Here is a 70455-nt window from a genome sequence, read left to right as displayed (position 1 = left end):
CTGTAACCATGTATATAGCTTGCTGTTTCAAATGATTTAACTGAGCTCTTCATGAACACGTCTCTGAACCCTAAGCATCAAATGATTTTCAGTAGTACAAAGAGGCTGCAGATTCAGAAACATTTCAAACTCAAAAACACAGGAAAATGTTAAAAACTAATCCAACATTGGAAGATGCACAATGCATTGGCTTCCTGACCAAGGTCTGTGTTGTTTTCTGTTTGTTTTTGTCTGTTGTGTTGTGTTTTTTTCTTTGCATTGTTTATATTTTTTCATAGGCCTTTGCTGGCATAGCATTTGTGTTAGCTTTTTGTATCACATTGTTTCATTTTTTGCCCCTTCATGGATTGTATTTGGGTTTGCATCTATGTTTTTGTATTTGCATCGTTGTGCAGCCTTTTTTCTCCCAGAGTGCAGAGTTTTGCTAATTCAGCATGTTTGCTTTGCACTTGTCTTCCGCTGTCACTTTCACAAACATTGCCCTCATTATTGTAACTTAGCCATCTATTTAACTTTATTCATATAACAGAAAATAGAGGGCTTAAAAAGGTCCCAGTTTGCTCTTATTGTATATTTATATTAAATAGTATTTAATAGATGATTCTGCTTGATCCAAAAGGGGCTTTTAACCGTATAACAACTTAATTCCTGGTCTTTTCTTTATTTGCCTAATAGAAAAAAGACGTGTGAAATGTTAGAGCCTCCCGTATAAATGGCAACTTATAAAGAATAGACCAAGTTGGAAATATTTGTTCTTTTGTGAAGAGGATAAAGGCTTAGAGTGAGCACTAATGTCAGGTCATGTTGATGTCTGGTTTGTTGAATTGAGAACCGATAAATCACTTTTGTTATGGGGGGTTGGAGTTTTAAGTATTTCATTGCAAATTTGAGCAATTGGATTTCTGTGCACATTCATTTAGATGAATAAAAGTCTTTAGTATGCCAGTGTAGTTATGCAGGCTTTAAAACTGAGGAATCAGACAGCGAGCTCCTGATCCTGACTGATCCTGAGCTCAGGGCCGGCCTCTGCTACCAGCGCAATGACTCTTCCTTTCATCACATTCATTTATGTAAAGGATGTAATATTTGAAGACATAAATCCACTTTCAGCATCCTTTATACCAAACCCTATATTGTCTAAAGACCAACCCTCTCCATGCTGGCCCTGACTAATTTAACTTTTACTGGCTGCTCATTTTGTTTTACACAACATCTGAGCGTTTAGAGGGACATATAACAAGTAAGATTGGTTTATAAGTCTACAATGGAACAAGTGATTCTTCAAGTAAAAATACAAATCTTTTATGATGAAGATTTTGCAGACCTCCCTGTACTCTTTGTACTCTCTCCCACTGGTTTCACACTGGTCACAGGATACAAACGTTATCACCCCTGCCCACTCAAATTGAATTTGAAATTTCCTTGAATATTTCCTGCTGCGCTCACACATTGGCTCAATCAATCCACAGGGACCTTTTACAAGAGGGCTGTTAGGAAACATTAAGGGTAAACATTTCTGCTGTTGGGCTCACACATGCAGCCCACTGGACAATTTTCAGGAGATGAGTCAAGTTTGAAAGGAGTGTTAGTTCTGGGCTGAGTTTAGGGTTTTCTCTGAAGGACAGAAAAGCTCAAACATCAAGCCATAAAAATAATCACAATGTACAAATTATGTATTTAGAACTATAAACAGAGTTATGACTGTCAAATTTGGTCGGCAGGTCAATCAAATAAAGGACTTGGACCCAGGAAATAGGGGTCATGTTTTGTGTGAGACCAAAAGTCTGAGTTGAGCCTTTCACAAAACTGAAAAACTAATTTCACCAGGCCTTTAATGGTCTGAGAGCACATGAAAGTAGTGTTTTTTTTTCTGTAATTGTGCTTTCGCATGTTGGACTTATGTCGTGTCTCAGACCGCCTGACTTCGGTCAGAACGTTGGGGGCCTGGTGGTTGAGTCACATGCCCCACGTACGAAGCGGGCCTCCCGAGGTCAGATCCAACATGTGGCTCCTTTGCCGTGCGTCGTTCCCCACGCTCTCTCTCTCTCTCTCTCTCGCCCTGACTTGTGGCTCTATCCACTGTCTTATTTCTATAATAAAGAGATAAAAAGACCAAAATAAATCTTAGAATAGAATTGCCACCATTGTGTTAGTTGATTTCTAGACTGACTGTAAACAAAGGCAATGCAAAGTCTTTATCTCTAATCACTGGCTACACCAAAAGCCCCTTAACGTTAGCCATCTCTCCCAGAGGTTTACATCATCATGTACTTACCAAGCAGGTCCTGTATGATATTTACAAAGGTAACATTTGCTGAAAGGTTTAGAACCAACATTTTGAAACTTGTTAAACACCATAATGGACAATATCCCCTCATTATGGTGATAGAAATGTAATCCATTTAACAGTTGTTGTTTTTTTTACTCAAAAAATATTTTCTGTTGAAAATTCAGTTGAATTTTCCCACAATGACTAAGAGGGAGACAGGGCTCTGTGTGGAGAACTCAAAGAACCTTCCTCTGCAGGATAGATGCAGTAAATGAGTTTGACTTGTGAATTAAAGTTAACAAAAGAGATGCTCTGTGTTCAGGCTGGCTGCTGCATGAACTCTGACAAACCTCCTGAGTAAATGAGACGGCAGACAAAACTACACCGAGGTGCATTAGTTGAAACTAAAAGGACCAAAGTGTTGTTGTGCTACATTCGTTCAGTCATTTCATTGTTAACCAAATGAATCTGTTTGCTATGCAGCTCACAGATTTTTTTGGTTCATTATGTCTGACCATCTGTTACATGAAACATGTCGGATTTCAATCTCCAGGTTCAGAGCGACAGCGATGATCAGTGTCATGATACCTGCACTACAACCATTAATCCATCTACTGTCTATACATGCTTCTTCTTTTATCCACTGGGTAGCCAGCACTGAACGAAAGGCAGAGGAACACGCTAGACAGGTCGACAGTCTATCACAGGCTAACACCCTTTCACACTCTTATTCACACCTGGAAAAGTCAGCCTGACCTGTAAGTCTTAGCGGGAAGGAACCGGAGAGCCCAGAGGAAAAGCTTTGTGAAGTCAAGTCGAGTCAAGTTTATTTTTACAGCCCCAATATCACATAAAATGTCTCGACGGGCTTAACAGGCTCACAAAGGCAACTGTTCCTTACCCGGTCCAAAGTCTCTGAGAAGAAAAGAAGAAACTGTAAAAAGAGAAGAAGAAGAAGAAGAAGAAGAAGAGAGAAGAAAGCTCAGGAGAAGACCTCAATGAGAGATTCCCCTTCTTTTGCAAGCTATCAGTTGTAGTTGAGAAAAATTGCAGAAAAGAACCAAACCTGAATCAGTTAATAGAAATAGAAATAAAAAGAAATAGTGCTATGAAGTTTTACTGTGGCTATGGAGTGTTTAAATGTGGGATAACAACAGTTTTTACAGTATATTTATGTTTTCCTTCAGATCTTTAGGGATTCATGAGTTAGAAAATATCTCAAATATAAAATATATACAATGTACTCATGACAGTTTATATAAATGTGATGATGAAGGTAGGATCTATTTGCAAGTGTTATTTTTTAAACATTCAACTCGATTCAAAAGATTTTGCTGGTAATAGAGTTAATATAGAGTTCTAGATCAAATGACATAATGCCGCATAAAAACCTATCATGTGACAAATGTTTTTCTTTTTTGTCCCAATTTGTTTGGCATCTTGTCTTCAGTGAGTAAAGCCAGTGGGCGCACATCCAAGCAAAATGCATACAGGTGCAGGACACGTGTTGATAACTGCAGAAAGATAAAGATCTGTACACTGTTAGTCTCCCACCGAGCAACTTCATTTATCTTCCTGAGGAAGATATTAAGGATCAAAACATTACCCTGTTTAAAATAAAGTTGCTCATTGGGACCATTGAACATGGTAAATGGACTTGAGCTTGTATAGCACTTTTTTCAAAGCACTTTTACATTGCAGGTCACAACTATCCATTCACATACTGATTGCAGAGGTTGCCATTTACAGTGTCACAAGGACACATCAGACATGTCCCTGTCATGTCCCTGTGGGGATGGAACCCCTGATCTTCCAGCTGAGAGACAACTATCAACTGAGCCACAGTCGCCATATAAGAAAGGTGAAAATAAGTTAGAAAAATAGCAGCAACCTAAATCCTAATTATCGAAAGAGTATTTTGTCCCTTTTTAATTTGGCAGTATTGCGCGGTTTGCAGTAGATGCATATGTGCAGTATATCAAATATTTTGAACCAATAGTGTGAAGTTATATTTAAACCAGCACTAGATTTGGAGAACAGTGAGTGCTGATTTGTTACCTGGCACATGTAACTGCAGTGTGTCCTCTCTTTTAACTCCAGCTTTGGTCTCCAATTGCTGATATTTCATTTTGCCTGAGACTGGACCAAACTCACTGTATGTGGACCTGCAGATACAGGTTAATATTATCTCAAATGTATTACAAAAAGTTGGAACAACCGCATTTACACTTACACATTACAACTATAGTACATTTTAAGCTTTAAATGATCAGTCAGTTGATGATATGACCCACATATCTCATATTTTTACTTCTCCAAACAGCTCCAAAAGACTCAAAATGCTATAAGGTTGCAGTTACATGAATGGCCAAAACAGATTGATCTTCTTTGTATTTCATGTTGAACTTGGTTGATTTTTTTTATGCTCTCTTATCGTGTGATCAAGCAGCCATAACATCCAAATCTAAAAAATACTGGTTCACATCTTGATGCACATGTGACAGGCTGGAGACCAGATGGATGAAAGGCACAGCCCCAGTGGTGTCTCCATTTCACATTTTGAGCACTCTAAAAACCCAAAACATTACACAGTGTATCGCTGGAAGCAGCAGTGTACTTATTACATTTAATTATTTTTTAATACCTGCAGCTACTGGAAAAAAAGGAAACATTTCCCAGCATCTTTTATCAGAAACTGTTAGGCCCACGGGAGTTCTGCAATTATACAGACTGACAGGTTCAATTCAGGCCACATAGGAATACATGTACAAAAAATGATTGAGATAGCCTCACATGGAGTCATATGCTGCTGAAAACTGCAGTGGATATTAATATACGACGTAGGAGTAGAAAGTATTAAATATATACACATAAAAGTGCCACAGCATGACCACTTATTAAACATTAAAGAGCACATATTATACCCCTTTTCCACCGTTTCAAACAGTCCCCTGTGGTCTTAATGAAACATCTGTGATGTGCTTTGGTCAAAATACAACATGAATCAAGCATCAGAGGAGGTTTGTGACCCTGTACAAACCAGCTCTCTCAGAGTGCTCCGTTTTGGTGTGTGTGTCTCTTTAAATGCAATGAGCCCCCACTGAGTTTTCTCAGTAGACATCACTCCTCTGTAGCAAGACCAAAAATAGCAGACCTGCGCAAAATTTTGTTCTAGGCTGGGGATGGAGTCCATAGGTGGAGATATCGGGGGGGGGGGGGGGGGGGATTTTTTCTTACCAGAATTCAGCTTGTGACATCACAAGCTGAGCAAATTTGAAACTCAGCACTTTTCTCGTTGTCGTAAGACTTACGCAGACCACAAACAAAGGACTGAATGGATTTATCTCACATTTTGCGGGTCAGTATACACTCAGGTTACCTAAATATATGTTTAAAAACACTGTAAAAGTGGATTTTTCATAATATGTCCCCTTTATTAGCCAGTTATTTTGATGCATCTAGTGAAATGGATATGTTCAAGCATCATATGGATCACTGGGACACAGATAAAAACAAAAATTTCTACATGATTTGTTTATTCGAAAGAGCAGAATGAGGAGCCCATTTTACCTCAAATTACCTTCACATCTTTTAAAGAATCACATCTACTTGCAATAAAAGCAGAAGTATTTCAGTGTAAGTGCAAGAATCTCTCATCTCTCTCCTGCAGGAGCACACACCTCCAACAAAGCATGTCTAATTTGAAAAAGAATGAAGGGGAGGGATGGGGGGGAGTATTTTCAATGAGCCAGGAAATGTAACGCATCTGGCCCAGCAGCTTTGATGGGAGTCTATCAACTCCACTATTAATGCAAGGATTTGAGTGGCCATTCATGTGTCTCAGGCTCTCCAGCTGAGAGGGAGCACAGTTGTTCTATTACATGGCTTTACACTTCTATAGCGATCACCTGAGACCTGCTGGACATGTTCCCTCTACCGTCCTCTCCAACAATGTGGCTGCGGTGCTGAGTGAAGTGCAGTCCAGCATACAACACCTAAAGAATTCAGATGAGACGAGCCAGAAAAAGCAATTTTTCTGTTTGTTGTTGTAATTCACTTTGAGCTTTTATGGTGTCACCAAGAGGCAAATTATGGAGCCCTTTCACAGCCGGTGAGTAGCCTCATTTGTAGACATTTTAACCTTGATTTGAGATATAGTCTGGATCACAATAGCACAATTAAGTCACGCAAATTAAATGTATTTATATGTAAAGTATTAAAAAATGCTTTGCTTTACCCTTTTTTTATTTCAAGTTTCTCTGGAATCACTCTATGTTGCCGAACACTTGGAACATTTTGTTTCCATTGATTAATGAAGGCGGAAATAGGAGAACACTTTTGCAATTTTGCCTGAAGTTGGAGGAGAAGATTGACATCTGGCCAAGGTTGAAACTGGATGGCCAACCCAAAAATCTAAGTAACTAGTCCAAGTGCCATCCCAACCTGGATTCCGATGTCCGTTGTTGGGATTGTCAGAATTAGAGTAGCAGTACTATTTATGGAAGCACTTCTTGGACATGTAACCAATAGATTTGTATCAATTATCCATGATAGAAAACATAGGGGAAACAAAACAATAGGCTGGCCCCTGTGATAGTCTGGACAAGACATGCCGCCATTGCTTAGGGGTATGTTACAGGGTAGGTTAAGTCTATTTCTATGTTTGTTTTGTGCTTTTGAATCTCTGACAAGATGCAGAGGTTTAGAACTCAGGACAAGAAACAGAAATAAGTGATTATCTGAGGAAAATGGAACAAATAAACAGGATGTATGTCCAATTGTGGCAGACATAACCAGTAGTTTCACTAAAACTTTTAGTATTTAATTATTTGATGTCCACTGAACCACCCATTGTTGTGTATTGCACTATTAATTTGCATCCTTCCCTCGGTTTGTCGTGGTAATGGGCCACCTGATGGACACCAGCCTCAAATTGGTTAAAAGCCATTGTACATATGACATGTACATCTCAGAAAAAAATGAGCACACCTGAAGACAACAGGGCATTAAATAGACTGTTAAAAGTAAACTTTAGTTTACATTTCTAACGTTTGAGTTGTGGGACTGTAGGCTGAGAAAAAGTCACTTCAATGATAAAAATCCTCCAAGAAAGCCTCACATTAGGATTTGGTCTTTCGAAAAACAAGACAATTTAAGGCAGCAAAACACATGTGGATTCAACCTCTGTCTTGAAATGATCTGTCAAATTCATAGACAGAAACAGAAATGGAGATAGACCAAGCATTCAAACGTGATGGCAGCAGCGAGGCGAATCACAAGTGCAAGTGTCAAAGGGTGTTTAGGTGCAGTGAAGGGAGCGCCGAGGTTGGAGCTGCTCGCCCACGGTTGGAAACGTAGGACATCTTGCCGGGGTTATGACTTCAAACAAGTAACAGCCTCGGCAGCTCCAGGCCGAGGGAACAGATTGCTCCAATTACAGCCAGGCTCACGTACCAGAGTCCCCCTGACACATGCAACGCTCTATTGGAGTGGACTTAGTGGTAGTGGTATGTTGCTCTGAAGCCATGGGGGCCCTCACATCCCTCTGCCAATCTGTATTCTGTTTGAACCTGCAGATATCTCCTTTTACCCCTGCTTTCGTTTGGAATTCTGCGCCGACTGGGTGTTTTTGGCTGCCAACACAGGTGATTGGCACCTTCTCTCTGAATTTATAACAAAATCAATTCTCTAACAGCATCCCTGAGCACATCAATCTAAGAGAGATGCTTTCTGCTCCCTCATTTTCGGCTTCACAGGCGCAGAGTGGTGATAGATGGATCCCTAAGTACACTTACCTGTATCAGCTCTGGGAACCCTAGCAGAGCATGGCTTTAATTGGCAGCGTCAAGTAATGCACAACATGTTAGAAGGCAGCAGCATTGGGAATCACCTTGTTAATTGAGGGCCGCAGTTGAGAGATTGACTAATTGATCAAGGCCTTTCCAGAGGTAGATAATTCATGGCAGTAACAGCGGCGGGGGGAGGAGTCTTGTCAGGGATGATTCATGTGTCTCCTGGAAGCGAGTCGGTCTCTGCGGTCTCTGCGGTCTCTTTTGTTCCGTGGGCCCTGATGTGAAGGGGATCGTATCATCAGCACCTCCGCCCGGGTGCTTGCCTCTCCCTCTAAATCAGAATTAAAAAGGTGAGGGTGGTGTTGATAGGTTGCCATAAATGATACAGTGTTGTATGTCTGTAAGCTCTCCCCCTGATGGTTACTGTAACTCCCCAAGCACCATCCCGATACAGGGATGATGTATGGTAGTGTTGTAATGAAAGCATGAAGGGGACCCCAAGTCAAGGAGGAAATGTCTCCATCACACAGGTGGAGAGGTAATCATGCCCCGGTGTACTGTACTCTAGGAGGAGAAAAATGAAATGTGAGGCAACAATGCAAAGCTTATAAATTGAAGGAGAGGCTGAAATACCTGCAATCAGACCTGTGGAGGGAGTTTTGGAGTAAATAACATCTGAAGTTTGTGTCTTTCCTTTAAATAATTCAGAATACATCAAAGAGTAAGGCAGATGATGTGTTTTATTTGCCTTGTGGTCAATAGAAAACACAACAAGCCTGGAACAGAAACTATCCTTCCATTAAGTATTTTCTGTATAGCATATGTCAGATGTGCACATGGGGGGGGTTACGGAAGCACAGTTTGGGTTGAAGTGACAACATTACTGAGGTAAGGAGAGCTTTTTCCACATGGTTACAATAACAACACAAAGTTAATGATTGTTTCCATGCAGACAATGACAACATTGACTCCAAGTTGTAATCGTAGACTGTATAAGAACAACTTTGCAGCTCGCTAAAAGTTAAGTTAAAAGATTTGGAGTTCCTTGTCATGACTGGCTGCAGTAAAGGTCATAAGCTCCTACTTCTCCATGTCAGCAAATGGGTCATGGGTCAAATGAGAAAATCAAATACACATCACATACATTTAGTTTCTCAAACAAGGTTTCTTCATAATTTGTCTCATCATGCTGAGCTATGTCCCAGTGTTCACTTTTAGGAGAAGTTTAGCTTTAATGAGTTATTTGATGCTTTAAAAAAGGAGTGAAATGCGATGATTGACAGCATAATTGCGGCTCCTGCGGTGCTGTGTGTACATGATTAGCAAGAGGAGAAGAGGAACAGCGAGCATAACGAGCAACCGTAACAAACACTAACACAAGAGTCATTGAACTTCTTGAACCGTGTGCATCTACATCAAACCGTTAAGTCCAGAATCTTTTCTGCTGTGGACTAGTTCTGGCCTGACGTTAGGGGTGTTCTATATGGAGACTGCAGCCTTCCCATTTAAAGTGAAGTCATTCAGATATAAGTGATCTATAATTAAATGTATAATCTTGTCGATGCAAGGTTGCATCACTCCTCGTTCTCTCAGCAGTTGCTTCTACTGTTTATTTTTACTCCCAGAGGTGGACTCATCACTTCCTGCAGAAATCAAGCTGAGTTGGAGGGTCTTGGATTTAACTTTGTCAGAGTGTCTCAGAGGAGCTCAAATAAGATATATATATATATATACTTTTTTTTTACCATTGTGGTAATTTGGAGACCATGCAGTACTTGGTGCTAAAATTATAACTGGAACTGGCATGTTTATTATTGTGTCTGTTTCAGGAGGTGTTGTCTCCCACAATGTCGTTGTTGTTGTTGGTGGTGTGTAACTATGCAGTGCACTGATTGGTGTATGCGTTGCTCTAACATTTAGTGTACATAATGCTAATGAGGAAGATATTGATGATGATGATGATGATGGTGGTGATGATGATGGTGATGATGATGAGGCTTTCAGTGACCAATAACGCTGATGTCTAAAAAAATGAATTCCAAAGCCACATTTTGATGCTGTACAAATGGAGCTGAAGAATAAATTGTGTGAGAACCAAGGAATTTGAAGTCATTATGTATCTTCAGAAAAAGTCTCTCAGTTCTGGAAGGAGAATCACACACTGCACTGCAAAATGACTTGAAGTGAACAGCTTGAATTATCCTCATGGTTTCACACAGGCTTCCCTCCGCTGCAACATTACCATAATGCATCACAATATTTCTGTTTAAGTTAGCATTAGCATCAAGATTAGCAGCGCATATCAGGGGAGAAGCTTGACTTTGTTATACTCGATAGACTCCAAGTCTATCTGACTCTGAAATACAAACCAGCGAGGCCTGCCAAGTTTGCCTGGAGTCAGTGAACTGCCAAATCTTCCACATCCTACAAGTGAAGGATTCATCTGAGGGTTTCAGCAGCGGAAAATATAGCAACTGGATTTGTTTTCTGTGGCCAGACAGAGAATCAAAGACTCTTCCCACTCACATTTTAACTGTTTTTGATGGATTAGGTTCACAAAGTATGTTATTGATTGCTGCAGAAAATGCTAAATAATCTTTTCTTTGCTGCAAATACAAGTGATTTGTGAGTTTTCTTGATCAAGTGAGAAAATGATTCATGAATTTGAAACCAATGCAGTTAAAATGCTGCTTAAAAAAGGCCTTGTGTAGGTTTTTTTGTAGTTGCCAATGTTAAAAAATTAAATAAAATGTGTATGAAACAAACTGTGTGGCCTTTAGCTAAATGATAGGAAATCCTTGTCAACTAAAGGACACTTAAATGTAAGAAGAAAATAGTAAACATAGAGAGGATAGAAGTTTGTCAGTCGGTTCAGATTTACATCTTTAAGACATAATTTTAATTTATGTCTTGCCTGTTTTTTTCCCCCCTTTTAACAGATTTTAAAGATCATGATATGCAAGGAATATAAAGTACAAACTTCCTCTGTATCCTGGCAGAACATCCAAAGTTGATTTCCCCACTTTCTATGTCAACTCAGATGACTTAAAAATCTGAAAAAAAAAAGAAAGTTGTGGAAGGTTGAATAATCATTTATTTTGAAGAACCAGCGCTGCTCGCTTTCAAACAAGATTACAGTTTCCAAGGTTACCAGAAAAGCTGCTTTTTGTCTTCATTGAAGGTAACATGTTTTTGTTTTAGGTGTGATGCAAAACGAACCAAAAGAAAAATGTTATGTGAAAAATCTGTTAAAGTGTGAGAGGAGGGAAGACTTGCCACATTGTTTCCGTCCTGGTTGAATTGTCCCTCAGTAGGAAGATAAACAACTCGTGAAGAACACACAGCGGATCCCACCAACCATGTCATCCGAATGAAAGAGAAAAGAAAAAACTACACAAAAATCATGAACACTAACTCATTCAGAGATATTAAAGATTTATTCTGAGAGGTCAAAGTGTCAGAAAGCGAACACAGAACATGGCTGGTGTACCAGCACCTGTTTGACAGCTGGATGTGATAAGAGCCTTTGGGCATTTCCAGGGATATGTCTGTGTATTTGTTCATCACAGAGGCAGGTGGTGGAAGGACAGCATTACTTTGCTCTGCTTTTGTCACATTCAAACTCCAACTCCTTCAAAGAATTGTGGATGAAATTCAGGAGAAGTTTATGTCTGCGTGTGCAGTCTGAAAGGGGTTTGGTGTGATAATTAAAACATTTGGTGACTTCTACAGAAGCCCTTAGTGGACTTGTGTCCATACATTTTATCAACTCCAATTTTCCATGATGGCAAGTCATGTTCAGTTGTTCTCTTAAGATCTCTACTTATCGTACCCTCAGATCTGCAAACAAACACAAATAGGCTCACTGTGGGTGATGCCAGCGTTCTCCATATCACCAAAGTTGTCCCTTTATCATGACAAAACAAAGGATATTATCTTAGGATGAGATAAATGAATCCCTTATTGGGAGAAAGTGTGTATGTATCCTAAGATATAAGATAAATAAGTCTGGATCTTGAGAAAACAATCAGGAATGACTTGTAATCATGAGAAAAGGTAGTAACATGAATGGATTTATGTCCACATAGGGCTTCCATAGAACTTCTTCCCATTTCACACATGCAGAACCAAACAAGGGGATAATAAAAGGGTCACAATTATCAATGAGCTCCTGAGGTTTCCTACATCAATACCATGTGATGACATTTTGACACTGCTCTGCAAGCGAATTTGAAAAAACAAAAAAGAGTTCCGCGAAAAACCTCTCTTCTTCCCTCTTTTCTTGATTTAAGCAGACAGTTGTTTGTGACAGAGATGGCGGCAGGTCACAGGTGCCACCAAAATTAACCATCTTTTTCCTTCCACTGCAAACAAGTGGGAACACTTACCTTCCCGTATACCAACACAGCGCTCTGTGGAAGCATTCAGCCGCTTTATTAGATTCCAAGAAATAAAGAATAGGTCGCTTTTCACAAGTGGAGGTGACTGCTGACCCAGTTTGAAGCTAGTAGCGTGTGCCAAGGTCAGACACCCACAGCTTTTTATTTGTTTGCACACCGCCAAAAGGCATTCTCAACTCAGGTGTATATGCCTTTTTTTTATGTGTGTGTTATTTTTAAAATCTGGATGTTTTTCTTGTCTTCTGTCACCTTTATAAGCCTGTGCTACAAAGAGAAAAGCATAAAAGGATATCTGTTATCGGTACAAAAGTATGTATCCTTTGCATGTCTTTTTTTTGTTTGTTATTATTATGAATTTGACACATAGTTGAACAAGACAAACTGAGTTAAACGTTTATTTCAGATCCATTTTTATGTAGGAGTGGGATGCTTTTCATTTTTTCAAAAAGGAAAATCTCCAAGGGTCATTTTCTGTTTGAATCTCAGTCAGAGACAGCTATTAAACTGTAGCAATAACTTTGTTCTCTTTCACAGCTAACAATAAGCTCTGTGAGTTAGCCTTTGTGCATACCCAATTAAAGTTGTCTCTGTGTTGACAGGAGCTCTGAAGTCTTAATCTCTGTTTCCCAGCCTCCTTCTGTATAATGTTGAGCATGCCATTCATACATCTGACCTGAAGAAAAGCCTTTGGAGTCAAAACACTGTCAACAAAGAGAGCATGAGATGCCCTACTATCTCTGTATCCTCCTTTGCATACCAAATGATGGAGCCCATGATGGGGGGAGGACTTTGCTGCCACAATACTGCTCTCTGCTGGTAAATCTCTTCTATCAGACTGACCTTTGAACTGAGCAGAGCTGAGAGAGAAATCATCTGACAGGTTTCTATTTTTCAAAGGTATGTTATTTTTGCCGTTTTCAGAGAAATGTATTTTAATTCCACAAGTTTACACAGCTCCTATAAAAAATAATGCATATACTGTATTTCCATATGTATGAGGAGAGATTTATCATCAAGCCAAGTCATTAATTATTTTATTTCTTGCAGCACCTCAGAAGCGCTGTACGTCAGGCATGCTCTGTAGAGAAATGGGAGATGCTCAGATCCACCATCGTGTGGTTTTAGTAATAATTCACAGGCTCTCTCCAGCTGCAGGGGTCTCCTTTACATTCAGAGTAATATCATGTTGTTCACACCCTACAGACGTATGTATGAGCTCAACAGCCACACGATGCTAGAGCTTAGGATTTCACACTGATCCCCTGGAGCTGACCACCCACCTCTTTTCAGCCTTGTTAGGGAACCAAAGGGAAATCATATTTTTAAAGATGGATACCTTCTCTCTTCATCTGCACTATGCTTATTACTGCATCCAAGAAAGATCAAAGCTACCTTAAGTACCCTTAGAGCTAGCCACCCCCCCCACCCCCCACCCCCTACCCCCCCCAAAAAAAGATTCTTCACAGTACGAGAATAACGAGGTGAACACTGCCTCCACTTTTATCTTCACCTTACTAAGCAAGTGAGTCATATTTGTCAGAAGTGGGTCTTTTTGGCCACAAGTGGCATGCTCTTCTTCAAAAATACAGACAGGGAGAGCTAGAGAGAGGGAAAATTCAAGTGGGCACACGTTCAACGTTCTACTTGCTTTTTTATTTGACTCTTTAAAGGGAAATTGTGTGTTTTGCCAATGTCAGATAATGATTAATGCATTACATTTCCCAAAACATGCAGCAATAATCAAATGTGACCAGTATCAAGCAGTGATCCAGCAAGCTAACCCAGGGACCCTCTCTCACGGTCTATCCTGAAACAGCTGTTTGAGCTCTAATTAAAGGGAAGTAGCAGGTGTCACCTGAGCCCCGACTGCAGGGGCACACCTGGTTGCATTAATTTGATCCAAAGTGGTTTTGACGGGCTGCCTGCACTCTGGCGTCCCACATTAAACCACTGGAACTGAGCACCTGCTAGCAGAGAGAGCACTAACACCGCTCTGTGGAGCTATACGCCAAGCCGGCCGTCCCGTGTCTTAGCAGTCACTCAGGGGAGTCGGCTCAGTCATACCTTCTTTCAGACTCAGTGGCAAACATCTGTAAGCGAGAGGACCTGCGACGCTGACCTGTAGTCACACTGAGCTGAGGGCCCGGCGTGCCCAAGATAATTGTCTGTGGAAGCCTCCCAGAGGCCGTAAAGGCGGCTTGTTCCAGATCTCCTGATGATTTCACAGGACATTTAACTTTACACCTCTCATTTGTTACCTCCTCGGGGTATTTCCAAATAACCATTACAGGTTCCCAAGGAATGTGGCAACCCTTAACCTCCACTGGCTTTTATGCATCGCATAAATTGCCTTGGGGATAAATGTGACACTACATTTTGAGGTAGCGACACTATGATGTTTGTGTACGTGCAAGCTTAAGCAAACAGATGACCTTCAAAAGTGAGCATTGGAAATATGCCACAATTTCTTTGGATTACAGATGCAATTCCTTGTCCTTTCTAATGAATTCAACAGCCAAGAACGAAGCTGCAGATGTTTGAATGGGGCGTGCCTCGGGTCATGCTGCACTCTATGTTGCAACCGTTTTTTTGTGCCCCAACAATACATTAATTTCATGAGTCAACAGGCTACGACTGGCAGCTTGTGTCGAGCTAAACAGTGTTTAATTGGATTCCAATCCATGGCAACACCGCCAGAGGCTTGTTTCCATCTTTTATTTCAGCAGCACCTGGAGCATAATGGCAGTGATTACATCCCTCCTGTGGTGTCCCGATGGTTCAACCCTCAAAGGCCCCTGGGAAACCGCCGCTGACAGTCACGGTCCATGCTGCCCCGTTGCCCTGTTTGGCTGCTGGCAAACCCTGAGCTGCTGCTGATGCTGAGTTTTTGTTACAGCACTGCTGAGACGTGGCAAGGTTCAAAGGGAATCGTGATAATGCTAACCAAATTAATTGTTTACTGCACAAACTCAGGCAGAGAGGAGATTCCAAACAATGTATCAACAAAGGACTCCTAATTGTAGAGACATTTAATGAAGGCTGTTCACTTGAGATTTACTTTGAGAGAACTTTCATGAGTCATAGTCAGTTCACTTTTGATGAGAACAAACCAAGCATGTAGCAATCATGTTAACAATAAATGTTAGAAAGCTAACTATTACTCTGGGGGGGGGTTTATATTTATGAATCATATCTTCTACAAGAGGTAAAACGATTAAAAAGAACAAAGGCTGATAAAGAAACAAGGCTTTCAAACACATAAGCAACTCGGCAACTTACACTTCTATCTGCTGAGGTTTAATATGGCTGATCATTCCACATCTGCAACCACACCATCACTGTGTTGTTTTGATACCGCTCTTATTTCTTTACAGTCAATATGTAGATATAGTGTCAGAAGCCAGGTAGCTGGAAAAAGAGAGAAACAGTTAGCCTGGCCAGTATAATCCCCATAACAGAATGTATAACTATCACTATAAGCATTATTTCAGTTCATTTATTCATGATTTTTTTTTTTTACTTGATGCAGTCACTTTATTCAGTTCAGTTTATTGCCATTTGTAGCATAAAAACCACATTGGAAAACATTTGCAAGAGGTAGACAGTACAATTGGACATGGGCACAGGACAGTGAGTTTAAAAAACAGACAATATAAATATAAATAAAAAGGGAAAAGAAATAAAAACAGAGACAGTAAGGCCACATGAGAAACATACCAGTGAATCATACAAGTTTGCTCAGGCTGCACACAGCGCAAGGGAAGAAGCTATTTGCATGACGGGACGAAGTGCATTTAATAGAGCGATACCATCTACCTGAGGGAAGAGGAACAAAAAGACTCGCAGCAGGATGACCCATGGGGTCCCTGATGATGCTGAGGGCACATGACAGGAGCCTAGCACTATAAATCTCTTCTAGAGATGGCAGGCTGACACCAATCATTCTACCTGCACGGCGAAGTACTTTATTTAAGGATTCTTTCTCCTGCACAGTGAGGTTACCAAACCAGACTGTCATCGAGCTACTGAGGATGCTTTCACTCCTGTAAAAGTTATGTAAGGTGAGTCTGTTTAAGGTAAATTCTTTTAATTTCTTTAAGAGGAAAAGACGCTGTTGGGACTTCTTAACAGTGTTACTGGTGTTTAAGTGCCAGCTGAGGTCATCAGAAATAGTGACACCAAGAAATTTAAAACTACTCACCATCTCTACGGCCTCGCCGTTTATGGTGATGGGAGGATGGGATACCCTTTCCCATCTGAAGTCAAAGACTAACTCCTTGGTTTTGGAGGAGTTCAGGATTAGATTGCTTAAGTCACTCCACCTGACTAAGTTTTGTACCTCTGCTCTGTAGTGTGATAAATCATTTGAATTAATGAGTCCAATGACAGTAGTATTGTCAGCGTGTTTAACGATAATGTTATTATCATGTAAGCAGTACAATCATAAGTACACAAGGAGAACAACAATGGGCTTAGAATGCAGCCTTGCGGTGACCCAGTGCTTAAAACAAGCTTATGAAGTTTCCTGTCAATGTCACATTGGTTACAAGACACTGTGATACATCTTTGTTTCAATTGACGAAGCATTAACAAATTACTGATGAAGTAATATTTAGGAGGCTTTTTTGATGATGGAAGGTGAGCCTTTGGATAGTTTTAGACGAACTGCTTCCAGTTTCTATGCTAGGCTAAGCTAATTGTCTACTGGCTCCAGCTTGATATTTAGGCTATTAAACCCCTGAAAGTAGTTATGTGTAGTCTCATAGATAACATTCCATCATTTGAAATACTAAACCACAAAATATAACACAATTTAATGTTTAAAACATTCTTATTCTTCTAAATAAAGTACATTATTTTCCCAGTGGTTCAGAGTGGATTGAAAGTGTTTCGCAAACCTTATTTAGCCATTTCTCTGCTTTCTAAAAACCTTTGATGGAGTGTAAATGCCAACATTGCCAATGCATGACTTGGAAATGAATAGAATAGAAGAAAGCGATCATACATATTTAAAAAATGAAAAAATAGCACACACGCCATTTTTAAAACGAAAATCTTTCAGTGTCTTCAGAGTGACACCGGCTAACAAGGCCCTGGGAGGACACACATAGAGCGATCGTCCTCCCCATCCACGTAAATTGCAGAAAGGTCACCGACCCCTGCCGTTGGAGATTTGGGAGGAGGGCCTGCGCATGAAGTCAGCGCTGACAGCACAGGGAGGAATAACATCTCTGGGCCTCTGACCTTCAGTGTAGCCCCTCACCGTCTTACAACCACAGAGTCAGACACACGTGAATAATACATTGGCCTCCCCTGCTGGGACCACAGCTCACACATGCAGAGATACACAAACACAGCATTCACATGTGAGGTCTGTCCCCAACAGCATTCTATGCAATAATGAACACTGTGCGTTAGTACAGCTGAGACAGATCCATGTAGCTTCAGTACGTTTAAGATAATCCAATTGCTTTTTAAGAGTAGCAAATACAAGTTTATGTACATGCCCTTTGTCCCAATTGATTGATGTAATACATCCTCCTTAATGTTCACAGGTATTAGTCCTTAACTCAGATTCCTGTAAAGGTCATTTTTTTTATTTAGCAGAAAACAAGCTGCCGCCTACCATTTATTCTTGTTATACATTAGATTTGTATTCTTTTTCTTTCACTCCCTTTATTCCAAAGCAATATCAACATTGCTTAAAAGACGAAACAAAACTCACTGCATCTTTGGCCTCTACAGTAATTTTCTCTCCTCCATGCAAGAAAGGGAAAAAAAGATCGAGCCACGAGTATTGTGCTCTTTGCACAGCCAGAGTGAACAGAAATGCATGAAACATTTTTAAAATCCCCTGTGATTCCCCGGAAAGGCAGGCTCTCTCTCTCTTGTTTCCATCTGCTTTACATACAGGAACAGCTCCGCAGTTTGCACTGAGATTATTTGAATTTCATAGAGTGTTTGACATTTGATAATAGTGCTGTGTGTTTATAGATTCGAGACTTCCCTGCCGCCGGTTTCCTATCATGTTTGTTCAGGCTCCCTCCCCCAAGAAAGCAATTGAATACAAAAAAAATCAAATATCTCTGTGTGACATCAAAATGACAAACCCAATTATTGTCTTAGCTTTGCCTGAGCAGATACATATCAATCAGCCTTTTGAGGAACTCTGCATTAACATAAAACATTCTGGGAAGCAGGTGCAATGAAAGATGGAGAAAGACAAATGTTTGTGTAACAGTTCCACCATAATTGATTATTATGGCATTACTGTTGTGCCAATACAACACAATGACTGGATGTTGCTCACCTGTTTAGATGATATATGCATTATTTACTGAAGCTCCATCTCCTGAAGATGAGACTCAGAAGCTGTGCTGTCACAGGAGCATTGTTTTATGTTAGCCTAATTGACTGAGCTTTACAACAGATTGCTGTGCAGCTATAAGTGAGAGAGAGAGTGTGGACAGATGGGACAGTGTAGGAGCAGAGTGTAGGTGTGTGTACTCATAGTAGGATACTGGCAACATATGACAAACAAGTGTGTTTTTAGCAAAATAGTGTGTGTCTGTGTGTGTGTGTGTGTGTGTGTGTGTGTGTGTGTGTGTGCGCGCGCGCGTGTGTGTGCTTCTTCACAATAGGATGTGCAGCTGTTATCACCCCCTACTGGGGCACGAAGTGAATTATGCCTTATTCAAACTTAATAAAAAAAGTTGTCAACTTTGCTGCAAATGCAAGAACAGTAAGAAAACGTATTTTTTCTATCTTGTTTGGGAGGTTTTTTCTTTTTTTTTATATCCGTTGCGACACCTTGAACGTCACACGGAACCAATGTTTTCTGGTGTCTGAGAGTTCCCTTCCGGTATGTTTATGTTGTCACACAGGCAGTAAAGTTGTGATTGGAGTTGTTACAGGTAGCCTCGGTGCTGGCTACTGTCTCGTATTTTATATAGAAAATTGGATTAACGGTGAAAATGTCGTGGTTGTAGGTAAATATAACATTCAACGCTTGTATTCAGCTTTAGTTCGCGGTGTTCGTTTCAACACGGCTCGGTTTCCTGAATGTGTTGTATCCTTCTTTGACAGCAAGCTTTAATAAATCAGCCCAAAACGTTAGTTTAATAGTTGTTACTTCTCTTTACCAGATGTGTAACAACTTTACAATAAATGTAGCAAAGTAAATACATATTTCCCGGCAAAAGAGTGTTTTTTTTTCTTATTATTTTCGTATTTTCGAGGTTTAGCCATTTTACACAGTTACGAGTTTAGCAACAATATAAAGGATTGCAATCTTCAATCATTGTGTGCATACGTATTCAAATGACGCGTCATTGTTTGTTTGTTTATTTCGGGCTATTTGCTCAGTTATTCCGCATCAAATTAAATGTAGCCTGTCTCTAAAGCCTATTTAATGTTGTTGTATTTAACATTTATGTGGATGCCAAAACATGCCTTATAATTAAAGCTGTTCCGGCCAAGCTGAGATAAGGGCACCCATATGTATTCTTTATGAGCTGAACGTGATACAACGTAAACTAAAACAAATATTAACACCAGAGTGTTTTGAAGACAACATCATTGTGTTCCTTTAACTTCCTCACTCACATAAGATGAGGTGTAGGTCTCTTAACTTCTTCCTTTCCGACTCTCTGAATGACATTTAACAAACAGCATCCAACTTTTTTTCGTTGTTAGATTTTGTTTTGCTAGAGGTCGAAGGCTGCACACATACTTCAGCTGTTCAGACTGATAGCTGCCCTTACACTTGTGAATAACTCAGGCTTGAGGCTAATTTGATTAGAATCATTCTGTTTGGTTCAGTCTGTTATCAAAGTAATAAGGCACTCAAGTTAATGAGATACTCAGAGTTGGCTGCTCTGTACGCTGGTACTGTCTGCAGCGGCACAGAGCATCACGACGTGCATGTAGGCACATTGAGAAGAGAAGGTAGGGTTTCTCATGATGTCCTCATCTGTTGTGATTACAAATTTGTAAATAACATGTTTGCATCTTTTTTTTTACTGCAGAAATGAACAAATGTATATCTGGGATCAATGACAAAGTGTGACTCTGAACAAAGAGTGAAAAGTTAAACCATGCATGTGTATTTTCTTGAAATCAGAATCCCAGCTTTGATTTTCTTTGCTTGTCAGTGATAACAAATGCTTTCCTGTCTCACCATCACTGTCCCACAGCATAAAGATCATCTCATCAATGGCTGCACTGTGGTCAAAGATCTCCGCTGCTCTGCCTCCTGATGAAGAACAGTTTCCTCTCCAGTTTAGTGACAAAGTGGATTCCAGTGTGGTGGAAATGCTGAAGCGGTCCACTCGGCAGCTGTACAGCTACGCCGCAAGAACTTTGCAGCTGCTCACTGCTCAGATTATTCTGGATTTTTCGTGGGAGAAACTCAACACAGGAACGTGGCGCGATGTGGACAAAGAATGGAGGCGAGTTTATTCTTACGGGTGCCTCTTCAAGGCGGCCGCTCTGTGTCGGGAAGATCCGTCACCAGAAGAGGTCCTGCAGGCTGTGAAGACGTGTGATATGGGATTACTCATGGGTGCGGCCATCATGGATGATATACTGCAGGTGGTTGTTCGGATTCTGCAGGGTGAAGTCGGGAAATCGAGTAAAGATGAGGAGGAAGAGAAAAGGGAGCATCCTCAGGTCAAGGTCAGTTTTTGCAACTTTTTTAACACTTCATACAATTCTTAGGGCTTAAAACTGAGTTCTATATGACAATAAAAAAATAAAAATAAAAATTGAATTACAAGTTAGAGATGAAAGAATGAAAATAATCAGTCTCTCCATGAGATGAAAAATACTGCTGCTTTGATTTAGTGACAAAAGAGTTCAACCTTAGCCTAACAATATAAGGCACACTCATCTATCTATAGTAACCTACATAGAAGGTTGTTGTTGACAAAGTTTTAGAGCAGCAGTTTTATTGCTGCGCAGTATTTCCTGTGATGCTTTTATTCTGAAGAGAAATTGCAACAAAAGATCTGATGTCAGATCACTTTGTTTGGATGCACTCAAAATGAAGGTTTGGGGTTTGGTTTGTTTATTGTCTAGATGACTTGTTTTTGATTCTTTTCTCGTTGCCATAAAAAAAAAATCGAACACCATAACTATTCATATTGCTTTATTCCCGGGTGCATTGACAGTATAATAATATGGACAAGACACCGGAACCTCCTCCTGTTGAACATACAGTAGATGAAGCCAAAATACCCTCTTGGTGGGCGCTGACATATTGCACATTTGGAATCAGCAACGATCCCTCAGTTCAACACAGTCCACAGCAGAAGAGTCTCGGTCAGTCGGTCTGAAGCAGACTATCACGGTTTAGAAAAGTCAAATGACTCTTGTGTTAGTGTTCGTTACATTTCCGCTTGTCGTGTCTCCTCTACTCTGTTTATCTTGTGCACACAACAATGCTGTCTATCATTTTTATAGCATCAAATAAATAATCTTTTTTTTTTTTAAATTTTCCGATAAAAAGAGGACTTCAGCGTAATAATATCTAGCCATCATGTTGGACTAATTTCCCATCTATCTCGAGGAGGCGGAGTTTATGAGCTACACTGCAGCCAGTCGACAGGTGGAGTGACTGTTCATTCTTTAAACAGTCCAAGCCCGTGAGTGAGGGTTCAGCTAACATTTATTTCACCCTTTGATCAGAGTAATCTTATTGTCTTAGTTAATCATCATTATGCTAATAATACATCAGAGAGTTGTGAAGAATATCTATGGGGACATTCTCAGATCACTTGTGTTGCTCCAACAACAGTCCAGGTTTAAGTCAGAGAAAATCAGCACATTCAGCACATGTTACTAAAACAACTGATCTGTTGCGGAAGTACTTGTTGATATATGTTTCTCACATCTTCTTCACTATTTATTATTAAGCTTACTTTCTGGCCTTTGCCTTCATTGGTTAGTTCATAACCAGTTGCCCTCTTCTTCAACTGTTCTTCTTGGCTCCACTGTGTAGACAAATATTATAAAAGACAGCTATTTTTATCTCATCACTTTCCCCTTAGGCTGCCTTATTTAAGAGCTGTATAAAAAAAAAAAACAGACAAACTCTTGTTTTTTTTTTTTTTGTTTTTTTTTAAATCTTAAACAGAGAATAAAGTTGGAGATCCCACGTGTTCCAGTGATCAAAGAAGAGCTGGCTGTTCCCAGGATCAGGAGTCCTTCACTGGAGAGCTTCAACAAAAAATACCTGCTCCCACTCAAACCAGTGATTTTAGAGGGAGTTATTGACCACTGGCCTGCCCTCAACCAACGACCCTGGAGGTTTGTTTCAACCCGAGATCATTCAACTTAAAAAATAAATAAATACAAATTGTCAGTTCTCTTAAATGGTATCCCGAATGTTAACCCCTTAATCCTTTTTTAAAAAAAAGCTTTATTTTGGGGCTTTTCATGCCTTTATTTTAGAGATACATTCACTTCTGTTTGAAACCAAGCAGTCTGATGACAAGTAAAAGTTTCAGCCCTTATGGCAATAAGGTTCAGGTAAGTGTGAGCACCATAAATTGAGTTAATCTTTGTTTACTTGTCACAACATCCCTGCCTCTAATGTCTGACACCACACTCTGATGCAACCGCCTCTCCATTTAAGAATCTCCTTCACTGTCCTCCCTCTCACCGCCGACTCCCGACAGCTGACTATTCACTCTGACATCTGACACACGGCTCCTGGCATCTCACTCCAACTGTGGAGGAGGACATCCACAAGTGCATACCTGACATATTTTGGGAGCAGAGCTTGAATCCCAAATGAGTGGATTATTTTTTTGTTTGACTTGCCCGTTATGTTTACTTCATTGATTTTTTTTTTTCCTCCCTCCTGCAAAGCATAGAATACTTGAGGTCTGTGGCCGGTTGTCGGACGGTTCCAGTCGAGGTGGGATCGAGGTACACGGACGAGGAATGGTCTCAAACACTGCTAACCGTCAGTGAATTCATCGATCGATACATTGCAAATAAAGTGAGTATCTTGCTCCTGCTTTATCAGCATGAAAAGAGAACGTTTTAACACCTCTGCTTGATATTCTGACACTCTCATTATTTATCACCCAGGATGGAGGCAACGCTTTGGGATACCTCGCTCAACACCAGCTTTTTGATCAGGTACGGAGCTGTGTTGAAGATTTTTAAATTTTACTTCTGTACATGTTCATGAGTTTTCTAACAGATTTTTCACTTTGCATTTCTCATCATGATGAAGAATGGAATCTTCTTTTTTGCCAGTTTTCATTCTCACGTCATATTGCTTTAAATGGTTTTGACTTTTTATCCTAATTTTATTGTCAATACATTGTCTGAAGTGAACTTTACAGAAAGGGTACCTTGTCAAGCTGAAAGCTGGATATTCTTGGACCGTTCAATGAATCAGAATGAAGGCCCCTCATCACCCAACATTATTTTTCCTCATCCCTGAGCAATCACCTCTGATAGGCTGTTCATATGAATCTGTAACCTGACTGCACCGAAAGATCAAGCGGATGTTTTCCTTTAGATATTAATTCAATCTTAACTACAAATTAGATTTTTTTTTTATGAATAAGCTATTCTGATATTTTGTAACTATTGAAGCTCGTGTGAGAAAAATTCTTCAGTTTGTGGATGTTTTGGCGCCCCCTGTAGACAGAGCAGTACTTCTTATGTGTTGGCTGATCTTGTCCTGTACATGAGTAGGTTTTGTTTTATCATGACAAAATCTCATTCTGTTTTCTTTTAACTGTCCTCATGTAACTGCAGAACAGAGTCCAAGTCAAATTTCCCTATCTTATCTTATCTCTTACCTTATCTGACAGTAAAATGTATCACACCCTCACTGTGAATCTTTGCCGTAGAAGATGTGAATGAAGGCTGTTTCTGTTTGCTCATTTCCTCTGACATCAACTGAGAAGTGGTTACAAGAGTTTTAAATTACGATACAGAAAGTTGTCACCTTCTCTGTGATGGTCTCCTTCGCTTTTGTTGGTTAGAGAGGCAGCAGTATTCAATTCAGTCTGTTTGATAACGAGCTACAAACTCACCACAGCAGCTTTAATGGGAATAACTGACCAATGTGTGATGTCCGTGTACATATCTGATGACACATTCTGTAAACTGAGTAATTTAAAAGTCACATGTTGCTGTTATCATGCTCATGAGTTCCACACTGAGGGATTTACAGTTTTTTTAAATAGTGGGGGGAAAAGAGCACAGATACTTCACAGGCACTGAGACAGATATCCTCACCTGACATAAATTGTTATAAATAAATAAATAAATAATAGGATTAAAAAAAAGTCTGATTGGACATCCTAAACTGGCATTATAGAAGCTGCTGCAACAGAAAAAAGACTAAATAAAAACAAAAATAAATAAATATAGTGACAGTAAATGGCTAAAGCAATGCTAGAGTCTGCTTTGGCAGAGAGGCTATTTGGGCTAATTGCTAATGTCAACATGATAACAGTGACAATGCAGTTAGTTTTGTTTTCGCTATGTTAGAGATGCTAATTAGCTTAGCTGTAGCCAATGGGGATGTCATGAAATGTGAAGGTATTTGGTCATAAGTCAAAGGCACATATTGTTCTAAGTGACCTAAGTGAGGATGAAAAAAATTACAGGTTTGACTGAAGTTTTTGCAATTCATCTTTATGTGGATGTGTAAGATTTATTTTGGGGCTTTTTGTGCCTTTGTTGGAGAGGTAGGAAAGTGGATAGAGTTGGAAATTAGAGAGTGAGAGAGAGAGTGGGGAATGACATGCGGGAAAGGAGCCACAGGTCGAATTCGAGTTCCTGGGCTGCCCGCTTGAAGGACTATAGCCTCGGTACACGGGGAGCGCGCACTCCTTCCAATAGATGTTGAGATATTTCAGTGTGACCGAGGTGGAGGACAGGCTGACTTTACTGTCCCTGGAGCAATGTGTTTATACATAGTTTATGACATAGTTAGGCAGATGTTCTAATAAGGAACAGTACGATATTATTTAATCATCTAAAATGCCTTATTGATGTAATTTTTAGATTCCAGAACTGAAGGACGACATTCGCCTCCCTGATTATTGCTGCCTGGGGGAAGGAGAAGAAGACGATATTACAGTGAACGCCTGGTTCGGCCCCGGAGGAACAGTGTCTCCTCTTCACCAAGATCCCCAGCAGAACTTCTTGGCTCAGGTGACGACAACAACAACAACAGCACACCTTTTCTGAATCCAGTTTTCTGACAAAGATCTGTCACGTGACCAGAGTTTATTTATTTACTGCACTCCTATATACATCAGGTGGTGGGGAGCAAATACATTCGCCTGTATTCCCCAGAGGACTCAGACAAGCTGTACCCTCATCAATCCGAACTCCTTCACAACACCAGTCAGGTTGGATTGACAGGAAGTGTGTGTTTAGCCTGCAAATATATGCAGTGTTTCTGATTTCTGACTCCTTCCTCCCATGCAGGTGGAGGTGGAGAATCCTGATGCGGAGCAGTTCCCCGAGTTCTCCAAAGCTCCGTATCAGGAGTGTGTGTTACAGCCCGGAGAGGTGCTGTTCATTCCAGTGAAACACTGGCATTATGTCCGCTCCTTAGAGCTCAGCTTCTCCGTCAGCTTCTGGTGGTCGTGACTGCAGGCCCGTAATAAAAAAGAATAACTGTTGCTTGTTTTCTTGCTGCTACGGAGGGAATTTAATTTGGAGTTCTATAACCACTGCTATGCTCATTTTCATAAATCTTGTGACAACCAGTGATCACACAAACCTTTTGATCCATGAACAATGAGCACACAGTGCTGAATGATTAGTTTAATTGTGCCGCTGATGAGTGCAGCAAAATCTATTGTGTGGAAAGCTACCCGCAGGAGAAAAAAAACAAACAAATGAGGAGTTCCAACTGTGTGTGCTCATTTCATCCTGCATATCATTAACGCAGGGTTGTTAGCCCTCTAATTTGATAGGATGTGTATCTCTTTTCTAATTGGCTTATTTAATTGTATTCTCAACCTCATATCTACAAACATCCTTGTACGATGTGATTTCCATAATTCATGGAAATGAGGTGAGTCTTCAGATTTAATAACCGATGGAGCTACAGGTACAAAAATGAACTAATAAACACTGGTTTCTGGTTAGAGTGACAGTGTGAGGCAATGAATGAATAAATGAATTAATCCCCTGGGCACAGACCGACTTTGAAATCCAAACAGTCTCACTGCTTTGATACCATGACAGCGTGACCCGTGATGTCACACCAAAGACACGATGAAGACAGGAAGCCCTGCATGTCAGATTTTTAAATGTATAACATCAGACCCCAGTCAAGTGTCCCCTAGGTCTGTTTCACTCGAGCACTGTAATTCCGACCGTGATGCCCAGAACTGATGTCGACATTAATTCGATTTTCAACCAGAATAACATTTAGCTTCAAGAAGTGTTCGGGGAAATCGGAGCAGAGTACTTGTGAAGGCTGGGGGAAGAGTGACTCCAGAAAATTGGAAGTTGTTTTTCTGATTTTTGTCACAGGGTGCTGGTAGCCTAGCGGTTTGTGCAAGCCTCCCCATGTACAGAGGCTTAAGTCCCTTAAATAAATGCCATAGAACTTATAGTCCAAAACATGCAAAAAAAACTGCGCTGTCCTCAGTTCTCTTCTTGAGATCTTGACCTATTTTTCTGGTTATCTTGGTGTTGCGCTTGTTTTCCTTTTATAAAAGATTCATTTATCTCATTATCTCGAGCTAGTAAAGTTTGTTTTCTCGGAAAAACCAAACAATAGGCTGGTCACCGAGAAAGGCCTGACCGTCACATGCGATGCGGCCATTACTCACACTCATGATGGAAGTTTAGCCTTTTTTCTAAGTTTGATTTGTGCTTTTTTTTCAGGGGATAGAAGACGGAAATGAGTCATTGTCACAGTAAAATGGACTAAATAAAATGTCTGGATGCATGTCTTCATAGGCCTGTAGACAGACTCAGAAACAAACTGGAGTTATTTTTGTAGATGTAAGAAATATGGCGTAAAACTTCACATAAAAGCCCATGCTAATGGTAGACGCAGTCCCTTTTTAGTATCCCATTTTTTAAACTTCATTTTTTTATTGATATCCTAGTTTTGTACATATACAATTGTATAGTCTTTGCCATCTTTGCTGTCCAAGAGTTGTGTTTGAAAATAATGAAAGGCCCATCTCGTATTGATGTCTATCCCAATTAAAACCAGGGTCATTATAAAGACTGAAGTCAATAAAAGCCTGTCCATTCATCAAGGTTTTACTGTTATTGGTTTACATAGAAGTTCACTTTATGACTAATTGATGTAAAAAATATATTGAAAACAGTGTTCTTTAAGTCCTCATAAATCTGATAAATAAATAAATTACACTTAAATGCTTTCATGATAGAGCTCCAAGAAAAAAGATAGTTTGATGTCTTGATTACGATACATTTTTCTATTAAGAAACACTGTTGACTAAGTGAAAAGTGATGCATTAGACTTGATGTTCATGTTATGAATATTCAACTTTTAACATTCCCTTAAAGCAGTCATACCTGTCTGGATTAAACTGTGTGAGTAAAAGCGTTGTACTTTGTTGACTTTGTTGTTGTCAAGTAAGTGGCATAATTGACTCAAGATCACACAAAACTGCTTACGCTCATTATAAGTGATCGATAGTTAATTACCAGTGAAGTCATGTTGGACCTCTGAGCCTATAACCCATCTCTTCCACCTCGATCCTCTCCTCCCGCTCCTCTTTTGATTAATGGCTGCATTGATTGTTAAATAAATCAGGAATCAAATCAGCAATTTTTTTATCTTGTTTTGTGAGACAATGAAGTGACCCTTTGATGTACGTTGGATATCTTTTCATGAATATTCCCATAATCCACTCAGATCTGAAACATAGACTCATGTGGGTGCAGCTCTGGAGATATATTTTTTCGCAATATGTTAGTGTCAGGGTGCTGAAGGGAGCGGCTGTGCAACTCAGTTCAGTCAAGGATCACGTGATTCAGTTGATCTAATTTACAGGTTATTGGCAGCTTGATCAATAAGCCCCATCTCTGTAAATACTCCTCCATAAAAACATTTCCCCATTGATTCAACCTTCCATGTCAGTTATTTTAATGCGGCCTTAACCTTGTTTCACATGTACGTAATGTAAACTATGTAAACTACAGAGCTCAAAGCAGAATAATAAAGTATACAGCACTTCTGAATACTACAGGTTTATTTTGGGCTCTTTATGCCTTTCTATTTTAGAGTCAGAAATCAGAGAGTTAAATCCCAACCTGGGCGGCCGCCCTTTGAGGACAACATGAGGCACACCAACCACTAGGCCACCGGCGCCCCCTCAATAATACAAGTTTGAATAACATCACTTTAAATGTCAAATGGATTCTTCTTTAATCATTAAAGATTCACAAAGATTCAAAGAAGACACTTGAAACATGCACATTTTATTAAAAAAAGTAAAAAGAACGATTGTCGAGCAATAATTAGTTAAACATGAGAAAGAATATTTCTTCTCTTCTCTTATTCTGACAAACTATGAACAGCTTTCCAAGGAACAAAGTAATGGTATAAGATACATACAATCCTTTAACAATATCACTTTCTTTAACCTGAGCTGAAGCTAAGTATGAGTTAATATGTATGGTTATTTTCTTTTGAACATCCTACAGTAAGACCAACAGTGCAAAGGTGCAACATGGAGATAATGTTAATCATTAACAATCATACTGTTTATTATAGGGAAACTAGAACAGTAAATGTAAAAGGTTCAATGTGATTGATAACCATGTTACACTATCAAATATTCTCAAGGTAGTTTTGTTTTTGTTTTTTCAGTATTCATGTTTTTGTTTATGATAGGGCTGACAAATGATTACAACAACATTTTATCGTAATTAATTGCCAAATTTCTACAGTTAATCACGATTAATAGCACTTTTAATCTCATGTCTCATTTCAAAATAGAAATTGTTCCGCTTTTAATTCTAATTTTTGGACTGTCTTAAGCTGGGAACACTTTACTTCCTGTTTTAATTCAACCCTGCTTTTATTTTGAAATAACGTAAGGACCTTCTTGTAGATCAAAGGTTACAAAATGAACTTAAAGCTGGAGTATGGAACTCGTTCTGGATCAATACTAAATAAAAATCTTCTCCTACTTACTAACAACTGAAAAAAGACGCTGATGCTCAATAAAAACACGAGGTGGACACAGGGCCTAAGAGTTTTTTTTTAAGTGAAATGAGACATTCAAAGATGCAGCAGTGTCGTTCTTTCATCACCTTGACTATGGGGAGACACTTCAGAAGCGAATTCATCTCAGACTTGAATTCATCGTGATTAACTAGTTAACGCTGACAGTCCTAGAATATGACCTTCAGTGTGTAGTAAAGAGATTCTTTTATTTCCTGACGGTCTCAGTGTATACCACCTTGTGTCTGTCCTGTAAAAACATGCTACGCTGGCATGGAGACGTGTTCTTCCTATTCTTCCTGTAAGTCTGCAGAGAAGTTTTGCATCCTCTCCACGACGAAAAAGCAGAGCGTTCCAGTGAAGCCCAGGACGACCATCAGGAGGAGCTGCCACATGAGCAGGAGGTAACCGCTGTAGAAGAACGCCACTGCAGCAAAAACAGACTGACAGAGGGGGGGGGACAACTTATGAAACAAACACTAAAACATGAATCAAAATCATTCTGTCATCTGTCCAAGTACGTTTTTTTTTTTATAGTAAGCGTCCAAGAAATGCGTTAGATTCTTTGGTTACATGTCTTCTCCTAAATCCATCCAACTTAATCCAATTGTAAATATTGTTCATATTCTAAATTACCTGTGCTTGAACATAACTTATTACTTATACTACTTTATTATTTCTTTCACTTAATACTTATGCTTATTATATTGTTAATACTATTTTTATTTTATTTTATATTGTTAACTTATCTCTACTTCCTACTTATTTTTGGTGTTATGAGCAACTGTAGCAAACAAATTTCCCCCTGGGATTAATAAAGTATTTCTGATTCTGATAAAACATTGTTCTATGAAGGTAGGGCTGCTCATATTTTGCATGAGTGCCGGGCTTGTGTAACGGTTTCTGATGTTTTTTTTTATAGGTAGCGAGAAAATCAGACAATGCACAAGGCACATACGTATGAAGTAGCTGAGAAAAAAAAAAGATATTCAATATTCAGTCGAGCAAAGAGAAAAGAACACAATATCTGAGGCTTAGTTCTTAGAGGCCAGTTTTTCCAGGAGCAAAGGCAGAGATTAAAAAGGCGCGTGTGGGGTTTTATTCTTCTCCTTTTTAATGAGGCTTCAGGTGAATTTATTTCATGCCTGACAAGACAACACTTTCAACCCAAGCTTTGCTCGTCTCTGCTAACAATGTCGGCGAATTCACAACCCGGGGATTACCTGGATGAATTTGAAGATGGCGAAAGCGGGCGTGCTCTGTTCAGCATAAACGCGGCCTAAAATGCTGTACAGCTGCGTGTTGAAACAACTGTCGCCGAGTCCGAGCAGAAAGCTGCACAGGAGGGCGATGGATACACTGAAAGAGAAATGGAGTGCTTATTAAAACAAAACAAGGGAATAGTTATTGGCCTTCCAAGTATGCAGTATTGCTTATTCTGGAGTGGCGCTATAGACCACCTTGGAGTTAGATAAGGGCTCCTCTGGGTGACGGTTTTCAAGACGACAGGAGCATCACCAGGGATGTTGAGGAAAATCAAATAGAAAGCTACAAAATGGACGACCATTCCCAGAAACACCACAGAGGTCCGTCTGACGCGATTGTTCTTGCACACCAGTCCAAACAAGCCTCCCCCTGACGAGAAAGAACACAAAAGCAAATGACTACTTTTGGTGTCCTTAAATCACCCAAATGTGCTCCGATAAGAGGAATGTCAACTTACCCACAATTTCTCCAATCCCCACCATGATCCCAGAGATCCCGATCAGGCCTTTGGCTGCTTCTCCAAAGTGTGCAGTCGCTCCGATGCACGTGCCATACACTCCACTGTAGAAGGATAGCTCCAGGCCTGGAGAAACAAGGAGTGTCATGCTGTCGCTGCGAGCTGTAACTCGAGGCTGATTACATTAAAGTTATTCTCCGTGGGACTTACCGCTGTACGCCATGCAGGGGCTCAGGAGCAGTATGGTTTTAGCCTTCAGGAGCTGCACGATGGTTTCTGAACAGAGGAGGGAAACACATTTAAATTGCTAATAAGCACAAATTATATTCCAAACGCTCCAATCACTTTTTTTTTTCTTTTTTTTTTTAACTTTTGGACTGAGATCAAATAAAGATCCCTTTCTTTGTGGCAATTGAAGTTCAATGCACTGAAAGGATAGGAACATAAGTCTGTCTCTTTAAGACAATATACTTTTTAAAGCAGGTGAAAGGGGAAGATGGGAAATTCAGACTTTGAAAGAATAAATTGCACCAGGTTTGTTTACACATGTCTGAGTCCCCCCCCCCCCTTCTTGTCTTCAAAATCAGTGTGCATCTCCGATAAGCCTGATACTTCTTCAGGCAGTTGTGCAGATATGCGCAAGACAAAGAGTAATCTGATCATCTGAAACACTTCAGGCTGCACTGACAGAGGGGGGGGGGGTTGGAAGTGCAGCCGGGTTTTTCCAGATGACAAACAAGATGTGATCTGAAATAAAAAGTCTTGCGCAGGCAGTTTTTTTCCTGTGATAGATTTGCATCCAGATGAAATGACAACACTTCCCTCAAGATACAGACTACATGCAATGAAGTGCAGATAACTAGAGATTACCTGCAGCATGTAAAGTTACTGAGAAGGAAACAAAAAGGTGAGGTGAGGTCTTAACTGTTAAATCAAATACGCCCTAATAACTCATATTCACTCTGCAAGGTCAAAGCACTGTTATAGTATTTTTTAAGCAGAAGCTGGAGTCTTTTCTTAATGGATGCTGATGTCAGTCCACTGCTTTGGTCCAGTCTCTTAACAGTGATAGATTTATTGACTATATATCTTTATACAGACATTTATGGGGTCTAGAGGGGAACTTTTTAATGGCTTTGTGGAGCCCCTGACTTTTGAATTAGTCGTACCCACAGTGTTTAAAGTGTTTAATTATCCTGTAAAATCATGTAGAAGGTGATTGGCCCATGATTTTTGAACAGGCATTCATGGTTCCCCAGAAGAGTATAATAACTGTAATAACCTGGCGTTCTTCTGGGCCACATCAGATTATGGTCCTTACTCAGAAAGATAGAGCTAAGATTAAAAATCAGGCAGCAGTGATTCTGGACTGTACAACACACTAATCCTTAAATGAATGGAAATCAACATAGAATACATTACCTATTTTGACCTAAAGAAAAGAATACAATACATCCAGCACATTAAACTTCACATATGAAAACAAAAAGTCGGCTGTCTATGATTTTTTTTTTACACTTTTCCATGTTTGCTGAGGTCGTTTTGAACTTGTCCTTTCCCTTCCTCTTTGATTTTCGTCGTGCTTTGCGTTCTGGGAGGACGTTCATCCGCAGCCCTCAAACACGCATTTGAGTATAATTTGATTAGTAACGCACTGAAAGCCTGCTCACAATGAAGCATGGATGTTGCAGCCATGATTAATCCCTTCATTCATTCTTTTCATGTATTATGCGTCCAGGGTTTTACATGCAGACAAACAGAAAACAACATCCCGTATGTACAGTAGTGTAACATGATCTAATCTGCTGTAATCTCTTGTTTTTCAAAAGCGTGGACGGCACTTACTCAGTTCTGACTTGGCGTCCTGCATGGCGGTGTTTGCTCTCTGTTTATACCTAAACGACAACAAAAAGAAGCGTTTGAAACTTCGAGAAAGGTGACAGCAATGAGTAAAGTAAAATGCACAAACAATGACCTGACTTTGTTTGCGTCGAAGTCATTTTAGCGGCATAAAGAGCCGACTGATCATCAACAGTATGCAGACAAACTTCTTACAAACGTTTCTTCCAAAGTAAGTAATGGCTCCATGTAGGATTCACTGTTATGCTGTAGAAAACTCAAACTCAAGACAAAAAGCAAAGCATCAAATAACTCCATCTAACAGATCCCCCAGACGGTCTGTAAACACAACCTGCTGCCACCGTACTGTCAGACAGAGGCTGAAGGAGCAAAACAAACTTGTCTATATGATCCTTTTATTTCAGTTGTGTCGTGTTTTCCACAAGGCTGAAATGTTGTCTTATACATATCGTTGCCGCAGCCATGTACCGGTACTTTCTCTGGGTGTTTCAGCGACCTTTGTAGCCAGCTTTATTTTTTAATTCTTCAAACTTATGATTTGAAGTAGAGCCCAACCGATTAATCAGCCATCAGATAATATCGGCAGATATTTGCTTATCCAGTGACTATCGGTATCTGCTAATTTTATCTCAGATATGTGCCGATATTAGAAGATTTATTCACCAGTCAAATAGCATTTGAGTTTCATTGGTGAAAGAGAACTGCCAACAAGCATTATCACTCTCCAGAGTGTCAAGCGGTGACGCACGTACGCGATTACTTGAGCATCTTATCTGCGTTATATATCTTTTCCACAAGTTTTTGATAACTGCATTAGAGGGATCAACACAATAAATGTATATCTATCTATCTCTAATGATCAAACATGGATCTAAGAAAGATATCAGCCAATACATCGGTATTTGATTTTTTCTTTCCACCTTATCGATGTCGCTATCGGCCCCAAAAGTCCCACATCGGTCAGGTCCTAACTTGAAGCAAACTTTGTGACATAAAAATTGTAATTTAAATCTTTTCAAAAGTCAAGACTGGAGGATTTTGGGCTTTTTCACCGCTGTCACTCTCAAAGAAAGTCTCCTTCCAAGCCCCTAAATCTTCCTGCTCCCCACTTGTGTAAATAGCCACTGTAAGGCTTGACTTTTAAAAAATGGCAGTAATCTGGTGAAAAGGGATGTCATCATTTTTTGTTAGGGGAAAAAAAGTGCTTAAAATGCTCCTGCAGAATGGCAACGTTAACTGATGTTAAAAAGTCAGGAAGGCTTATTTAAATAATGAATGATTTCTATGGTGCTTTTGTTGTAGATTAGCACTGCTATCTGCATGAATGCTACATTTACTATTTGATGTCACACCCACTCTTAGGTGTTTGAGTAGGAGTCATAAAACGGTCCGCTTCTCTTCTTTGATATATTACAACCACTATCAGACAATACGCTTTGATTGATTTGAGGGTCCGCAGAGAAATGCAAATGCAATGATCTTAGAGGCATTCATTTACATCATGCGGGTTGAGAGCAGCGACTGCCCTTCCTCTTCAGAGAGCAACTCTTCCTCATGATGACTCTTCCTCAACACCAGGAAGCTGAGCGTGCCGAGTACGGAGGCGACCAACAGGGACAGGAAAATGTTTTTCCTGCTGCTGTCTGAGGGAGGAAGATTAAATTAAAGCCCTTAATTAATAAACACGAGATATATTAACCACATTAAGCTGGAGCACATTCAGAATAGATAATCACTCGTTTAATTCTCTGGGTGGTATAATTATGAAAAGTGCTGACTCGGTGTTAAGCCTACCTGGTATCTCTGTTCTTCCATTCCAGTCAAAGTAAATGTAAAGATTGCCAAACAACATGCTGTGGATGAAGTAGAAAAGGTCGATCGGGTGAGTTAAAAACAGACATGACATTCACATGACTTAAAAATAGTTTTCTCTTAACATTCATGGCCCAGTAATCATTTTTCTGAGACTATTTAAAAAAAAATGTCTCAGCTTTAAAATGGTTTGGATAATTTTACTGAACTAATCCAACTTCAGGGTTCACTAAGTTACATGTTATGAAGCTTTCCACCGTAACATATGGAAAAGTTTTCCAACATTTTCAGAATATAGATCACATTATATGACATTTTTGGATGTACGATCAAGAACAAACTGTGCAGCTGTGAATCTGGGTTTAAACTAACACTGTAGATTGTACAGTTTATTTCTGATCATTTTAGCACACTAACATTTTTTTGGTTTGGTCATTTTTTTTTTAATTTCCGGCATATATCTTTATACTTTCACCTTCACTGATGTGTTCTATTTGCCCTGTCCTACTTAATGTTATCGCTGCTTATTTGTATAATGACAAGCATGTGAACGAGACGGGCCTTCAAAATAAAACTCAGTTACAAAAAAACACAGCTGGAGTACAGCATGCAAACTAAGACAAACATTAGGGTTGTATATTGATAAAAACTCTAACCAATGTGATCATTAATTCAATTCAGTCCCCAGAAATAATGCAGTAACACTTCTGACCAATCAGATGCCAGATAAATCTGTCTACAGAGTAATTTTCATGCCCATTAAGTCATTTGCAAGATGTAACCATCTGCTGTTCATAAATGACGCTGACGCTGAAGTGTTAACTACTGCATTTACTCGACTGTCAACTTGAGGCTTGTAGAAAAAGCCATGGGTCGTCTAAGTAATTTTACAACTCATTTGTTTAGATGATGTATGGGCTAAGAGTCTTGCATACATTTGAGTGAGTGGGGGTGTTGCTGAGTGAATTGACTGATTGCGGATGTTAGCTGTTTGCTAGAAGGCTTAACACCCGCCTCAGCTCCATCTCTTTTGCCTGTTTCTAGATTTTTTTTTTTTTAGGTTGAAATAGAATTTACAACATAGCGACTGTCATTGATTGGCTTCAAACGCCTCTTGAGAATCCTGCATATAAAGTTTGGGGGACCCAAACCTCTGGAGTATGAACCGAGGCTTTTGAAAAGTCAAATATTCCAACTTTTATAGAAGTTTTCACATACATGGTACATGCAGTGTACAAACGCCTCTGTGAACTGTTTGATTGTCTTTCATACACTGCCGTCCTATAAAGCGCTGTGCTCTTCTTCTGGCTTTAATTAAATATCACCTCAACTCAAAATGCAGATGAGCAATTAGTCTGTTCAAAATCCTCAGTGTGGGAACAACAGCAATGGCATACTGCGTGCTTGCGTGCGTGACTACGTGTGTGTGTGCGTGCGTGCGTGTGTGTGTGTGTGTGTGTGTCTTTAGGCTGTGAAGAACTGATTTGTAAGTTTACTGTGGCAGGAATCACCGCTGCAGAGTCAGATTAGCATTGCCCTATTGTGAGCTTTGGCGCAGGTGACAGCCAATGTAATTATTATACTAAAACAATTTGCATATTTTAACAAATACAAACGAGTTGTCCCAGCCAGTGTGCACGAGCAGGGAGCCAAGTACAAGAGATGTAAAGGCCAAAAACTCTCACCTGCAGATCCCTTTTTTCAGAGGCTTGAGGGTTATTTTTTTATATATTTTAAGAGATATGATGGTATGTCATTTGTCGTATGATCAATTATTTATCTTTATTACAATAAAGCACACAGTTAAATCATGTCAGGCTAAAAATATGGAGACAGGTGTTCTTGCTGTTGCTGTGTAATTATGTCTTTGATCAACAGAAATAGATGGATCAAACAAAGCAGGATGTATTCACTAAATACAGTGATGAGGAGAAATAATATGCAACCTTGGAATAAGTTATAAATTTAGGAGGATTTTTAAAGTTCAGAACAAACTCTTTATTTTTATATTTAATTCACTCAAGGCCAGAGATAATCACACCATTATATAGAAGTATTCAAATGTAGCGTGGTTGAAATGAACCTTGAAATTCTAAATGAATGCATGGCGGTAATGCTATCAGGGCGGAATCTATTACCACTGAATGCGCTCATTCCTGCTGCATACCTGCACTGTAAGAGAGCCCAGAACATCCCCGTGTTCCTGTTGATGGTGGACGCCTCGGAGTTTTCGACCAGGAAGTGTCCTTGAGCCGTCCAGAGCACTGCGAGAAAAAGAGGTCATTTAAGGAGAGAAAAAAAAAAATTTAACCAGTCAGTTAATTACCCGCATGAAGTGAGAAATTATCACTCTGCGATGGTTAGCAATGCATCTAACCGCACAGAAGCCCCCGGGACATGATAAGAATTCATCACGCTGCAGTGATTCAAGGCTGAATTAAAAGCTGCCCTAAATCATTTTTCTTCCTTTTTCTAGTAAGTAAGCTCAAGGAAACAGATCCTCACTGGAATGTTCTCTATGCACATCAACGCATCCCAGACATTGGTATCCCTGTCTGCAGGATGGAACACTTTTAGGATTGGAGGTTGCAGATACCAAGTGCACAGGCTTTAGTGCTCCACTACTTTGCTCTTTTTTTGGACACACAGTCACTGCTCCACTTTTTTTGTCATTCCAAAACACAGAAGAAGAAAACAAAAAACGTAACTAGACTAAATTAAAACTGATATATGGAAGCCAGACATGGCAGCTGAGTCATGCTTTTCTCAACTGAAAGAAAGTGGGGGCGCTGTTGGCCTAGCGGTTATGTCGGGAGACTCGTATTCAGAGGCTGTAGTCCATGAATGCAGGGACTTCGGCCATTTGTTGCACGCCTCTCTCTCATCCCAACACTCTCTCTTCAGCTGTCCTCTCCATCTAACAAAGGCAAAAAAAAGCCCAAAAATATCTTTAAAGAAAAGGATAAAACATTTTAAGCAAAATTGATCAACATTTCCTGGCTTCAGCTCTCAAGAAGCAGAGTGGGATTTTCTGGCACGTCGTCACCAACTGCCAAAGGTGCATTACGTGTGAAAGTCTTGAAGAGGTCAAAAAGCTTCAGCAAGATCAACTTTATTAACAAATCAGACGGTCTAATTTATTAATAAAGTTGATCTTCATACTACAAGTGTTGCTCAAGCTTTTTGACCTCTGTTTTCAACTCAGCAAATGTGTTTGAGTTTAGACATGATATCCCCTTCATGTGAATGTTTTTAGCACTGTTTTTAATGGTGTAAAAGGCACATTCATCTTGATGGTTATATTAATGCGTCATGAGCGTTTCATTATCACCTTACAAAGTTAAATCTAGATTCACAAAGGAAACTTTGGAACAGTGATTCTGAGCCACATTGACCAAAAACTATTTCTGCAAGAGCCACAATCAAAAAAAAAACTCTTTCTTTCCTAAAATACGTGTGGGGAAACACAGTGACATGACTTGCAAATAATCATTTCTGCTGTCAATGTTTCCCTTTTTAAAATAATTGCTATGGATTTTGTTTTTCCAAGTAGGAAACTAAAAGAGCCACAACGAGTCCCAAATGAGCCACATGTGGCTCGAGAGCCTCGGGTTGAGTATCAATGCTTTAGAATATGCATGCCTGCTGGGCGAACTTGAGGAAGCAACAGGCGAAACACGTTGTTCACTCAAAATAAAATACAATAGTTGTATTCAGTGTGATACAGAGTTTTGTTCCTTCAACTGTGTGCACCAGAATGTATAGTTTAAATATATTGGTTTAAATATACAAATAATTGGAATCACATTATACTCCGATTAAACTGGAAATGTTCATCCTGAATAAAAATGTATATACAAAACAATAAGAAGTGGGGTAAATAAGCTTTTGATAATAGGTAATAATTATCAAAATAATAGTTGCTACTTTACTTTAAGATAAAAATCAGCAACATGAAAGACATCCTGTGAAATTGCAGTAAATAAAAAACAAAAAACAACAATTGGAGAAAACTTAAATTAAGAGATACATTCTTCTGATTATAACTATTATAATTAAGAAGTCATAAACATCAGGTATAGGCAAGGGGTTATTGAAAATGACAACCCTTCAGAGTGTAAACATATTTGTCGAAACATTATGTGTAATTTTCTCTAATTTAAGGAATTCTGCAACAAACTTTAACAGATGATCTCCTTTGTCTCCCTCTGAGGGCATCTAAAAAAAATAAAAAAAAATAAAAACACAGTTTGCTGAAGTTCATGGAGATGAACTTACATGCTGCTCCAATACCAATCAGAAAAGATGTGAAGTAAAAGGCCCATGTCAGGGGGATGATGAACACAGCGATGTATCCACTAGAAAAGAAAACATGAACAATAAGTTGCGTGATGTTTCTACTTCTTCAACATCCAGTTTATTAGTGATCCAAACTGTTTTTACCTGTAAAGTAGGCCACTCAAAAACATCGTCATTTTCGGTCCAATTACAGAAACAACTATTGGTGCAAGTAAATTGGAGAAAGAGAAGACCCCATAGATGATCCCAAGACTGTAAAAGAGGCAAAATAAGAATGAGCAATTTTCCAGTTTGACCTTGAAATGTAGACTATCGTTGAGGGTTTCTCTTTTCTCTTCACCCTGAGTTGAGCTTTTGAACCTGCATGACCTACCTGTGGTACCCACTTCCACTGAAAGTATCATTTTTTAGGCTTTTCACCACAGTTTGCTGAAAAATAAGAGGGGAGAGATACTCAGAATAGCACAGAAAGAAACAAAATTGGCCATAATTAATTCCTCAGGGCCTTCATCCGGTTTGAAAACTTCACTGACCATTGAAGAAAATTAGAAACACGAGATGCCCAGACATTACTGCAACCCTGAGTTCCCTCTTTCCTTTTGTCCACAGACATCTGCCAGTTTATTCAGAAGTGACATTTTTCTGATAACTAAATTCGCGTCCAAAAATCCCCAGCTTCCAGTATTCAAATGGTTTTATGGCTCGTTGTTCTTTCTATAATGGTTTAACTAACGCTTTAGGTTATTATTGACAAATAGCCTACAAAACATGAAACGTCATTAATCATATCTGAAGATGTAGCCTACAATTTGTCTTATTGCGCAGAACGATATACACAAATAAATGTAGGATAATACTCAGTTAGAAAACAGGTTTTCGAAGCTAACAGAACAATTAAAGTGTAACTAACATTAAGTTGAATGCGTAAAGGCTCATTAATAAAGTCTGCTAACTCACTTCAATGTTCCCTGTGGTGGTGAAGGCGGTGAAAATGAACAAAAATCCCAAACCCAAAATCACAACGTTGAAAGTCCTTATGTCTGCCATGACGTTTTCTCCACTCTTCTTTTAAAAACACATGTCAGAAGTGTAGCCGCTGACTTCACTCAAGTTGTGCTGTCGCCTCGTTTGAACTTCGCGATCTAAAAAAGACTCCCAAACGGATCCATTAACGACTGGGACAAATGCATTGTAACAAAGTCACGGCACTAAAAGTTTGTTGCAGTTTAATGCGCGAACAGCAGGAAAAAGCAGGCAGAGGTGTAGTGGAGAGAATGGGACACAGATAGTAACAGGACAGCACTGTAATAAGAGAACTTCCCTCCTATCATACCAAGTACGCATGACAACTTGTGACTTTTATTAAAACCAATTTTTTGCGGTCTTCCTTCTTCTTCCTCTTCTTCTTCGTCATGGTTGTTTTCATCCTCTCCCGCAGCTTCTTCTTCTCGTGCACTTTGTTGTCATTTAGCTTTGCTGCCTTCCAGAGGTAACCAGGAGGATTATTCTCCCTTCAAACAGGATAACTGTCATTTTGGCGTCGATTTTTTTGTTCTCTTCAAATTACTGAGTTGTGTGGAAGCCCATTTCCGCCAGTAAAAAAAACTAAAAATGAAAACAATAAAGTCTCATAATTTAAACTTTTATCTCATTATTTTGATTTATCTCATTATTATGACTTTACATCTATAATTTCGACTTTTTATCTCATTATTATGACTTATTATCTCATTATTATGACTTTATATCTCATAATTTCGATTATTTTTTTTAATCTCATTATTATGACTTTATTATTTTCATTTTTTTTTTTTTTTTACTGGCGGAAATGGGCTTCCATAGAGTCGATTGCAAAGTGTCTACTGTTAAGAAATTAATATATAGCCTGTTATATATAGCATGTTTAATGATGTGCTTCACTTCATAAAGTCTGACACAGGAACTCGGAATTAGGGTGCAAATAAATGCTTTGATATAAATGCAAGCTACAAGATATGATGTACACAGATAATGTATTTATTGTAGGTTTTATTTTTAAATTAATCTCAATGTTGTGGGTTGACTGTTAAACTATAAAATCCCATTATCATTCAAAAACTGTAATTTGAATCAGATGCTTAAAGTTCCAATGTTGACAAAAAAAAACTTTAAACAGTGGTAAGCAGTGACTGGAGGAAAAGCAGAGTAGCTGTAAAAATAGACTAAACTGTGTTTTTACAGAAGTATATGCCAAGGAGAGTTTTTCCCCACCCAAATATCTTTATTTCTTTTCCCTGATTTACAAGTAGCCTAGGCTATAAAACATGAAAATTACTAAAACTGTTTTACAAAGGTGATCTGTGTGATACGTAGAAAACTGTTTCAAATTAAGAGTTTCATCCAGCCAATTAACTTTTTTTTTTTAAATTAGTCCTAGGTGTTAACAAATCTTAATAATGGGTTAATGCTTCATTGATAGTGAAGCGAATGGGTGTAAAATATTTAATTTGCCGTGGTTTGAAGATGTTTTTTAGCATCCAATAGTTGGCGATAGTGCAACATTTTTACCCCAAAACGTCATACTAAATGAAGGAAGAAGAAAAGCTCAACCAATAGTCATTGAGTAAAATGCCACCTCTCGGTGTCTTTTTTTTTGCTGCCACAACAACGACGAACATTTTCAAAGCGAGAGAGTTCACTGCTACTCACTTCCGGGTTCGCCAAATTTGCACTATATAGTTATACTTCCATTTTGTAATTTTTTTTTTTTTTTTACCGTTTTTAGTTTAAAAAAAATGTCTTTTGCCATAATTGTGTGTCTACGTTTTATTGCAATATTTTGCCTAATAAAAATATAATTTATTTGACCGTACGATTTTTTTTTTCTTTCTATGTCGCATGCGCAGTCCAATTTTGTCCATCTCCGCCAACGGCTAACAGAAACTGTAAATGTCCTAATGTTGTAGCAGTAAGTACCGCGACACTAGTTAGTACCATTTTATGAAACAAGAAATGTGTGTTTTTCTGTGTGCATTGCTGTCACGCGTACCTTTAAGCTAAAACACGAGTTTTGTTACAGTCATCTTTCGCTTCCTAGATATCAGGTCTCATCCTGCTCTCTGTTATCTCTTTGCTACAACCTACAACAGATTGTACACAATCATCATGGCGACCCAGGATGGTGGGTATAGAGAAAACACAGCAGCTTTCCTTCATATCTTTGCATTGAGCCAAAACGCGATTAATAAAATAAAAAAACACATGTCACGGACTGACATGTTCGTGTATCACGCTATTCGTGCGTTATCGTGTAGGTTGACGTGTCTCCGTAACGTTATTCTTGACAGATTCCCCAGTGTTGTAGCCAGCTAACGTAGTCGTTTGCTAACATTTGGGAAATGTAGCTCTATTTCTAGATGGCTAAAGCAAGCAATGGAAGATTTAGGCAGTTTATTGCTAGAATTTATTTACTTGTGCTTCTATAGGAATGACTAAATGTTGTGTGGTAGTGAATGGAAACGGCGAATTACCGACTCACAGAATGTTACGTGAACCTTACCAGTTTGTAACCAGTAAGGCCAACCGGATTGATTTACAGGATCTTCGGGGTACATATTGTGTTTCAATAACATAGTCTGATTAAGTTCAGGGGTCTGATTTATCCCTTCACCGAATAGGCCTACACGTAGAAGAAGTGATCTCTAGTTTCTATAAAGAACAGCGATGGAAAGAGCTAGAAAGACCACGAGAGAGGAGTGTGGTTGAAGAAAAAGCGAAAGCAGACATTTTTTTTTATTACTCACTTCTTATAAAACTGTTGAGTCACTGCTGCTTTCAATATGTTAGCTTTGCATTAAAGGCAGTGTAATGCATGACATTATTATCAGTTATGATATATTTTTTAACATTAAAAGTATTTGAGAGCAGCTACAACAAACTAACAATTAACCAAGGCTAGATTTAACAAAATGTAGTTAAATTAAAATTGTTAAGGTTTTGTTAAAAAAAGTATGGGAATAAAATATATATTTTCTACCATCGGGCAGGTACAATTAAAAACAAAAAAATATCACTTGAGATGAAATGAAAAGATGCAAATGTTTTCCTCCTACACTTTATTTTTGTTTCTTGTCTAAATGTATTATTCTCATGTAGAACCAAAGTAGTATATATATATTTTTTAAATCATTTGAAGGATGTTGTCAGTGAAATTACTTTGTATTGTTTTAATAACTGTTTGTGTGTTTTTTTATTCATTTTATTATTTATAGTTTTGTTTTTACATTCAAGCTGAACTGAAACTTCATTTGGCTGTTTTCATACGGTTATGAAACAATACGAACACAGAGTGTTTCTAGAAACACGTCTGAATTGTCTTTGCTACATGTACTTTTTTACTAATATTTAGTAAAAAAAAAAAAAAAGTAGATGAGTTTTTTCTGATTATTTGTATCTATTTGGAAAATGTGGCATTTCTATTCTGAGAAACATCAACTTTGCACTCAACCTTTTGGTTTAATTGAATATAAAGTGTCTCAATCTATGTTTCCATGGCCTTCCTGTAGGTGAAGAAGTCATAATGGAAACTGAGGGAAAGCCACAAGAAGCTGAACCACTATGTGAAGGTGCTGAAAAAGGTGACACAGAAACTACGTCCCACACAGATGCAGGAAATGCCTCAACTCAGGAATCTAGTATTAGCAATGGGGACGACGCTGACGACGACGACCAGCGAGAGATGGTGGACGTGAAGATTATCTGGAACAAAAAGAAATATGATCTGAAAATTCCTCTTGATGACACTGGAGCCAAACTAAAAGAGAGCATCCATTCACTTACTGGTAAGACGGCTCATGCCAAGTCTTTCTTTCATTTCATGTCGGATGTTTTAAGTGATCACAACAGAGATATAATGTTCTTCTCCATCTTCCTAGGTCTTCCACCGGCTATGCAGAAAGTGATGTACAAAGGATTGGTTCCAGAGGACAAAACGCTGCGAGAAATAAAGGTTACAAATGGTGCAAAAATCATGGTGGTAGGATCTACAATGAATGATGTATTAGCTGTGAATACACCCAAAGAGGTCATTCAGCAGGAAGTCAAAGCAGAGGAAAACAAGAAGGAGCCTTTATGCAGGCAAAAGGTAAGATGAATAACATTTCATTCGAAATGTTGGAGGAGAATGTGCATGACGTTTTTGAGATTCTAATAACATCCCTGTTATTGCAGCAACACAGGAAAGTTTTGGACAAAGGTAAACCAGAGGACATAATGCCATCTGTCAAAGGAACAAAGGTGAGACAGGATGAATGGAGATGAGCTTTTGTTTTGTTTTGCATTGAGTGACTTGACAGATTTAGATTGATTTTATACATTTAATATCTGAGCGAAGTGTGTTTTCCCACCAACAGGAACGGTTACCAACAGTGCCTTTATCCGGGATGTTTAACAAGTCCGGGGGAAAAGTTAGACTCACATTCAAACTGGAGCAGGATCAGTTATGGCTCGGAACAAAGGGTGAGGTTACGGCTGGTTTTCATATGGCTAAATCACAGCAACACAAACATACTGATGATGACGACGACGCCTTCCCTGTTTTTTTTGTTTGTTTGTTTGCGTCTCCACAGAGAGGACGGAGAAAGTCCCGATGGGCTCCATTAAAAACGTATTGTCTGAACCCATCGAAGGCCATGAGGACTATCACATGATGGTAACTGTTACCTTACATCTTACATCTGCCTGCATGTCATGACTAAAGGCCAAACACTGAGAGGGGTGACACAGTCTGAGGAGTGGTTTATGAGTAGTTTGTTTTAAACTCAACCGAATGTACGAGTTCTTCTGTAGAAGTGGAGATTGCGTGTGGAGCTGCAGTCACTGCAGTTTGTGTGCGTCAGATTGATGGGCCCATCATTTGCTGTTTTGGGGGCTCTGCAGTGGAGCGGGAAATGTCACTGCTTTCTCTACATTAACCTTTCTGTCTAAAGGCACTTCTCTTTTTCATTGTCAGAGAAAAACAGAAGTCCCCCGAATAAGTATCTTAATTGAATCGGGTTGTCTTGAGGAGATCAAGTTTTGTTCTTTAAGAGGAACAAATGATGTGTCATGGCAGCATTGATTTACCAAGTATAAAGTTCAGGATAATGTATTACAGCTCAGGCTGAGTCCCTTTTTTCAACATGATTTTGCACTCATTCGTGCTCCAATAATTGCAATTTAAAAAGCAGCTTTTATACAAGTATGATTTTAGGTTTTACATGACGGAAGGCAGAAAAGACCAGAGAAAAGTCTTGAAATGGAAATTGTTAAGCTGTGAATGTCACAGCAGTGGCTCTAAGTGTGTTTTACGCAGAACTGTTGATCTACAGTCGGGGTGTAACTGTACACAGACGTCACGGTTCGGTTCTTAACTCAGTGTCAGGGGTCAAGGTTCAGAAACTACAAAAAGTCCCATTAGGAAAATTCTAGGTTTCTCTGATTCAGTTTGAAATTTCATGAGTGCAAGAAGCAACAGTGCTCTCCATCTAGTGTTGTTTAGAACCATCTGTAGTAGTTACTCCAGCTTGTCGTGTCAGAAACATCGAACACAAAAAGAGAGGGGGTAAAAAAACGTAGGGATAAGTTGTTGGACATGTTTTTTTTTTGCCCAGCTCCAGTGATTGGCACCTCGAGGTGTCCTAACATTCATCAGCATGTTCAACATGTCACCAATGATATATCACACCGAGAAGCTGAAGGTTCCTCACACATCAGATTCACAGATGCAGGCGGGCCTTCAAACTCAGCCGTGTCATCCTGTTACATTACTTCTTCTTGTGTTTTGTTTGCGTCTGCTTCTTCTTCTGTGGTTGTTGTATAAAAGCGGTTGGCAAACAGTTATGAACATTACAGCCACCTGGATTGGGACCACGACCATGTGTGAAAGCCTTTTTTCCCCCCCACTCAGATAAATTTGTTCTGAATCGTGACAGTTGGGGACGAATACAAATACAGTTACCTCCCTATCATACAGTTAAACATCCAAGCGACTGTATGAGTGGACATTTGAGGGAGTTTTCTTGTTTTACGGTTCACTTGTTATTGAGGTTTAGTAAACTGTAGGACACATTACTTCAGGTCAGTGTTCTGGATCACCTGCAGAGGAGGTCATGTTGATTTAAGATATTAATTGGCAGGGAGCTACACATTTAAAACAGTGAGCCATATATTGATAATGGAGAAGTATTACGCCTTGATTGTTTCACACTCTAAATCAGAAAAAAAGGAATTAGGGAGTACAGAGACAGTTAATTAAGCTCAGTGCATCTACCTATCATCTCTTTGAGTGTAATTACTGACAAGCATTATCCAAGCGAAGTCCAAGCATGCAGAAATCTGAATATTCATTCATATCATACCAGCTGAATTTATTTCAAAGTCAGATTTCATGTTGGGGGTGGGGGGGGTGTTTGTATTTACATTTTTTGTTGCAGACCGTGTGAGCATTTTTGATGGAATTCAATAAGATTACCATTTTTTTCCCCCTCTTTTGTAGGCTTTTCAGTTGGGTCCAACAGAAGCGTCTCAATATTGGGTCTACTGGGTGCCTGTACAGTTTGTCGATGCAATCAAAGACACAGTTCTTGGAAAATGGCAGTATTTCTAATGTGCCTCTTTTTTTGACGATGAACTGGGATCGAGAGGACGAGCCTATGGAGAAAAAAAAGAAAAAAGAAACTGGAGTCAGCGGTGAAGCTCAACAAGCTTCTTGGAATATTTTGGAAGGAACCTATGGATGCCTACGGACTAATCATATTGTTTTTAGGTTAAAAGTGCACTATGTGGCAGCGTAACATTTCTCAGCCCTGTTTGAGCATTCAAGGTTTTCTGCTAATCCAAGGGAAATTGATGAAACAATTGTACAGAAATTGCTAACACTTTTGTTCAGTTATTCTTAAAGAAATAAAACTTATTTAATGAAACTCACACATTGAGGCACTGTCGTTTGTTTCCTCAGAATTTGTCATCAATATTTTTTAATCACTTTATATGGAACTAAAATTTTGCACATTCAGCCCAGTTAATGATTGTTCAGTTGTACAGGAGCAGTGAGTGGACAGCTCTATGAAGGTCCCTATTCATGTTGTGGATTATTATTATGGAGTAGGCCACATCAGGACTTTAAACATTGGTCTAATAAAGGGTTTTCATGTCACTGACAAATCTCCCCAAGCAACACTTCCTGTGTAGATTATATAAAAACATTCTTTAGGTATTTTAAACAACCTGATTTTATCTGGGGTTTACACATTGTAAGTTTTAAATGAATGTATCACTTGATATGACTTCAATACTTTGAATGGAGGGCTTTGTTAATTTTATAAATTAAAGACATCATGGTGTAAAAAAATAACAGTCATGCATGTGGATTAAACCACCTTTCACATTCAATCAAATTTGTTCACAGGTAAAAAGGATTGTTGTGCTTCCTACCAATATTTCAGCAGTGGGTCGTCTTGTGTTCGAGTCACAATGGTGATGTGTAAAAGTACAAATTACACAATAACAATAAATATAACACGATGAAAGAAACATCTTTCCATTTCTATGGCTCACAAAGAAATCTCTTGTGCCAGATGTGGTGATATTTTACAATGTTTTAATTCGTATACACAAATATAATCCCTTTAATGTAATGTTTTCTTGTTTTGATAACGGAAACGGTTTTATAATTATGCAGACGGCAAAACTGTCATTTGTGTTTTAGAGGTTTGTGTACAGTTTCACACATTACGAAAGTGATAATAGTCGGATTCTTTTTCACACCATTTATCTCAAAGACTATTCTCACAAACGACTTCAAAATGTAAGAGCGATATTGGATGCTTTTACTTTGAAGGTTTCCAGACCGGAGCTGGAAATGATGACGAAATATGCAAGACGTCATGCTAGTTGTTTTGGCGGGATGCGGGTGTGACGCAAACATTTTCCAGACATGGGTCAGCTGTCAGAAGTTAGCAGAAGTTAGTTATGAACACAGCAACCGGAGAGAGGAAACGGCCACCCCCCGTTAAAGTGTTGTCCGGTCAGCTGAGGACGGCGAAAGAGAACCGGGGGAAAGCCGACAGCGGGGATGGATGGAGTGTCAAGCTGGGTAAGGGTCGCTCTCTTGCGGTCTCACTGGTGTGGATGCAGGGGACGGTGGTCGAGGTCCAGATAGACAGAAACACCGTCCTGCTGATGGACGAGACGGGAACGTTTGGTGTTCAAGGCGTCAACAGCATCCCAAAAGGAAAACCATGTTTGTCCCAAGGTAAATAAATAAATAAATAAATAAATAAATAAATAAAGTTAACGTTTTGAAAGCTGAAGACTGATAGGTTGTATGTTTCAGGCGAGACCAAACTATGTTTTATTTTACTTTACCATTGGATTGCCCAATTTCTTTTTCTTTTTTTTATTAGGTGATGCAAAACAATTCAAGTGTATGCTTTTTTTTCCCTATATTTTTCCTTCTTCTTTACTTAATTCCATTTTTATTTTATTTTCTTTCTTTATTAATATATATATATATATTTTTTTACTCCTTTTTCTTCTTTCCCCTCTGTTCCCCTGGATTGCCCAAATAAGGTCCAGACTCCCAGGGATCCTAAGAGACCGAGAGGCCCAGGCACTAGTGTTTGTCAAACAGCTATCTCAATTAAAAACAGTACAATGTCATGTCTTATAATAAGTCAGACCAGCAGCCTAAAGTCAGACATTTAGTTTTGATGAACTAAAAGGTAGATGTCCCAGCTCCTGAGAAGCTGGGACCACATAGATGTGTGGCCTTAATCACTTCAAGGTGTTGTTGTGTTTTTTTCAAAGGCGGCCACTGATTCGTTCTCTGTCCATCAGCTCGGCGATGAATCGATTTATAGTCACAGCTCTGATGCAAAACAAAACCATGTGATATGCTAGAGTGCCCAGTTCTTCATGTCCAAAGGGCCCTCAAGCTTATCAACGCAGCAATGACATCTTTGGATTATTTTCAGTCTTGTAAGACCTTTTTTGTTTTTTTAAGAGCAGAGGGTTTCAGCTATGTAAATTCAAATAAAATCAGACTGAACTTTTGATTAATGAAAGCTGTTCTCACACTAGTTAAACATGTAGAGACCAAAGACTGTATGCAGGTGTTGTGTTTGGAATATTAAGAAATTGGAAAAATCTAATGTCAGTGTCCTACTCTTCATCATAGATCACATATAAATATTTTACCTTTGTTTTTCTTTAAGAAATAAACAACACTGATAATTACCTTGTTAATTTTCAAAGATTATTTGTACTAACTGGAAAACGTCAGTCAGGATTATTTGGTGTAGCCTACCCTCTTACATTATGGATATGAAAGATGGATGGGATGGTGTATCTGAATACTGCAATGAAAGTCTCACAGCCTCATGTCGTCGCATCACCATCCTCGTTTCCTCGAATCTTTTGTCACTGAACAATCAACCACCTGCTGCTTCCCTTTCTTTCTTTTTCTTCTTTTTACAGGCAAATATGTCATGGTGATGGGCGTCATCCTGGCCGTCTCCCCGGAGCCAGTCATCCGTGCCGTTAAGATGGCAGACCTCTCGGAGCTCGCCGCACTTCACAGACGGATGTGGAAGCTGGAGGTGGAGGAGCTACAGCAGCTGTTGGCGTGAATGCAGAGAGAACAACGTGCTGCTGTGGAGCGTGCGTGTGTGTGCGTGTGTGTGTGGTACAAAAAACCTCACGGGACTGAACTGGGGAAGGATCTTTAGTGGGAGTTATGATGCAAACGTAACACTCTATTATATTAAAGTATTTATACTATGATGTTTGACATTTGAAAAGCAGATGTTTCCCTCTTGGCTCCAACCTTAAAGACTCATTTAGATTTAAAGAGAGGAGCTGTAGGGTTCAATGCTGGAGTTATTGCTGTGATGGTTTACTTTGGAGCACATGTGAGGCTGAAGTGAACTTCCTCTAAAAATGACTGACCAATGGTTATCCAGCTGGAGGAGCGGTTTCCTGTTTAATATATTTACCGATGCTTGGGGAGAAAAGTAACACAGAGGAGAATCTTGTTTCTTGAACATATCTTTAAGAATGACTACTGAGATTATCAAAAGTTCAAAAATGTAGAAATCAATTTGGAGATGAAACAAAGCGGTTCAACAAGAATGTGTGTGAATGGGATTAGTTATTGACATTTTTTTATTCATTTGTAAATCAGTTCATGAGATGTTCAAACCTTCAATGTTGAATTAGAATGGAAACAGTTTCAGTCTTTGAACATTTGTGAACTTTTTTTTCCCGATACTGCACGTATTCTACCGCACAGGTTCTAATCATCACTGAAGCGTCTCCATTTCATTGTTCTTCTTACTCAACACATTTCAGAGGAAAATATTAATAAAGTAAGTTGTCAAAAATCTTGATCAATGGCTCGATTTCATTCACACGACTCACAGTATCGCTCCATATAATCAGTTGGTAGTCGGTCATCTCTAAACCTGAAGGTTTGGGGGTTCGATCCCCAGCTCCTGCAGCAGCATGTTCGATAAGTCCTTTGACAAGACGCTGAACACCAAGTTGCTCCTGCTGCTTTGTCAGCGGCATATGAATGTGTATGAATGGATTAGTAACCTCTGCCATCAGTGTGTATGTGTGACATGCGGTGTAAAAGTGCTCAAGTCCATTTACCAAATGTCACCAAGTATTCTGAAATATAAACCAGTTATTTACACAACGGGGTATAAAGTGTCACCTCCACTAACTAAAAGCTGTTAATACATTACTAATCCGTCAGTGAGAATAATGTACAACATTAATTAACAGCCATCATTTCATCTGTAGTGACTGCTGTGATATTGGAATAATAATATCAATGTGACTTTATTACCTCATTTTATTTGGCAAAAGATTCAAGTTCTTCTTCCCCCAGTGATCCCACATGTTAAATAAATGGAACACCAAGAAGTTTTGACACGGATTTAAAAAACGAGGCTTTATTTGGCGTGGTGCCCATTACACAGGTAACACTGTTAGAGAAATGGAAAAGTGAGAATGCCAACTGAACTCTCAATTTAAGTAATCCATACTTAAAACTTGTTGAAGGGCAAAGATCATTAACATACAAACTGTTTTATTGAAAGAAATTACTTTGTTTTAAGGTCATCTGTGTCTCTGAACGTGGCCTACACATGCTGGTGTCACCACCATCCTCAGATATTCTACTGAACGGTGCAAAGCAAAAGCTTCAAAGTGTCTCACACTTTTTGCTGTTAGCATTAACACTCCGGTAGGCGAATCTAAGTAAACCAGCCACCAATCAGAGGGCTGGTCCTGAACCCCCTCTCTAAAACCATGCCAGGATCATTTTATTCCCTGTGCACTTCAGAGGCCCCTTCAAGGATCACCTGACTCAACACTTTGTTTGAATACTGCATTATTTGCAAGTGAACATGAATATTGACGTCACATGATTTATAAAATGGGTTTAAGGAGAAAACTGTATTTTCCAAAGTCATTGTCATTTGGTGCTATAAGATGGTCTTTTCTGGCTTTGGCAAGTTTCATCAAAAGGAATTCCCTGCGCTCCATCCACTCTTTTAGTTCCTGCGCCCCATGTGCCAGTTTACACAAGTCGTCCTCCGTGCACGTGTCTTTGAGAAACCTGTCAGAAAAACAAATGTGAAACCACCAGAAACGTCAGGAACCGTGCTGAGACGTGCAGTTTTTTTTTTCCTTCTTCCGCTCACGGTCTTACCTCTCACAAACTTTGAAAGTGCCCGTGGGAAATCGATACTGCCAGCAGTTGTGATCGTCCTCAGAGTTAAACACTCGGTCTTTGTGTTTTTCTGAAGTGATATGCTGCTGCCACTGTTTCTCACTGTTGCAGTTTTTACCACACAGCCAACAGTGATTGCCCGCCTGTGAAAAAACACACAGAAAACCCCAGTTACACAGATGACGTACAACTGTCTTGTTTCTTCATCATTTTTGTCAATACGTTTCCATGACAAATTCTCATGACCTAAATCTTTCTGAAACAAGTGTGTAAACATGGAAAATAAGAAATAAAATTCAACGCCTCGTCTTCATCGTGGAAAAAAAGGTTGTTGACCAAATAAAAGTCTTTGATAACCACAATTAACTTTAGAAAATGGGAAGAATAAGCCACCTTAAGGACCGGCTTCCACTAAGGATTTTTTTTTGCTCTACAGCAACCTACAACCTCAGTTTCAGAGCGAGAGTTCCCTTTCACTCTCTTTCAGGATCCTCAGGTCCACTATTTGCTCTTTTGCAGAAGACATTCATTTCTGCTTCACCGCAGCTCAAACATTGACTTGCAGTGGGAAGGGGGTGGGGGGGATACTTTAGTGTCTATCAAAAAAACTAAAAATCGCAGGACTAACTGGTTGTTGGAGCTCTACTGAAAATTAAAGTCTTCGGATCAAAAAGCTATTCATATTCATTTATCTCGACTTTTTAACACAAAGCCCTAAAACGGATGACTATTTGCTGATCTTTGAAACTCACCACTTCTTCAGCGTAGTCTGTTGGCATGTGGATCTGTTTGCCGTTCTCCCTCACAGAGTTACTGGAGGCCTCATCACCCCAGCCAGGCTTTTGAGACTGCAGCCACTGCTCATAAAGCTGATCCATATCTGGAACTAGATGAGAGGGTAAAATGACTGATTAGTGAAGTCACATCAAGTTTGAATTCTATTCAACTAATGGAAGTCAAACAAGAAACCAAACTCACTGTTGTTTTCCTTCATGTAGGTCCAAAGGTCTCGTTCTTCAATGCTGTGAGCAAACGTGCAATTCCCAATGTACTGACACTTCTTGCCAGCCGTCACATGCATGCAAATCTGAGAAAGAACAAAAACATGTTGTGACTCTGCTGGAGACTTGTTCAAAACAAAAAACACAGCTTACAAATAAGATATGATAAGATAAGATAATCCTTTATTTATCCCACAATGGGGAAATTTACAATAAAATAACCGTCAGGATGGAAAACATGTTGCGCACATACCTCAAATTGAGATGGGATGGGTTTTTTGGTTGGAAGTGGTCGAACTGTTGTCCACTTTTTCCTTTCATGGGAACTTACAAGCACCACCCGCCTGTCTTTGGCCCATCTGAGACAGAAAACAGACGTTGAGTTTGTGGCGTCACCGACTATTCACATTTTTTGGTACCAGAGGCTGCTGAGTACTCACGTGTGTCTTGCTTTGGCTGAACAATACTTCTTGTTTTTGTCAGCTTCACTGAGTTGGCCGTTCCTCCAGCACTGGCCGCAGACAAACATCATCTTCAGAGTTGGAGGCCCGAAGCGTCTTTGGGTACATGTAATCTGCTATGAAATGCAAGAGCTGGTTACAATCTTTGTAAGTAACACATGATTTTACCAAATGCAGCACAACTCGAGGGTTGTTTGTTAACCCAGAAACATTCAAACCCAGTTTGTGCAGGAAGTTGCTTGATAAATGTATATCTATCAGGGAAGTGATAAAAATCATTCTGTTGGGCTTACCTGGGCTCCCTGGAACGAAGCTGTTGCATTTGCCTCTTGGACAATACTTTCATGGGTGATTCCTTTATGACAGAATAAAAACGGAATGAATGGAAAAATGATGCAGAGAATATATGTCTTCTGTATTCCAACACCATCAAGCCCCCTTTGAGTATTTTGAAAAAGCAGCCTTACCATGCTCGTGCTGCATCATCCAGACCTTCAGCTCGATGAGGCTGTGGGCATAGAAGCAGTCGTCTTCTCTCTGACAGCCGTAGCGGACCTCATGGCGACAAAGATCCAGCTGGCAATGAGGACTCAGCGGTCGGATTTTGGAATAACGAACGGTGGTCTCTTTCAAAATGTGGACCAGGCACCTGAGAGACAAACAAGACAACAGTGTCTAACCAGACTTCCCCTGCTTTTTAAAATGACCTGAAACGTTAGCACAAGGTACTGCTAACGAGTACCATACTTGAACCATAAAATGAACCCTTTCAAGTGACGTGTAAAGACTTACTTATGATCCTCAAAGTCGTGCTTTGTCACTGGATGAGAGCAAAGTGTGGGGTCATCTCTATTGGTTTTGCTGATTATTCTGGGTTTGTGGTCAAAGCACACCTACAAATTAAACAGCATGCAATTAAATTAATAATCAATACTTAAAAAGAAACGTGATAATTAGAGCATCATACCCCAGGATAATATTATTAATTATCAATCATACATTCCCATTACATGCTAATAATAAGCACCAGACAAGGACAACAATTATTACAAATAAGCAAAGTGTTAGATGGCCTCATTTTCATTTTGGGTTTGGAAAGAGCAAAGTCTGTGCTCGTAAAACTTGTGCACAATCAGTTGATGCCATTACAACAGATTTTTTTCAAATGTAGATGAACAATGACAGGAGCAATGGGTTGAAAAACAGTGTTTCAAAAGGGGCTCACAGGGTCAATAAATACTCACTCCACAGAGAAACATGAATATCCCATGATGCTCCTGTAAGATCTTGGGGACAGTGAGTCTGATGTGCGAGTTGGGTCCATAAGGATCAAACAGGAGTTCTCTGGAGATAAACCCTTTCCGCTCCAGAGTCCACACATCAATCTCTTCCTGACAATATGCAAATGTGCAGTGTCCTGGGTACAGGCATTCTTTTCCAACAGCCACCTCTGAAACAAAACACCGGGGGAGTTTTCATATGACAAGTTAAACAGAAGTGTTGTGTTACGTTAAATGGGAAAGGGCCTGAAATCAAGATCTAAATTCAACAAGGGTAGGTAGGGACATATAAAAGCAAGGAGGAAGTAAGAGCTGAACATTAAAACACGCCCATGGAACAGTATTTGCATAAATTCCAATTCCTAAGAAGTTGGGACATTGCGTAAACGTTTATAGAAAATGTGATGTTATGATTAGCAAAACATTGAAACCTTTTTTTTTTTTTTTAATAATTGAAAAAAGCACGACAACATGTCAAAATGAAACTAGAAATGTCAACGTTTTGGTAAAACGATATTCCCACTAATGCCAGCAACGCATTTAAAAAACAGTTTGGACAGTGATGTGTTTAGCATGCTGTTGCATTGAGACACATTTGTTATTGTGAAAGTGGAATGTTTATTGTTTAATGAAGGACTTCAGCCCTTCAACAGTTCAGAGACTCCTTTGTTATTTTATGCTTCAAAAATAATGAATGGGTGACAGAAGGCCAGTTTTATCACCAGGGCTGTTACCATGGAGCCATGCTGATGTAACATTTAATGTACCCTCCTTAAAAATGAAGTTCTCTTTTTGCCAGCATATTGTTGTTGTTCCAAAACCTCTAAACATGTTTCAGCATTCATGTTGCCCTCACAAATGTGCAGCTTATGCATCCCCAAACCATCACAGATGTTGACTTTTGAACTAGGCATATACCGTGTAACAAAACTGGATGGTGAAGTCAAATTTTAACTCTTCAGATCTCAGCAGTTCTCCTCTTAGCCATGGTTTGTTTTAAATGAGCCCAGACCCTGAGAAGGAGACAGCGTTTCTGGGTCTGCTTTATATAAAGTTGTCTCTTTTGTATGGTAGAGTGTCAGCTAGCATTTGTGAATACAGCGATGAACTTAGTTCAAAAGGCAAAGTTTCTTTGAAAGTGGATCGATCTGTTTTTAATGCGGGGCCATCCATCCGAGGGCCTAAAGATGACTGCCAACGGATATTGTTTTTTAGCTTTGTCCCCTGCATGCACATTTTTTTTTAGATTCTTTAAATAAATGTATTGTAGAGAATGAAATCCAATGATTCTTTGTAATTTTATGATAAAAACAATCTTATAAAGTCTATTTACCAGCAGTCCTTCACATACTTTCACATGGTCCCCATCTCTTTAAATAGACTCTAAATAGGCCTTTTTATTCCTAATCATGTTGCCAGTTAACCTTATTAACCGTTTTAAGTTCCTTCAGACGTTTTCAATCTTATGTTGCCATTGTCTCAACTTTTTTGAGACATGCCGTTGGCATCAAATTCAAATGGGGGCGTATAATATTCAAACAAACAATGAAACTACTCAAGTTTAAACACATCATCATCACAGCTGTCTTTGTGTCATTTTCAGTCAAATATGAGGTTTCAATATTTAGCTAATTATTTTTTAATTACATTTTACACAGCACTCGTCACAAAACTGTGGCATGTATTCACGAGATGATTAGAACATAGAATGAAAATGATTAATATCAAAGTGAATGCAAGTATTTCTAAGCACTTTAAATGTACGCAAGTAGAAATGTTACCTTTACAAATGTAATAAGGTCCGACATATTGGGTTTTTGTAGGTCTGGGCCGAATGAGCTTCCATGATTTGTCAGGTGAATGTTTGATTCTGCCAAGTAAAGCATCCTTTTTACATTTATGCTCCTCAGTATGAAGTGCATAATCCAACACACCGGGCCCTGTGGAAAAATAGAAAAAACATATATTAAAACACACCTTATATACGACACAGGCACACAGCTCGCTGTAAAAACAATTCCTCACCAGTTTTGACGTAGCAGATCGAGCACGCCTGTCGGAATTCATGAGTCTCAGCTAATGGGTTCTTGGCTAAATCCACAGCGGGGGGTAGACCCTTCACTTCAGGCATCCCCACAGCCATTCCCATAGGGGTGATGTTATTGTTGAGCTGTGGTATGAATGGATTTGCAGCATAATCTGAAATTAAAACAGAGGAAAGACAAACAAGAGTGCATGAGAGAGGCTGATGTTAATCTGAGCAGAATAAGTGATAAAGCAAGACAGGATACAAAGTGGCCTTACCTGTTTTAAAGTCTGAAATGCTGAGACTATCCAGAGAGTCCAGTGGTGGTGTAAGGGCATCAAAAGTGTCCATGCCAAAATAAGCACTATTCCCTGACTTGTGATAGAGTGGGGGCAGATTGACGGTGCACTGCTGCGCGCTGCTGTAAGGGAAAGAGTTGATGTGAGATGGCATCAGGAACGGACTGGATATGGTGCTGCCCGAGGCAATACTGGTAGGCAAAGGAAGAGGCCCCTTCACCGTGGGTATAACCTGAAGGAAGAAACAAACAAAAGTCACACCTGTTCCAAAATCAACACCTTGTCACAATTTATTCATCAACCTGACCCTAGGTCCGTGTCAGCGAACTCACCATGGCTGATTCAGGGCCAGCTTGGTCCAGTAGATCGTCCAAGTCGTCCCCAATAATGTCTGCGTCAAAGTCCTGACTGGATTCCAGCATCGAGCAGGAATTACTCCCCCTGCACCCGTTAACAAATGTGGGCACAGGAAGAGAAACAGGCGAGGGCACAGACACAGGCAGGGTGACGGACTCGAAGCCCGGAGGCTCAGATAAAGTCAAGGGGGGCACAGATGAGATACTGTTGATGGCAGGAAGTTCATCCACAACGGCATCATTCAGAGACGGGTGAACCGCAGCTGGAGCTTGAATTGGACTCGGGGCTGGAGCTACGGCGTTCCTGTCCACCGTCAGCTGAGGCACTTCTTCAAAAACATCAGAGAAAAACAGGATGAGTGATCTTTGTCCTGTCGCAACTGAATTATCCAACCAAAAATGTATGAAGTGTTTAAGTTACCGATTTCTATGTCTTCAACTGAAGACGAGCCATGGGTAAACTGGAAGAATCACAGGGAAATAAATGAACAATGACATTTTTAGGACAGTACAAATACATATTCAGAAGGTGCAATGGAATGTTTTGTGCTGCTTACCTTGTCACATGATGCATCTTGATAATTTGACCCTCTCAAAACATTCAAGGCGGGCTGTTTTAACAGAACAACAAAAGCTGACTTAAGAATTTAAATTCTCATTTAGTTAATTATACAAGACTACAGGCCTCAATGCTTTTCTTTTTGTAAACCATAAACCTGAGATTACGTGTTTTAATTCTTTATTTCACCAACTCAAACATGTCAAACTTAATCTCAGAAATATGAAAAAATGAGAGAATATTTTTAGTAAATCAGGGATCAGGGAGCATCGGACAACGACAAAAAAAAAAAAATATATAGAAAGAGTGACGATGATATCGGAAACACGTACCTTACTCCTCACATAGGCTTTACGGATTTTCAATCCCAAAATTTTGGCAAGGTCCTGGGTCAGCTGTGTGACACTGGCGTCCTGGCGAAACATAACATTCACAGTTTATTCAAATATATATATATAGTGTTAGAAATGTATGCTGTTTTTTTTATGTTCATAATTTGTAAAAAGTAAAAAAAATAAAAAAATACATTCTACCTACAGGATGAAACCAACTATTTCCCAAAACACCTTAGTTTTTAAATATAGTGTGTGAAACATGCTTAAAAAAGTCTGGACTTAGACACTCCTTTTGCATTCATTTCAGCCGGTAATGATGCCAAACCAGCAATTAAATGCTGTTGAATAAAACTACAGTATTTAATTTAGACAGAGAAGAAGAAAGGTCGTCTACACGCTGCATCTTGCTAAACATTTTCCTGCATTAACATTACACTGACAGTCCTCTCTGTATTTAGCATTATCTCACTCCAGGCCAGGAAGTCAGTTGTGATGGAGGCGTATGGCCTTCACATCCTCAATTAAAGTAACTGAATAGTTATACTTATTCTTATAGTTCAAACATTGCGAACAGATGTATTAAGTCAGGAAATGAATCAAAACAAGAGAATCAAATGTGCACACTCTTCACTTTTACCTGAAATTTCAGAATTCCATTAGAATCGGTGTCAGGCAACATTACCTGAGGCACTGCTAGAGAGCATTTGGCAACAGCCTCATAGGCTTCTTGGTGTCTCCCCATCTCTTTTAAGGACTTGGCTTTCCTATACAGTGCTTTGTAGTTCCCCTCGTTCAGCTGGAGAGCCTTTTCACAGTCTTCTAACGCTTGGTCATAAAGTCCCTAGGAAAAACAAACAAAAACATGAAAAGCTTGACCCCAGAGCTGCAACAGAGAATAAAAGACCTTCTTCATTGATCATAAATTGACAGGACGTGTTGGGCGAGTCGAGGAAGGTGTGGGTGTGGTCTCTCTGGAGACAGCTGAGAGTTTTTAACGTCATGTTAACATGATTTAAAGCTGACAGACGCAGGAGGGAAGAGGGACAGAATGTTCCTCTGAAAGCATCTGTTTGAACCAAATGGACGTTTTCTCTCTGGGTTGCTTTGTGTCTCAACTTTTCAGATTTCAAAAGTTTGAAATGCGTCAACAGTTGCTCGCTCTAAAGACACAAAGAGACAGCGTTTTATTTAGGTGTAACAGATGTCGGATAAACTATAAATCACTTAATTGGGCAAACAAATCACAGTTTGTTATACCTATAGAAGAGTTACGACTTATCAACTTTCTAACACGTTAATTCCCGTTTATCTAGATTTGCATGAATGCCTCGTTACTGTACATCTCACTGAACCTCAAAGCCTTACTGTACGTTATGTTGTCAGAGTTATTGCAACCTTTCTTAGCCAACACTCCTTCCCTAAAACCACAAAAAGAGACTTGTAAATAACTTGATGAATACACGCAACAATTAGAAATGAAGAAAAGAATATTTTTGGACATTTTGAAAAAAAAAAAAAAAAAACTGCTGTTTGCTTTCTTGCTTGTGTCTTAATCTTGAACGAGTCTTGCACCAAAACATCTCCAGGCATCAGCAAAACTACAGGAAGTGGCTGTGACCAGCCAGGGGGAGAAATAGTCTGCACTCAGACCATAAAAGGATCCGATGTCAAAGCTATAAATAAGTACGAGAAGTGTATCAGAAGTGCATTGTGATCCTGCCTACAGTTGTTTTTAAACTTATCTTTAAAAGGGTGTAACAGAGGAGTAACAGCATAAAATGTGTCATCGCTCAACAGTGTCAGTATACAGCTCCCCTGTCTTTGTGCTAAGCTAGGCTAACCTAATCGCCTCATCTAACTTCTGGTAAATTGAATTATGACATTTCCGAAAATGTGGAGCTTTAGTCACAGCTTGTTTTAACTTCAGAAACTGGTGTTCCACTAAAATTTCGGAGTGAACTGATGTGAGAACCCAGCAGGATATAATCCGGAGAATTCCCCTCGAACGAGAAGGATGGTGCTGTGACATTTATTCCCTGCGATCGGTTGCACCATAGATTGTATGCCAGCGACTGCTGCAATCTCCGTGCACATAATCAAACTGCTGCATTGTGTTTTCTGTTGGCCAGTATGTTCTACAGCTCTTTTGTTGATATTGTGATTCTGTCAAACTACAAACTCTCATTATAGCATCGAATGCAGACTCTGTGGCTTCGTCCCCCGCTTCAGTGTCATTCTTCTGAGGTCATGTTGTTGTATGAAAGCTGTGACACCCGCCACTGTAGCTCTGCTTGACTTCTAATGCTCCAATATACAGATAGAAACCAGCACAGTGGACAGGTGGAATCTCTCAGCTCGGAGCATCAAGAAAAATGGAGATAAAAGTTGCATGTAGGCTGTGTCATGTTTAAATGGCATAGAACTACTCAACTGGAGCAATGTGTTAGCAGCACAGGCTTGTGGACTGAAAGCTGGCGGTGCAAGCGTTGCTAACGTAAGCCACCACACTCTGCATAATGATCATTCATTAATTACCTGCAGATGCTTACATCCAGTGTTAAGCGGTGTTGAGTAATTTGTGCTCAATTACAGCTGTTTTCCAAGAGGCTGGATTCATAATTTAATTTTATCAACAGGGAAATTAGTCCCGAATAAACATCTCTTGTGTAGAATGTAGACTCAAAGTATAATTAAATGTAACTTGTCACAAAAAAAGACATCAAAAAGGTCAGGCCCTACCCCGCCACGTCACAGCCCTTCATGTCCTCAGACAAAGACGAGCTGTAAAGGTCGAGTCACAAAGTGAAACAATGCGAGGTCTCAAATATTCGTCCCGCACTTCTCTTCTCGTCTTTGAGGGTTTTGCTGTGTGCTCTTTCCATGGAAAGTCTGCAAACTCTCGAAATAAATTCCACTTTAAAGCCTCTCTTTTTGTGTTTGAAATGAGGCAAAAATGGTGAGTACACACTCCAGTCTGTCTGAGTTTTGATAAATGACATAAGGGGATGTTCTGGCACTCGTGTCTTTTTCTCGGTAAGAGTTTGAGTTAAAAGGTTGCTTTGACATTTTAGTCCTAACATTATTGTTGAGTCATTTTTTTCATTTCCTATTGAGTAATGCTGCAGATTCATTGAAAGAACTCGATGGAAGGAAAGTACAAGTGTAACTCCAAAGACTATTGGCGACTGTGTTCCTCTTAGGCGTGCCAGTGAGATAGAATGCATAATAACAGGTCATAATAACAGACAGTCAGCAGTCATTAGTGATAATCACAGAAACATCTGCCTTAGGCAGGTCACAATGCCTGCTTTGGGAAAAGTTGACGAGGGGTTTGACACTATTTTGAAAAATAAATAATGGCACTGTTCTAAAAGGCTGATCTAATCAGAGCATCACAGAGACTCTACAGCACAGATGAGGGTAGGGGAACTACCAAGTGACGACAGAGACAGCGCAGGGGGAAAGTCGATCAAGTCAAGATGACAAAAACATATACATTATGTCAATAGGTCAACATTTTTTGATGTCATCATAATCAACTCATGTGTATGAAAGGTCAAATGGTTTCAATATCAGGAGTGTCACTGACAAAGGACAAAAAGAAAAAATAACTCCCAGCCCCCCCGACAAGCACATCCCAGATGCACAAAAACGTTACCTAAAAGTTATTGCTATTTAAAGTATGTATTTGTCTTCAGCAACAAACTGTAGGTGAATGCCATTAAATAGTTAAATATTGTGTCATTTAATAGTTGGCACCATAAGGTAAGGGGGGGACTGGGGGTCTAAACGTTCCTCCTTTCTAATGAACTATCATTTTCAACTTGATATGATTTTGATCCAGTCTTGTGTCCACTTTTGTGTCTTTTTTTTTTTTATCTTTTAAGTTTTAATCAGGATTTTTGCTCACATTAATGACAGATCATTTATTTGAATACATTAAAACACGTGGACTTTAATAGTTACTATTTTTTTCATTTAACCCCCGCAGAATTCCTGGAGCTGTAACTTCAGACAAATAACAAATGTATGGTTCTGATGAGGGCTGCAACGATTCGTCGACATTTAAAAACAAAAATTGATGAGAAAAATCAGTCTGCGATGTGTTTCGAACGTTAGTTGGTTACATCATCGTGCATGCTTTTATGCTGTGTGCCGACATAAGATTGTTGCTGAGTGGAGTGAGTCATCTTGCATGAGAGTAAAACATGCAAAACAGTGACCGAGAAGTGACAGGAAAACAAAACATGGCATCATTTCCCCCTTGACGCTTCAAATTAAAGTGTCAACCTTTCCTGCTTCAGAGACCTGACTGTAGTCAGAAAGCACAGGGGAGACTTAATGGTCTGCTCCAGGGCTGAACTTGTCGCTAACTTTCACTCTCACTGGTCTGCAGCAAACCGTAGCAACACATGGGAGCCAGGTAGAAGTTGTGGTGTCAACTGTTGAACACACAGCTTAAACTGTACATTCATCCTGTTATTTCTTACAGCTACCAATTGCTCTCTCAACTACTCCGGTCATGACAACAGAGTCACTCTCACACACTCGCTGACTTCCAGTCATCACTCCCTCTACCGCCCAAATAAAGCTACCCCGTACAAGTAAAGGATCTCCTGCAAGATTTATAACGCGAACCACGCATGTCATGGAATCCAGAATTGCTGATGAATCCAAAAGAATCACATCCCTGAGTATATATATTCCCCAAGAAAAAAAAAACAGATAATGGTTAACATCGTGTGATCGGCCAAAACCAAAGAAATCATCTTTTTTTTTTTTTAAAACTACCTTTTGTAAACATCCTCAATAATGTTCAAGTTCTACTTATCAAAAAACATACAACAAGCACTTAATGTAGTTAAGACTCAACAGAGTATGTAAACTATATGGTGAGTTCAAAGGGAGTGGGAATTCAAAGCAGATGGATCTCGAGTGCGACAGGAGCCCATACTCACCGGAACAATGTTAAGGTAGGCAGCAGCTCGATTTGCATACAGCTTTTCTAGTAAACCTATTGGAACACAGATTTCTTCAGAGTCAGCGTAGTCTGCTATACTCAAGGCTTCAGTGTACATCTCGATTGATTTTGTCCAGTCGCCTTCTCTGAACACATCGTTTCCCTCTCCGAAAAGATTCCACACGAGATCCTTGATGAACACCTGAAAGTTTAATAGAACCAGATCACTACAAAACATCTTCAATGTGGAGCTGATTTTTGTTTCTTTCCTTTAATTTGGGCACACGTGCACAGATCAGTTAACCTCAATGCTGCGCAGGCAGTGTCAGAAGATGTCGAGTTATTTTTAGCATAGCTTACCTCATACTGATCTTGACTTCCAGGAAATGGAAGAGTTGATCTAGAAGGAATGAAAAAAAGGTCATGATATAATCGAAGACTCAGCACAACAAAAACATCATAAAAGTGAGCTGATCAGTTACAGTCTTCAGAATTCAGAGCACAGTTTCAGTCAGAACAAAAAGAGATATGAAACTAAAATTGTGGTCGTCATTTTGTGGACATCAGTACATTTGGTTTATTCTTCCTTAGTACTTAAGCCTATACTTTTTTCTATTTCTGCATTGTTTGAAAAAAAAAAAAAAAGACCTCGACTTTGGATATCGAGACAGGAAGTTGTGTGTATCAGTGGTTTCTATGTGACGGCATTAATTATTATAGCTGCTGAAAGCACACAAGTTAAGAAGAGCTGTAAACAACTACTAAATGGTTCCATTTGGCTTTAACTGTCCATTACGTACATTTAACTTTAGTTTTTAAAATAGAATACAGATCAGCAGATATTTCTTCAGTGGGTGGTGTGTCTACATCTACCACACACCAATAAAAAAAAACAAGTAAATCAGAGGATGGTCTAAATGAGGTTCTGAAAGCCAGCCAGAGGCATTAATACACAGTTTACAAATCTGCACGAGAACACATAAATGTCAGGAGTTGTTTTTAAATCATTTGGTGCATTGCTCAAAGCCATCTGTAAAATTAAAGGTTTGGTCATTGAACGTCGTGATGAGAAGCTGTGCAATAATCACGGCTAAAGCTGTTTCATTCTGCGTGTTATTGCTTTCTGGCATTTAAAGTTGCGTCCTTCTTTTTGCACGCCGAGGATGAGGAGGTTTAACTGAGGTTTATCACACTTTCATCTCAAGAAAACTAATGATCAAAACAGAAGCAATAAAAAGCCAGTGGGTATAAATATAGTGATCTTAATTTACAATTTAGACCAGTGTCAATGCCGGGGTGTACACAAATAAGTTACAAACTCAACTTTAATAGCTACATGATGTCAACTACATATAAATCCTGCTCCTCATCTAATGCCAGGTGGAGATAGGGACAAAAAATCTCAGAGCTCCCCTGTTCCATCATATCCATACACAAGCTAATCTATGGTGTTCAGTTTTAATCCTCATCTTAAGAATGGATTTTACTAAGTGGTACTTTATATTTTAGCTTACCGGTAATAGGACTGCTTCTGTAATAAATCCAGTTATGGTTAACATTTAACTTAAGAGATGCTCAGTTCTTCGCTGTGCTTATATTTTAAATCTTAGGGTGCACCCACACTAAGCAATCCGTACCTGCGCCCAAGCACGTTTGACCCCCCAAAGTCCAGTTCGTGACAAGCGTGAGTGCTCTAGTCCATGCTCAAACATGGCACACTTCCTTGAGCCTGGCATGGATGGAAGAGGTGTGCCTTGGCACGGTACAGTAAGCTCATGCATGAGCACAAGCACAGGCACGCAACATGGACACTAAACATGTCAGCCTTCCATTATCAAGACATCTCGGAGTGGAAAGGCTGTATCTGACCAAAATGACTCAAAATAAGCCACAAAGTCCCAGTGATTTTTTTCCCCGATGTGTGTATGCGGACTCTACCACATGTTCCTTTTTATATTGAGTCTGCCTGTCTTGGGAACCAGGCACACTTCATGATCATGTTTAAGCCATGCGTATGTTGTATGACAACGTTGTGTACCAAAGGTGACCTCGCTCAGGCCCAGTTAGTCCGGGTCTAGTATGAGTTTGCCCTGCCTTACGCTAAAGGTAACTTAGTTTCTGTTTTGATTTATTTTGAAAGTTATGACGGGAACATAATTAAAGCGAAAGAAACAAATAAGGGGGGGGGGGGGGGGGGGGGGGGGGTAGATCACCTGTTGTCATAATGGAATTGCAAGTGAAACTTTTAAACATTTGTTCTGTTATTTGGATGACTTGGGTTAATAAAATGTACTGCTGATGAATATTGGCAACAGAGGAGTGTACAGGCAAAGAGAGGAGGAGAGGCAGGGTGGGCAGACACTGCTGTGTGAGTTTCTGTGTGTGCGTCTGAACGCTTGTGGAGAAGAGAACTGAAGGACGGCAAACTGAGCAGATAAAAGTCGTGTGTGAACAAACATTGAGAGATGTTAGGGAATACACATACAGAACATGATATATAAGCTAACATAATTAAAATAGAGTCATGTGTAGCTTGAAATATTTTTTCTGTAAAAGGGACAACATAAAGAGTCGTATATAGGGCGAAGGCCGCGATTTTAAATGTAAATAATAACATCAATGACGTTTCTTTGATCGTGACAGGACAAAAAATAAATAAAAATTCTGTGAAAAAAAGCTGTGAAAGCCTACTTCAGTACTTTGGCCGGTATATTGAATAAAGCACTGGTAATAACTTTAAGTAATGGCTCTTTATGGTGGCGTTGAATTATCAGTCACAGACAGCTTTACGCACCATGACAGTATAGTTTCCATTTCACCACTGACACACAGGTTAGTATTTTAAGTTTCACTTTTGTTTTTAAAAGAAATAGAAACAAATACGATGTTATGCAAAACACCACTAAAACAGTAAGTCTATGTGATGTATGAATACAGAATTCGGATAGGGCAAATGTCCCGTATTAAAAAGCAGAACTGTAATATAACCAGAGGTGTGCTTTCTAGCTGTCAGTCAAGTGTCCGGGACAACAACATAGGATGCAAAGGTTACAAAGTGTCATGTTTAAAAGCAGTCGATAAAAAGGAACCCAGGAACAATGCCACTTACTGGATGAACTGCAGGCCTTTCTGAATCTCCTGCCAGCGACTCCGTCTGTCCTGACACGCTCCAGACATGTTTGCGTGTTTTATTGTCCACTCCTTGGTCAGAACCTGAAATCATGACATACAGTGTTACAATGACATGCAAACTGAAAGAGAGAGAGAGAGAGAGAGAGAGAGAAGACACATCAAATACACTCCTTGCTTATCATAAATCATCATCCAAAAGTTGTCAAACTGGTTGACTGAGAGATGACGCGCTAGGTGTTGCCAGGTTTATATTACAGAAAGTATTCAAATCCTTTTCTTTTCCTTGCCTCCTTTGTATACTGTCTGCTTCCGCGTGGAGTAATGACGACACACAGGTAGTTCCGGAAATAAAGACTCAGCGTTTGTGCGAGCTTTGTCCGCTGCTAAGGTTACCTTTGACAATTGTTGAACCTCTACTGTGAGCAACAATTTAAATTCTAAATATGAGAAGCTGTAGAGGAGAAGGGTTTAACGAAAAGAGGCCCGGGCAAACTGTTTTCGCGTATCCTCTACAGCAAGGTGTCCATTATCGGACATCATTTCCACAGCACTGTTATGAAACCTTTAAAATGTCCATGTCGTTAGAAATTCAAGTTCTACATTAGGCGTGAACAAAACAACAAATGGCTCATCTGTCCAAACACACTTTCTGTAGGAGTATACCTATTGTTGCTAGTCTTTTTTTATAATCATAGTTTATCAGAAAGGGGTTGCTCATAATATCGCGTAGGTAAGACTTTTCTCCCATCGTCATAGCTTAAAGTTCAAAAGCAAAAAAAACAATGGTTTTGACTGTTTCACGTGTTTAAAACTGTCTCCTAACATGATGAGCCGGGTTGCATCATCCAAAAAAAATATTACAGAAATGAGTCAGGAAGATGAGAACAGTGTTAGCTTCAGTCGGGTCCGACTCAGCCAAAAGCACAAATTAACTTCACATTATAAACAAACTGGCGCGTACAAAAGCTTTATTTGCCCCCCCCAAAAAATGTGTATTTAACGATGACAGCCTGTCTACTGAGGAAGACGCCGTATCAATAAAGTTTTTTGTGTTGTTTAGTTAATAAACGCGTCTTCACAGCGACGTGTCCGACAATGGACACAAGACATTTAGCGCACGTGTGCGTTACCCGCGGCGCGAGTCAAGACTTCTCGTTAGCGATCATCATCTGCTAGCAAAGGTTAGCAATGTGTATCTGGACACACTTTAAACACTACTAACACGAGTTATATGAAATGGTTAGACTCAACAGTTTCTTCCGGTGCTGGAGTCACACCAACATAACACCTCTGCGTGACGTTACCCAACTAAGTTTCTAGGAAGTAGACTGAACCTAACAAAGCATAGGTATGTCCAAGTTGAACTAGTTCCCCCAACGCAAACAATAGAGAGCAAATAGATGTTCAGCTTTTATTCCGAGACGCAGTGGACATCCTGCAATCGTGAAACAGCGGCTGTTGTTTGTACTTACATGAATGGATCTGTATTCCAAACAAACCTTAAGTCGGTCACCGAAAAGAGAGGGAAACTGATTTTTTTCGTTGTAGCTAAAATAACTTGACAAGATGTGCTGTATCCGCTGAAGGCCGCCCTTTACTTCTTCTTCGAACTGTACATGTGGTAGAGCAAACGTCGGCTCCAGAGCAGTGCTGCGCCCCTGTGGTAACATCTAATATGTCAGTAAGAAATCTGAGATCAATGAACCAGCATTTTTCCTGATAGTAAAAATTAAAAATCAGTTATAGTAATCAATAGAGATTATTAGTATATGTTCCTTGTGTATTATTATACAATAGGTATACACATTCAAACATATTGCACACATTTAAGTTGTATTATTGTTTAATTTTGCTTTAAATAGGGGAATGAGAATGACAACTGTATGTGTGAACGAAATGCAAAAAAAAAAAAATGTCATCATTTTCGTTTTGCTATTGAAAAACAAATCTATTTTTTTTTCTTATTCAGCAAATCTTATCTCGGTGATTTCCTTGTTCTTTCTTCTTTAACATTTTAATCACGTTACATTACAAATTCAAAAATGCACAACACAGCTCAATACTTTTCTCCTTATATCTTAACACATCCAGCCTCTGAGATCCTGTGCTCCTATACATTTGAGCTGTGGCTCACAAAGCGGAGGTAAAGGACGTCAAATGTGAGCATCAGATCACCCTGGTTCGAATCAAAGACATGTTAAATTATCTCTGTCTTTCTAATTGTATTATTTGATGGCTTATTAAGCTTTAGGAGTTATACTGTCTTGACTACAGCACATGATATAAATGTTTTGATGGTATCATGGGGGAAATTCATACAATCACTAACATTGAATCTCACACACCTTTTTAGATATTGTGGAGGGCATAAAAACTTGTTCTCTTCATTATTTCTCTACTAACAGGTGTTACACTATAGACCTGTGTGAAAAGCCAGACAGGTATCCTAGTAGGCTACTTCTCGTAATTTTTGGGACTTATTTGCATTCTTTGTGTTTTGTAAATTTTAATTTAGGAATAATTTATCCAGACTCTCTGCTGGAAAACAGTTTAATCATGAAAAAAAAATTGCAGTAATTCTGGGGTACTAATACACACAAAAAACCCTTTAAGTAAATTATTAGTAAAAGGTAAAATATATTATTCTACAATGACAAAAAAAGGCGAGAATTTGGATGGCTTTCAGTTTAACAGCACTGAAACCTTTCTTTTAATGTCTGTTTGCAAAATGTTGCTCCTGAAGTACTCTCAGTTTGTCCTCTGGAAGAAAACTTTAACAGAGAATTATCTTATTTATTCACTCTACTGTTCTTTCTGTACAATTGTACTTCAAAACAAATACAGTCTTTTAGTCATATAGGAGGTTGACTTCAGGAATAAAACAACAGAAACAGTCATGGATTTTGCTTTTGAGTTCAGCGTTACACATTTCTAGCTTGACTATGGCTTCACGTTGACGCTGAATGTTTCAGTTAGGTGAATTCAGCTTGATATGATCTGAATGCTGCCTGTATATTTTGTGAGGATGAACCCGGATGAACAGGTAGAGCAGGAAGTAATCAGATACACAGACATTGAGGGCCGCCTTTCCTCTTACAGAGTGGCAGCTCTCATTACTGCCAGGAGGAGGCGCTTATCTCTCTCTGTGCAGGAGCATCACTGAGGAGCTAAATCACACACACAAAAAAAACAGAATATGTCCCCTGTTATCTGGACCCACAGCGAGTGTCTTTTATGATGAAGAGGCCCTGACATTACTACATTATGAATGACAATGGAGTCCAGCGACACAGAGCTAAAAAAATAAAAATAAAAACACATCCAGGAAACAGAACACAAAGATGAAATGCAGTGATATGGCACTATGCATGCCATTTTCCAATTTGGGCGACAATTTGTCATATAAACAATCTCTACTGAGTCGGATGTAGCTCATGTCAGTAAATCACTGTGACAATAATGATAGCTACAGAAAGTACAACGTGTAGAATAGAGGGAGGGTCTGTTCTGTTCCCCCCACTGACATGTTTATTCACAAAGGGAAGGAGGCGAAAGAAGCGGAAAAGAAGATTGAGTCTGGGAAAAGTATATCATTAGTGTGTAATTACCATCATCTACAAGTCTGGGTGCATTTTTTTGTGAGGAGGCGGAACCATAATGTGTTTCATAACCAATAAAAAAAAGTGCTTTGTTCGCACCAACTATAGCTCTGAAGCTTATTGAAATCTACTGAAACTTGTTTACTCATATATTATTTTTATATCTATCCCCAAACAAATACTGTAAGAAGGTAAAAATATGAAGTTGGGTTGTGAACTGTGGGGGGGGGGGGGGGTCCTGGTACAGACCATGTACAGAATCAGGACTGGTTGCTTGAGAGGGGTAAGTTTTCTCTCTTCACTCTTGTCATTATAAAGTAAAACGTCAA

At 39.4% G+C, this 70455-nt stretch overlaps 5 protein-coding genes across 9 annotated transcripts; 3 read left to right on the top strand and 2 right to left on the bottom strand.

Moving 5' to 3' along the window:
- Positions 1-19312: 19312 nt before the first annotated feature.
- Positions 19313-28043, top strand: kdm8 (lysine (K)-specific demethylase 8). Its single transcript, XM_020642493.3, has 8 exons — positions 19313-19450; positions 20657-21137; positions 22597-22769; positions 23334-23466; positions 23559-23609; positions 25500-25649; positions 25757-25849; positions 25929-28043. Exons 2-8 carry the CDS (start codon positions 20676-20678, stop codon positions 26091-26093), a joined length of 1227 nt encoding a protein of 408 aa, XP_020498149.1. The 5' UTR covers positions 19313-19450; positions 20657-20675; the 3' UTR covers positions 26094-28043.
- Positions 28044-28898: 855 nt separating this feature from the next.
- LOC109990374 (UNC93-like protein MFSD11) lies at positions 28899-40814 on the bottom strand. Its single transcript, XM_020642492.3, has 13 exons — positions 40319-40814; positions 39735-39790; positions 39506-39613; positions 39341-39420; positions 37230-37326; positions 35045-35103; positions 34749-34893; positions 33236-33285; positions 31601-31666; positions 31391-31516; positions 31128-31302; positions 30891-31026; positions 28899-30110 (listed from the first exon to the last, which is right to left on the bottom strand). The coding sequence occupies exons 1-13, from the start codon at positions 40406-40408 to the stop codon at positions 29958-29960; spliced, it is 1341 nt and encodes a 446-aa protein (XP_020498148.1). The 5' UTR covers positions 40409-40814; the 3' UTR covers positions 28899-29957.
- A 1414-nt stretch (positions 40815-42228) lies between these two features.
- ubfd1 (ubiquitin family domain containing 1) lies at positions 42229-47305 on the top strand. Of its 4 annotated transcripts, XM_020642483.3 has the most exons (8): positions 42292-42308; positions 42490-42521; positions 43906-44181; positions 44275-44483; positions 44570-44635; positions 44752-44857; positions 44968-45050; positions 46875-47305. In XM_020642483.3, the coding sequence occupies exons 2-8, from the start codon at positions 42506-42508 to the stop codon at positions 46983-46985; spliced, it is 867 nt and encodes a 288-aa protein (XP_020498139.2). In that variant the 5' UTR covers positions 42292-42308; positions 42490-42505; the 3' UTR covers positions 46986-47305. The 4 variants fall into 4 exon arrangements, with proteins under 4 accessions (XP_020498140.2, XP_020498139.2, XP_065820415.1 ...); XM_020642484.3 differs by lacking the exon at positions 42490-42521 and having other exon boundaries at positions 42229-42308; XM_065964343.1 differs by lacking the exon at positions 42292-42308 and having other exon boundaries at positions 42319-42521.
- Positions 47306-48255: 950 nt separating this feature from the next.
- On the top strand, positions 48256-50766 carry rmi2 (RecQ mediated genome instability 2). Its single transcript, XM_020642515.3, has 2 exons — positions 48256-48632; positions 49856-50766. Exons 1-2 carry the CDS (start codon positions 48350-48352, stop codon positions 50005-50007), a joined length of 435 nt encoding a protein of 144 aa, XP_020498171.1. The 5' UTR covers positions 48256-48349; the 3' UTR covers positions 50008-50766.
- A 554-nt stretch (positions 50767-51320) lies between these two features.
- zc3h7a (zinc finger CCCH-type containing 7A) lies at positions 51321-68144 on the bottom strand. 2 transcript variants are annotated; one of them, XM_020642510.3, is made up of 22 exons: positions 68000-68144; positions 66505-66608; positions 63756-63795; positions 63394-63597; positions 59073-59276; positions 58433-58513; positions 58099-58152; positions 57963-58002; positions 57518-57870; positions 57165-57417; positions 56886-57059; positions 56642-56800; positions 54825-55030; positions 54373-54473; positions 54048-54229; positions 53874-53935; positions 53560-53696; positions 53373-53478; positions 53097-53205; positions 52871-53004; positions 52098-52261; positions 51321-52004 (listed from the first exon to the last, which is right to left on the bottom strand). In XM_020642510.3, the coding sequence occupies exons 2-22, from the start codon at positions 66570-66572 to the stop codon at positions 51815-51817; spliced, it is 3021 nt and encodes a 1006-aa protein (XP_020498166.1). In that variant the 5' UTR covers positions 66573-66608; positions 68000-68144; the 3' UTR covers positions 51321-51814. The 2 variants fall into 2 exon arrangements, with proteins under 2 accessions (XP_020498166.1, XP_020498167.1); XM_020642511.3 differs by having other exon boundaries at positions 59118-59276.
- Between the last annotated feature and the right edge of the window lie 2311 nt (positions 68145-70455).

Source organism: Labrus bergylta, chromosome 16 (genome assembly GCF_963930695.1).
Source record: "Labrus bergylta chromosome 16, fLabBer1.1, whole genome shotgun sequence".
Taxonomy (NCBI): domain Eukaryota; kingdom Metazoa; phylum Chordata; class Actinopteri; order Labriformes; family Labridae; genus Labrus; species Labrus bergylta.
This window is presented reverse-complemented; position numbering and strand designations above follow the sequence as displayed.

Excerpts from the sequence above, each read along its gene's own strand:
- kdm8 (XM_020642493.3), top strand. The coding sequence starts at position 20,676 with ATGGCTGCACTGTGGTCAAAGATCTCCGCTGCTCTGCCTCCTGATGAA. Across the intron at positions 23,467-23,558 it reads ATCGATACATTGCAAATAAA|GATGGAGGCAACGCTTTGGG; the intron begins GTGAGTATCTTG and ends TTTATCACCCAG. Across the intron at positions 25,650-25,756 it reads AGCAGAACTTCTTGGCTCAG|GTGGTGGGGAGCAAATACAT; the intron begins GTGACGACAACA and ends TATATACATCAG.
- LOC109990374 (XM_020642492.3), bottom strand. The coding sequence starts at position 40,408 with ATGGCAGACATAAGGACTTTCAACGTTGTGATTTTGGGTTTGGGATTT. Across the intron at positions 31,027-31,127 it reads AGCCCTTATCTAACTCCAAG|TGTATCCATCGCCCTCCTGT; the intron begins GTGGTCTATAGC and ends TTTCTCTTTCAG. Across the intron at positions 30,111-30,890 it reads CCATCTTCAAATTCATCCAG|TCTGTTTTTGCTGCAGTGGC; the intron begins GTAATCCCCGGG and ends CCCCTCTGTCAG.
- ubfd1 (XM_065964342.1), top strand. The coding sequence starts at position 42,828 with ATGACTAAATGTTGTGTGGTAGTGAATGGAAACGGCGAATTACCGACT. Across the intron at positions 44,182-44,274 it reads GAGCATCCATTCACTTACTG|GTCTTCCACCGGCTATGCAG; the intron begins GTAAGACGGCTC and ends CCATCTTCCTAG. Across the intron at positions 44,858-44,967 it reads GTTATGGCTCGGAACAAAGG|AGAGGACGGAGAAAGTCCCG; the intron begins GTGAGGTTACGG and ends GCGTCTCCACAG.
- rmi2 (XM_020642515.3), top strand. The coding sequence starts at position 48,350 with ATGAACACAGCAACCGGAGAGAGGAAACGGCCACCCCCCGTTAAAGTG. Across the intron at positions 48,633-49,855 it reads AAAACCATGTTTGTCCCAAG|GCAAATATGTCATGGTGATG; the intron begins GTAAATAAATAA and ends TTCTTTTTACAG.
- zc3h7a (XM_020642510.3), bottom strand. The coding sequence starts at position 66,572 with ATGTCTGGAGCGTGTCAGGACAGACGGAGTCGCTGGCAGGAGATTCAG. Across the intron at positions 54,230-54,372 it reads CACGACTTTGAGGATCATAA|GTGCCTGGTCCACATTTTGA; the intron begins GTAAGTCTTTAC and ends TTTGTCTCTCAG. Across the intron at positions 53,206-53,372 it reads CCATCCCATCTCAATTTGAG|ATTTGCATGCATGTGACGGC; the intron begins GTATGTGCGCAA and ends GTTCTTTCTCAG.